Genomic DNA, 72,089 nt, shown 5'->3' with positions numbered 1-72,089 from the left:
TGGCTTCGGTACTCATCAACACTTCAAGATCGCGAACAAGTTGCTTCTCCTCAATTTCTATGCTGTCCGATGCCAAGTAGCGATGTAGCATCTCGACCTCTGTGCAAACTTTATATCTCATTACTTCGAACTTGTTTCATTTCTTGCAAGCTTTATGACAAGCATTCAACCTTGACTATTACTGTTTTATGGTGAGGTGCAATCCTCCGCATAACTTTACCTTTGTTAAGTCTGGGCCTCAATCACGCTTTATGTAACACCAACTCGCACGGACAAAGCCCCATGCTATGTTTCAATTACGCGATGGGTCTCAAAAACAAGTTAGGTCTCAACCGCTCGCAAGAGCTCAATCACGCATTGGGCCACAACCATGCGCTGGGTTCTAATCTCTCGCTAAATTTTGAAAATACAAGAGGTTTCACTCACATGCTAACTTTTGAATACACGGGCTTCCATCTTTTGACCTTATGGGCTAGTGGCCTTATGAAAAGTTTAGGACGTCTTAGTCCACGGTCACACTGATGCGCCGCTTTCGTCGTCATCCGTCTCCATGCGGTGCGCAAAGCTGGCAGCAATACTCCAGACTGGGGAGTACGAGAGCTCTGAAGAGTGTAATCATTAGCTCTGCTGCTCTCGTTTTAAATGTCCACCAGATCCACCCCATCCGTTTTCTGCTTGGTTGCGCCAAGGGTCATCGAACGTGGCTTCGGTACTCATCAACACTTCAAGATCGCGAACAAGTTGCTTCTCCTCAATTTCTATGCTGTCCGATGCCAAGTAGCGATGTAGCATCTCGACCTCTGTGCAAACTTTATATCTCATTACTTCGAACTTGTTTCATTTCTTGCAAGCTTTATGACAAGCATTCAACCTTGACTATTACTGTTTTATGGTGAGGTGCAATCCTCCGCATAACTTTACCTTTGTTAAGATTCTTGACAACAATATATTGTCAGCGCGAACTGTCAGAGATTGTCACTACCACCCCGACTATGCGGACACCGCAGGACTCCATCCTTCAGTCACGTTTCCATTTTACCAAACGCATCGACTACCGACATCATCACACAACCGTACAAAATCTCTTGCGTCAACACCGTCACAATTTCAATCCCACAGCACCGTCTCCGACCACCTGTATCACCACCGCTAATGACACAATCACCCCCGTCGTGATGTCTCAGCAATACACAAGTAATCATTACTGGCACAAGCAATCATAACTAGACACCAGCAATCATTGCTCCAGCTTCCGCAATCAGAGTTGTGTCGAGCAGCAAACGTTCCCTCGCGTCCTGTAGTGAAGTTAACGGCCGAAATGGGCCGACGAAATTGGCCGAAGTCTACGATCATTTACTGTCAATTTTATTGCGATTAGCGTCTCATATCGGCCGGGGGCGCTGCAAAATTTAGCGCTAACTGTAATAAGTAGAGGTAGCCTTGCGTGAAAGTGAGTATCAGCTTTAACCTGTGTTTATGCGTTGCTGACATGATTTGTTTATTCCTGTGAAACCGTATCATGCGGAGCTGTTTCATGTTGTGCCACACCATGTGGACCCGTTTCATGTGGTACTGTTTCGCGATGCAGAATTTAATATAGGACAGTATTTTGTGGAGCCATTTCATATATCGCAATATCCATGTGTTGCTGTCGGCTTGCTGTATCAGCGATGAAGATTCAAGGCAAGGCACGGGTTTATCAAATTGATCATTTTAAAAGCGATCAGAAACTGCGCAAAGCTGTTACCGTGTTGAGACATGTCACAATTTTTTGTTGTAGTATTCAGGCTAGACCAGGATTTAACTTGTATCGTAGTGCAAAACTCGCAGCATACGGTCTGAAAAGTCGAAGAATATGACCGATACTTTGAACACTAAATGTGCTGCACGTCATCGATGTATGTGCTGCACGCCATCGATTTATGTGCTGCACGCCATCGATGTATGTGCTGCACGCCATCGATGTATGTGCTGCACGCCATCGATGTATGTGCTGCACGCCATCGATGTGTTGTGTGCGCAGAATTTCGATGTTCGGCCGTCATCGCGCCGCGCGTGCTAGAAGACACCCTTTAAAATATATCTTTGATGTCAGGCTTAGCTTAAACTGGAAAATTATAAATAATTTAACATTATAGTTTCATAAATGCACGGTTTGGTTATTTCCACATACGAGCTTCAGCTTGATGAGCAGGATATTCTTTGTATGTTTTGGTTTTTATTCCTGCTCCCATTATCTAAACAGCAATAAATTCATGTGATATTTTAAAAGTTTTACCATCGCAAAAAGTATTGTAAATTGTCAATAATCAGTCGTATTTCATCTTCATTTACTTCTCGCAAAAGCAATCACTGCAAACTCAGTTACACTAGTCTTGATTGTAGATTTCCTGATTTTTAAAATTGGTAGATTTTCTAATTTTTATAATGGTAACTTAACTTATAATTTTAGTGCACTATACCCGCTTTCTATTAATATCTTTTGCCGAAAATTGTGCAGACGTTGAGCTTGCCGAGCCGCTCTGCGTGCGACTTTTTCCGCAAATCCAAACTGACTTAAAGAGAACTTAGCTCTTTATTGTGGTGACTTTTAGTACGCAAAAAATATACATTATGTTCTTTGCTACAATCCGGAGCTTCAGGGGAAAGAAATCTTATAAATATAACGACTTTTTTGTATTAAGATTCAGATTACTGTCAATGCCCATTGCATGATCCATTCTACAGTGGCGATATATAGAACAGCTACAATTTGGAACACATCACTTAGGTAATGTGTGAGACTGTCCAATTAACAATGAAATTATTGTTGTTTCAGATGTCATCTTAACCCAGTTTGAACGAGTACATATATGTGCACATCAGTGCTACGTCCGCTCTCTGCTCGTGCTGTAGTTTAGAATGTGTTTCAGTATTTGGACAGTAAGATCCATTTATTTTCCCAAGTGCTGCAGGCGGCTTCTTATTCCAGTGGCTTCTTCACAGCAAAAATTATCACCTCTGCTCTGCATTGATTTTCGTTGGCGCTCCTTCGCCGTCTTCTTTATCGGCCGATGTTATCTGCCTTATCTTCCCGCTGCGTTATAAGAATATTTTGCTTTTTTAATCGAGCCACCGCCGCGCTATCTTCCCCGCCACCGCCGCGCTATCTTCCCCGCCACCGTAAGATTATCGCCATTTGGACACAGTCACATTTTTTCCTCTGAGTGAAGGCTTCGTCCATCAGCGGCCGACCAATGGCCGGCCAAAGCATTGGGAGGCCAGCATTACTATGCCGTTAAAATACAGTAAATAGTTAAAAAATTCCAAAATAAAATGATCATAGCATTGAAACGCGTCCCGCTAAATTGTTTCAGAGTTTGCCTCATACTGACATTTGAAGCAGTTTTCTTTCTTCCTCTTTTGTTTAACACACGTTATTTTGCCCAGCTTATATTCAACATGATAATGGATATTCAATATTCAAATCGTATGAGCTTTAATGTCTTTCAGCTCGCTTCTATTTTCAGTAACTTTTCAAAATCTTCTGCATATTATCTTCTTTTCCATAATAATGTAATTGGGAATGAATAAAACGAAAGCAACATGAGTCGACGTGAACCTACTACACCTGTAATGCACCAAGTTACTCACCAAATCACAGCTCTAAGAACCATGAGTAAGAAGATCGTTCTAGTGGGCGTTGAAACAAACCAAATAAACGCACACTAAAATAGAGCTAAATTTATTGTTTCATCTGTCATTACAAGGAATTCGGAGTTGGATGTTAGTCTGACGAGTTCAAAGCAAGTAACCTCAACATTTTGCTGCGAAATTCATCTCTCATGCAAGCAATAAATCGTTGTAATGAATACATCGTTATTTTTACGTTGAACTTTTTGGCAACTCTGCTTTAGAAACTAAATTCCACTGCAGTCGCTGCAGCGCAGAAGACAATTTTAATAGAATAATATTCAATTTATTTTAAAGCGACATGAAATAATATAAGTTAAGTCATTCAACACTTGCTTTGATGCCCTCAGCGCCGTGAATTGACTTGCACGTTTTTAAGCTGGCCTTTGAAGGCCTGAAATTTAATGAAGCAATATCAGTAAGTAATAGTTTTCTGGACTCCTAAAAGTATTTTCTCATTTAAATTCCATTAATTTTCTGTTCTAAATAAGAACTTTTTAAGCACTTGAACACATTTGATTTGTGCGTATAGCTGGGAAAATTATTCTGGATTTTTTTTAGCACAAGGATGTTGTTTACGATGCCAGTGCCATGCAATGCCTGTGTTTGCATAATAGTGATGAATCATGCTGAATCATTCTTCGTATTGTTTGCATTTTTGATGTTGCACTGAACGAGCATGAAAGATTTAAAGTCTCAGTTGCATGCCATTTCCTCTTTAACCGAGGAAATGAAGAGAAGGAGACTAAATAAAGGATAATAAATCTAATAACAGTTTTCAAAGTATTTCCTATTGATGTTGAACAGAAGCCAATTAGAACTAATAATAAATTGACGGAACTTTTTGCAGGCATCATTCTTTGTATCCGCACCATTAAAACGAACGATATTTTGCACTAAATTTTTTACCAAGTGAGGGAATGTTAATAAATTCCGGGAATTCAATTGCGGTTCTGTTTTATTTTACCTTTAAGATAAAAATAATGAATTTATCTGAGGAAACTAGTTTCATATTCTTTAGAATTCATCACAAACTAAAGGATTTCATAGTCCGTAAATAATTCATCCGTCAAACTTGATAAAAAGCTTTGCTTTCTGAGCCTCAAGTGCCCACCACAGCCATGCTCACAACAGCGCTCGTATCAAACCTTGTTTAGGAAATTAATTACCCTATATAACTAATATAACTAATAATGATTCTCGTTTGCTTGAATCGCAAATTCACTAAAAACTTAAAAGCAAAGAAAACTCACCAAAAATTCTTACTATCTTTAAAAAAACATATTTATTATTTATGTTCAATTTCATTTCAATTATTTATTTAATTAATTTCCTTTCTCTGTAGTAACTGTTTTGCAGTCTTTGGATATCGTGTTGCCTGCGGTCGTGGATATCGTTTTGCTGTGGTCGTGGATATCGTGTGCCTGCGGTCGTGGATATCGGGTTGCTGTAATCGTGGATATCGTGTTGCTGCGGTCGTGGATATCGTGTTGCTGCGGTCGTGGATATCGTGTCGCTGCGGTCGTGGATATCGTGTTGCTGCGGTCGTGGATATCGTGTCGCTGCGGCCGTGGATATCGTGTTGCTGCGGTCGTGGATATCGTGTTGGACTCTCCACCAGTTGATTACCACCATATCAACTCGTCACGTAGCAGCCCATCAAATGTCAGGAAGGATGAATGCTTGAATGATGTTAATGCTCTATGCTCAACATCTTCGATGTATAACATCGATGTATAAAACACTCACCATGTGAAAAATGCTCATTTAAAGATCATTACCTCGAGAGAATTGCGAGTAGAAAGTCTTACAATATGAGATCAATCAGATGTGCAATCACGGAGCGATCATCTGTAGCACTGATCACTGCGGGAAAGACTCCTGCTGTTTTGTCCTATTTTTGCTGTTTTATCATTTTTTTTGTTTTGTCATACTTTTGTGTCTTGTATTTTCCAGCTGGATGCTGCCGCAACACTCCTGCATGTCAAAATAAACTTTGAACAGCAAAGCATCAGCACATGATGAAATATATTTTCTTACTTGATGAAAAATATTTTCTGACTTGATGAAAAATATTTTCTGACATGATGAAAAATCAACAATTTATGTAGTGGTGAAAAGACGGTGTTTTCAGTGTATTTTAGAATGCCTCCCTAAACTCAACCTTTCCTATACCTTGCTATCAGAATGTCGATGAAAATTTTGTGCTTCTCGGCTAATATTAACGAGTTAATACAGCAGGGTTATTCAGTTTTTTGTTTAAAAGGTTTTTTATCAATGTATGAATTAAGAGACCATCAAATTGACCAAACAGATCAATACAATTTATTCCTTTAGTGCATCGCAATGAAGAATATCAACACCCAGCATCAGGATCACCGAATTTTTAATGATCTTCACCAAGAGTAACTTGTATTTTGTAGCGTTTGTCTGTTTTGCTTTAGTTTCGCCATTGTGTTTAAGCTACTATTATACAGAATGTTTATTAACATACAAAATATAAACTTTGTACAATAACGAACAAATTTATTATTTTTCTGCTCTTAGCCTTCAAGCCGATGCTCTTGAGCAGCTAAGGAAGTAGGAAGACAGACATTGACTTGGTCTTTCTGCGATAATTGCAGAATCGGTCATACTCCTATGCGACAAGAATGTCATGCCCTGTCTTGTACGCAAGACTCTAGTGATAGGACATAATTGAATACATTAAGCTAAAGACCCTAAAAAATTCTCAGAATTTACGTAGTCTTTAATTGTAAAGGAGGACGTGACTCTTGTGCGCATTCGTGAAGACCAAAACCCTTCGAGCAGCGAATCGTGTACTTGGAATAGAAAACCTACTGGGGCAGATTTATAAATTTTTTGTAGTAAAATGGGAAAATGCTGATTGAAAGGAATGTTCTTTTTCAGCATGTAATAAATATCATTCGTGAAATTATTCGTAGAAAAAATACCGGGCTAATCGAGTCACTTCAACAGGTGTAGGACGGAGAGCGAGACCGGATACAACTACGCTGTGGCAACGCAATTCCAATTGTTGAAGTAATTTGACCGAACCAATGCCTTAATTGTGTTGGTGTTTACTATTTCGGTTTAGTCAATTTCCCGTGTTGCCACGTGGTTGAATAAGAATTGCCTAAAATCATCATTTGTTTACAATTTAGAAGTTATTTTTTTATTGCATCAAATAGAAAGTCTCACTTAAATCGGTTTTCAATCTTCTTATTTTTAATTCTATTCGGTTCACTTCTCCTCTACTTTTAATGAACCAAGGTCACCCATATGATTAAATAAAATTCATTTCATTAACTGAAGTGACTAAGTGTAGTCGGGTTCTGTATTCTGCCACATGATTAGGCAGTCTAGCCTAAGCTTCACATTCACTAATAAATCTCTTGAAGATTATCATGGAGGCAAACTAATCCCGCCTGGTGAATAGATGAAGGTCAATGACGCCTATAAAGCCTACAATTCACACACATGACGCTCCGTTATTCACATTATTACTCTACTGATGTACGTGAAATAATCCGAGTCTAATGATTGTAAAACCGTATACATTACATTTATTTATACCTGAATATAAGTAAATATTTTTTTATTGGAATCATTATGAATTTGAGTGCAAATTTGTTTTGCATTTGAGGGTCGACCTAGCATGCAGTGAAGTCTAGACGAATAATCCTCGCCTTAAAACGATGCACAGTTAACGATGTTTGCAATAATCATAATTTGTACGATGATTTTACCGTTTGTCAAGCTAATCTGCTGGCAGTCAAGATCATTGTTTCCAAGCCTACACTCCTGATACCGTGTCCGAATCATGACGGCTTTCATCATGTATGATTACTCATAGTACATGAGTTGTATCAAGCATATTGAAATGATGATTGTTCATAGCCTATCAGTTGAAACAGACATGTTATCATGCTCTCTTTCTCTGTCAACTTGGCATGCTTTCAGGCCCATGTCTCATGTTAACATGCTCCCAGACGAGCATGTTGACATGCTCCCAGACTGGCATGTTGACATGCTCCCAAACTGGCATGTTGACATGCTCCCAGACTGGCATGTTGACATGTTTCCAGACTGGCATGTTGACATGTTCCCAGACTGGCATGTTTTCACTGTGGCATTGGTGACGTTGGCCGCCGATTGGCCGCCGGTTGGGCGGTTATAAGTTAGCCATAATTATGAAGTGCGATAAGCTTTTAATTTCAACGAAGATAATGAAACCTCGCAGAACTCCACAAAATATATTTCCAGATCAAAATTGAACAACGAAGACACTCATTCGTTATATTATACCAGTATATGTGGTATATAATTATACCCAGTATATTCATACGATACAATAACTTTAATTAAAAGATAAGGATTTGAAAGAAGATTCAGCTTTTGTTGGGCATGAGAATAACAGTCAATCAGAGACCACCGAGTCTCACAGATGTCTGAGGTAATTTCTGAATCTCCCTCATAATTTCCAAAATTCATTTCATGAATTCCCCGAGCATCGCGCATGCTAAAAGTTTAATTCTGAATGCTAATCTCACTTTAATATCATAAATTCTCATGTCATTGCTGCGCACAGAATCATTCATAGTGAATTCATCTGCCATTTAAAGGACTAGAACGCTTCATGCTTCTTCCTATGACAGTTTATTCAATAACATTATAGACGACAGGAACATTATACACAAGAGATCCAATAGAGCGACACGGACACTAAAAACTAACGACGCCTTTGGGAAGTCAGAATGTCACACACTCATACGAGGCCTTTTTGATGTATAATCGTAAATTTAAATTAATAATAGTTTTTATTATCTGTTAATCGAACCTGTGAGTCATTTATGACGATTTAGAACTAGATATCATAGTCGATTATGGTTCAACGAGAACATTTCCTCTGAGTTCTTCGATTCATCCTCACAAATGTTTTTTGAACAATCAGAAGCTGAAGTTTATCTTTAGTTTTGTTTCAATAATTAATATAGTTGTTTAGTGTCGAGAAATAATGTTTCTACTGTGGCATCGTAATCATTTTCTAAGACACGATTTCTGATAAACAACATCGTAAGGCAATTGAAATTATAAATTACGACACAGAAGACAACGCATTTCACCCATCAGAAACATATACGTGTAAAATACGATGACATCCATCCATCCAATTCAATCTTCAATAAATATTAATTTCAAAGGTCAATTTTCACAGACCACCACAGATATTCGTGTATATTTTCATTGGACTGCTTATTAGGATAGCAACAAAAATTTATAGACGGTCTGTGCGATGGTTGAATTCGTACTCTTTATTATATGTTGCCATTATTGACGGTACATAGAATTTAATGAGCATGCATGGGGACGAAGATGCTACAGAATGAGCGGGATAGAGTCAATCTTTCTTGGAAACTTCTTTCGTAATTCATGAAGAAGGGTAGTTTTATTTTTCTGGTTATTTTCAATTTATTGTTTATTAATTTATAGTTAATATTAGTAAAATTTTACACACGGAGAGGTTTTCTTCAATAACTCAGCGCGATTGCGTTTGGATTAGGACATTTTAATACTTGAAATTCTACGGAGGTTGCAACCTGAATTTAATTTATTTCAAATTTTCATATAGTTAACAATTTCGTTAAATGTAATGTTGATTATCCAGTCTACCAAGCGTAACCATGAACAATTCGTAACAGGAACACGCGAGGCTACCATCTTGATCCATGCCCGTTCGTTTCTGAGTACATTTGTAAAGATTTAACCACAAACATTTATACTTCATTACAATGATGTTTGATTGATAATAATCTCCTTACGTACTGAACGATGTAGGTCACGTTAGACGCGTTGTTAAAGACACAGATGACAATAGTGCTGACGAGGTCTCAATAACGTGCTGTTCACATTCAAAAGGTTAACCAGCAAGAACCTTATCTTAACAGTTATAGAAAAGAATACTCGTTCCAACGCACAAATTGATTGTGGAATTTATTGTACACATTTTCGAAGAATGAGCCGTACATGAACCCGAAAATTGAAACAATAATTTTTTTCAACTGACATTATCGGGATCAACAAATAATTGCTTTTTAAGCTCTTGTCGGACAGTTCTTCGCAAAATAATATTTTACTGATCGTAAAGAATTTCTAAACGACTGACATTGTTGATAATAATTCGGATAGAAAAAGAGGTTGATTTTTATACGAATGACTTCATGGGATTAATTATAGGAATAATTTTACCTTTTTCGTTAATACCAATTTGTGAGGGGAAGTACTGGATCAATTAGGTCACCGACTATTTTATTTAACGGGGCCAGTTTCAAAACCGGATCAAAAAATCTCATTTTACCGATATAATGATTTTTCAACGTTATTCTCCATTTGATTCTTTCAGTTGAAATTTATTTTCTAGGGATTTACAGAAGATGGTTTAAAAATTCTATTACTTCATTTATTTGTTGATATACAAAACATGGAATAATTATGCCCGCTACAGTCCTCGAAAATCCATTCAATTTGATGCATTTCACTGTATCGCAAAAAAAAAAAACTACAGTAAAGGGTCTACAATGTCTGGCAGATAACATCAATGGTGTGACAATGAGAGGGTATTATCAGAGTCAAAGATTGAATTCATGCTAAGGGGAAAATTCGGTAGAAGCAATAGAATTTTAGTGGAGAACTTCAACATTTAAGGCATTTCTCCACACTACGTCATGTTTCTGGGCAGCTGAGCCTCTTTGTTATCTGCTGATAGCTGAATTTTTGTATGATTTTATATTAACCAAAACGAAAAATAATTTCAAACTGTTCGATTAAATTACTTGGAAATTCCCGACGCTGAATCCCCTTTTATGCTGTTTCTTATTTTTTTATTCTTCACCAATGAGTAGTTTTAAATTTGGCTTTGTAATTGAATTCGATATTTTCCAATTATAAAAATTAGTTAATATTCACTTTTAAAAAAGTTGACATCTCCCCACTGAACAGCTAATGAAACTCTTTTTTGAAACCCTTTTTTTTATCGGTTCGAATTTATTTATGAGACAATTAAATTCAATTTACACTACGACAAATTTAGTGTCAAACAAGAACAATGACAATTATATTGGAAATGAGCAAACGGACTGCTCTAGCATGGTCCAAATTCTTCGTTGTAGTGCCCAATCTATTCTTGCCAATTCTAATTGAGTTCATTTGATATGTTGACGTCACAGAAGCTTTAGATTTACAACGAACTAATGACTGCTTCTCTCCCTATGTTCTTCCACCGTGTTTTCTTTGATCCTTGTACACGTGGTTATTAGTGGCTGCCACTATAATTTGACAATTTCAACAGCCGCTAATTATCGTGCTGTTGATCTCATGTTTCTTGCTACCGGCCCCTTGGCTGTAGCGCGGCAATTAGTAACAGATTTTACTGACCAATTCTAATGGCCAATAATACTGGCCTCATGTATAAGGATACAGACTATTTTTCCAGCACCATGATGGTAAGTGGCAGTCAGTACTGAAAAGTTACAATGGCCTCCACTTCTGGCCACGTGTACAAAGGCCCCCCCGGACTCGATGACTACACAAGAATCCCAGTCACACACGACGCTCACCACAGACAGCTTCATGCCTACCAGTTAACAAGGCTCGGTTCATTTAACCGCCAATTTTGCTCGATAAAAATGTAGCGATAAAAATCACATAGCATTTCACATAGCTTTTTCCAGTTATTACTAAATCGCGTAAAAAATAAGGAAGTTTAACACACGCAAACTCATGTTAAAGCTCGAATTTTATTATGTTGAGTAAAATTCACACAAAAAATACTGAGATTTCACTAACCTTTAAATGGAATGTACGAGAACTTCTATACTGAGCCTCGACTCCTTTGTTGAAGTCAGTGTGGCATTTTACATACAAATGTCGATACTTTTACTGCCGGGACAAGAGATGCATGCTTAATAATAGGAATAAGGGAAGCAAATGCTCTCTGAACTTTAATGTCAAATAATTCTCACGCTTGCGGCCGATTCATTTGAAGCAAAAACTCCTTGAATTTAAACTTCAATCTTATACCTTGGCCACAACAGGAGACTTGCGTGTGGAGCAGGCAGCCACGGTGAGGGCTATGGCCCCCATCAGCAGGATGAGGGCCCCAAGGATGACTGAGAGCCGGAACACTGGTGAGGAACACATCGATGTGTTCTTCACGAGGAACACTCCTTCATCTGATGTGTACTGCGTCAGACAAACCGCCATGTTATCAGCTGAGTAAAATATATTCAAGTTAAGTTAGGGCATTTGGAATTTGTTCGTAAATTTGTTGATTTCATTTCATGAGATTTGCTCATATTTTTAATATATTATTATTATCAATCATTAATATCATATCCAATGAAATGGAACTAGGATTCCATTGAGCCAGAATAATAGGGTCCGATGGACTTATTAATTATTCATTAGGTTTAACCATTTACAAGGCATCATTTTGTTTTTTCTCAGATCAGGTTTATTGATAAACTGATCAATCTACACGAATATTTCTATGACCACACCTTTGGCTGGAAATGTATACTTTTAATTTTTATTGGTTTCATTTTTTAGAAGCTGTTTCTTTCGGCGCTGTCCTTGACATTTTTTAAGAAGTTTATTTCTCAGGGCCCTCGCGGGTCTCAAATTTATGCAAAACATCAAATTCAGATCTGAGATTCGCATCTAATATTTTTATTTAGTGTGATAATGACCAATCATATCTCAAATTCCAAGCAGTGGCATCATCTAGTAAAGCTCAAACACTAGAACACATTTTCAATGAAGATGTGAAATGAAATTTTTTCTCGTCTGAGTGCATAACATTGACAGCATTAAAAATGTTCAGTCGTACCATATATTTTAGAAACATTTTACGGGTAATTAAATTCCGACAACCTTTCACGACGAAGATCAACTGTAAAAAAGTCCCGGTATTTTCTTATTATTTCGCAAATCGCAATTGAGGCGATTCAAGAAAAGGAAAAGAGATCAGGTTGCCCACATTGCCGTAGCCTATTCAAAAGAGGAGTCACGGCATGGCAAAATAAGCTCATGTTTTCGTTTTGATCTCCGCCTGAAAAACAAAGCAAAGATCCATGAAAGCTGAACGCTTGGCCTATGAGCAGCGGCAGCATAAGTTATAAGCACAGCCTACGGCCTCGACATTACGAGGTCGCAGCTCCACTTGACGCCACTTCGCTCATCATTTTTTTGCAAGGTGTTGACATTTTCCATCTTGATATGATAACGTTATTATATTTGATGCTTGTTGACATACCTAAACCTTGATATAAGTTATTATAATATTTTTGCAACGCGTTGCCTAGCGTCCACCTCGGTAAAGTTATTATAATGTTTTTGCAACGCGTTGATATGCTTAAAATTACTAATTGCTGCAGGCGAAGAGGGTGTTGTAACCTTCGTATACATTTTAATTCATGATTGGCTTGAATGAATTTTTTTCCTTAGTTGCCACAATATTTATACGAAGACTGTATGAAATACACCGCTTCGTAAATTTGGGAAATCCACGATTTTCATTGGTATATCGTAGACTTAATTATTTTGGTAAGACAGAGTTCATTGGCTGCGGAGCTATTATATTGAGATTTGGTTGGAGCTTTTTGCGGCCAATACTTGTTCTCCCTGCCCAGTTAGGCTACACCGGCCTACGTTGTAATATTACTATAAAAATTGATAAATAATGAAAGGAATAATAATAATAATATTTAATATAATAATATTTGGTAAATAACAAACGATACTCTAAAATAATAATAATTGGGGCCGTCAGCTATGTTTACTTGTCATCATGAGCTCGCAAACGAAATGTCTTCGTTAACCCTCGAATTTTTTGCAATATTCCTTTTCTTCACAAGTGTTTCTATAACGTGAAAAAAAATCAGAAATCAAAGTAGCAAATAAAAAAATCTCAGATAATAACTCAAACGAACGGCAAAGCAGAAACATTTTCCCTGCAGCTCAATGATGATATTCGAAAATTCAAATTTTCGACTGAAAACAAGAAGTTCAAACAATTTGTTTAGCCTCACCGGTAAAATATCTTCGTAAATACTGGGGTCTTTGACGTTGGGCTTATCATAGAAGTGATGGAGGTAGTTTTTGACTCCGAAAAATGGACAGCCCAGGCTCGAAGGCTCAGCGATAGGAGACGATGGATCTTCCTGGGCTCGGTTGGGTTCTGATGAAGCGTTCTCAGCCTCGTCGTCATTGCCAGCTCCAGAACTGCCCTCAGGCTCCTCGTTTTCTGGGACTTGTTCCAAGTGCGAGACCAAGTCCTGAAGTCTCTTGGAACTGTTCCTGGTGACGACTCCTTTGTCTCCTGAGGACTTGTTAGTATTGCACTTTACGTTAGTGACGGTAGAACTTTCCGACACGACGGTTATTGGTGGCGCAGGGGCTGGATTTTTGCGACTTTTCATCACTGATGGAGCTGAACTTGTGCCGGCTTGAGCGGATTTTCCGCTACTAGATTTCCAAACATCAGGGTCCTTCCTGATGGCCCCTGTCGCGATGGGCTGCTGCACCAGAGGTTCAGACTCACTGGGCTCCGAATCCGAGTCTTCCAACATTTTCTCCCAATGCTTCCTGCAACAAGAAAATTGTTCTATTAGGTTTAGAATTTAAAGAAACATGCTTGAAATGAAGTTTAAATTTGCCCTTCAAACGTCTTGCCTCTTGCTTGCTTGCAAATCAATATATTCAGCTCTATCTTTGTGATCACAAAGCGGATATATTTGCCCACTCTCTTCACTTCCATGGCTGCCATATGTACTTTGAATGCCAATGGTGAACAGTATTTTCCGTGATTGGTTCGCCTGATATTTTCCCTTTTTTAAAATGCAGTGCCCAGTTTCCATAGTATTTTATCCCAAAACATGATGTTTTTATTGTAAGTTTACTTTAATATAATTAGGAACGCGCTGTTAGAGAAATAAACGGGTTATATATTGGCCACGAAGTCGCAATTTTGGCACGTCGAACTAATATACCCTAATCCAGGCTAAACTGGGTCAGGATAACCAACACAAGAGCATCGCTATTTGGACAATGTCCCTCTCACTTATCTGAGTGTGACTTCTTTCCTGATGTGTGAGTGCAACGTTTCTATATCATCAGATCTATCGTCACGAGACTATAGTTTGTTGGCATAAATCGGAATTTGCACAACGGTTAGCAATCTCACTTTAAATTTCACTGCACTGTAATGGACTAATTTGATCACATTCCTCTACTATTTAATTTATTTGCTTTGCATCAAAATATGCATCCCTGCATAATTTATTTACTCCCTGTTAAAAATAGCAAATGGAATAGAATGCCTGTTAATTTTAGATCCATTTTGTTGTTCAATAAGAAGTTATTTTCATTCAATTGCCGCTGATTGATTATATTCTTATTATCAATTAACATTTCTCAGAAACCAAATAACTAGTATTTCAATTTAACAATGATTGCGCTGGCTGAAGTTGATCCAACACCTCCGCGAGCAACGGACATTTCTGTAGGCGTAGGCGTGTCTGCGTTGGGTGCTAACAAAGAGCCATCGACCTGTGCTACCATCCACCCACCCCATCATTAGACTTATAGAATTTCATAGGCTAAAGCTACAACTTTACGATTCACCTGCACACCTCATCGTAAGGCCTAGTACGTCTTTTATAACCTCATGAATTTTCATTATGATAGATTCACTCGCAACAGAGTATGATTTCTAGTCTTTTATTGTCTTAAGGATTCTCATTACGATTGCCCACTCGCCACATTGTAAGACTTCTTGTCTTTCATCTCCGTAAGCTCCCTCATTACGATCCCCCACTCGCCGCTTCGTAAGATGTAGCGAGTAGGTAATCTTCTTCATTACGATCCCTCAACTCGCCACATCGTAAGAATTCTTGTCTTTCATCGCCAAAAGCTTCCTCATTACGATCCCTCCACTCGCCACATCGTAAGACTTCTTGTCTTTCATCGCCGTAAGCTTCCTCATTACGATCCCCCACTCGCCGCTTCGTAAGATGTAGCGAGTAGGCAAGCTTCCTCATCGCTCCTCGTTACAGTGATTGACTCCTTCATGCTACTCGAGGGGATTGGTCGAACGATTCTTCTCGAGTTGATGAGATAAGAGAACAATGTTGTGCAGATCTCGGTGAAGAGAGCACAATGTTCTACTGGTCTCTGGGATGCAGAAACGATGCTTTTCGAATCTCTGTGATAAAGGAGAGATGTTTCAGGTCTCTGTGAGAAGACCTGAAACGCTATTTATCCCAATAACGCTATTGGGATAAATAGCGCTATAGCGCTATTTAAATATAGCGCTATTTCAGCGCTATTAAAATATAGCACTATTTCAGCGCTATATAACATAATAACGAGCATTACATAATAACGAGCATTACATAATAACGAGCATTACATAACTACCGTCAATATTACTTTGGTTTGGACAGCTGTTCAGCCGCTCGACAGTAACATATCAGAAGGCTTGTTGCTGGGCTGCATCAACGGAGAATGTTTATGCTTTGTTTTAGGGCTTTGTTTTAATGCTGAAAAGCTCGGCGCGTGACATCGTCCGCTAGAATAACTCGTGCTCTGCATTAGCCGTCGCGAGCCCAAAACTTTGTTTCCGTCAACGCGGTTAATGCGCTGAGACCGCCGCGTCCTAAATCCTGGTGTAGGATGTGGTCTGTACGGTACCACATCCTACCTGACCTGAGACCTGAGACTTGTGTGGTGTAGGATGTGGTGTGAAATTTGTACCTTAGACTCGTGGTGCGTAGGATGTGGAATGAAACTTGTACCTGAGACTTGTGGGGTGTAGGATGTGGTGTGAAACTTGTACCTGAGACTCGTNGAAAATAAAATGTGATGAAAATATTCGACCATTTAGCCACCCTGCACCCATACCGCATTGCTGAAATTCATTCATTAAAAAACCTGACAGGTGACCAAACCTCCGTCGTGGCATTGAGCAGCCTGAAATTAAAGCCAATATATTTGTCCAATTGGGCGGATGAGATTCAAATGTAAACACAAATCATCCTTACGTAAGATGCGATAGACATAAGTAAGGCGAGACGCTAAAGGGTTAGTTAAATCAGCAATTTTTCAAAAAGATCCATTGAAGTGAAATAATAGACCAAAATTACGCACAGTAAGTAGCTCGCTCCTATGAACTACAAACCAGTAAAACTTGCAAGTCTTTGTCTTCATTATATGCCCGCAGTTATAAACTGAGTCCTTTGACCAAAAATTGCTTAGTCATATGATTGAAATCTACGGTAAATGGTGTTGAAATTTAAATTACTTTGATACAAGTCTACGGTAAATGGTCATGAGATTTTACAAGTTAGAACAGGACTAAATATTGTCAATATTTATGCCTCTAATTTTATTACATTATATAGTAATAATTCTATTTAAATATTTTTTACATATATATTATACATTATATTAATAAATTATATAACATATTATATGTACCATATTAGGTATATATTTTTATACTGTTCCCTTACATAATTTTATTCTTAACAGCCATTTAGAAGCTCAACCGGACCCTTCTTCAATTATAAATTTATTAATGGATAAACTATAAGGCAATAAGTTATAATAAAGGCACTCTTTTCTGGAGCAGTAAAAATGCAAACAATTCGAAAAGTTCATTGAAAATCTCAATTTTTTAATTATCAACTTTTTTCCTATCTAAATTACGATTTAAATATAAACTTATGGCCGCGCAGTCAGAAAAATTAAGAGGTCACATTGTCAAAATTGTGATACACTTTTTGTACGTAGATCTGATGCGCCCTTTGCCTGGACAAACTGGGTCAGCGTGACCCACACAAGAGTGAAAAATGCACTTAGACTAGGGTAAAACTAGGTAAAAAGTGCACTTGGACTAGGGTAAAACTAGGTAAAAAGTGCACTTGGACTAGGGTAAAACTAGGTAAAAAGTGCACTTGGACTAAGGTAAAACTAGGTAAAAAGTGCACTTGGAGTAAGGTAAAACTAGATAAAAAGTGCACTTGGATTAGGGTAAAACTAGGTAAAAAGTGCACTTGGACTAGGGTAAAACTAGATAAAAAGTGCACTTGGACTAGGGTAAAACTAGGTAAAAAGTGCACTTGGACTAGGGTAAAACTAGATAAAAATTGCACTTGGACTAGGGTAAAACTAGGTAAAAAGTGCACTTGGACGCACACATTAGGGTAAAAAATGCGTCCACCCCAGTAAACATGTGAGCCCCACGACACAAAACATACGATAATTGAGTTATAATTATCTTAGAGTATTTTCCAATCATGTATCTTGAAAATTATATTGAAATATATCCTATTACAGAGTCCAACAACTAATACTTCAACGTATCCTATTAGAGTATCCGAAAAATTATCGTATTCATCGTATATAAACGTATCGACTNTATTAGAGTATCCGAAAAATTATCGTATTCATCGTATATAAACGTATCGACTTTATCTTTTAAAATTACTACTTTCATTTTCAACCTTAGTAATAATAATTTAAGTAATAATGATGACTAATGTAGTTATGATAAAAGTGATTTCACTGAGAATGATAGAAAATCTCACGAACAAAGCTTTCCAGACCGTGATGGCTGGAGACTCTCCTGCCCCTAGCAGAACTGGTCCTATGATTGGTTGATAAGAGATAACTATACTGGTAAACTATAATGTAACTGATAACTGACAACTATACTGATGAAGTATACTATAACTGATAACTGACAAGTATAATGATAAAGGACACTATAATTGATAAAGTATAATATAACTGATGACTGATAACTATACTGATAAAGTATACTATAACTGATAACTGACAACTATACTGATAAAGTATAATATAGCTGATAACTGACAACTATACTGATAAAGTATAATATAGCTGATAACTGACAACTATACTGATATAGTATAATATAGCTGATAACTGACCACTATGCTGATTAAAGTCCTGGCATGTGCCTGCTCTCTCCAGCACTTGAAAGTTGATGAGTTCCATCGGTTAAGTTTTTATTCAAGTTCAGAATTTGAAAGCAAAGAAGACACTACGTAAGTGCACCGCACTTTCCTCAAAGCGTTTCGGAGACCAGCTTCATTATAAGTTCAAAAAATTTTAGTGAATACAAGTACAACCAGCAGTGAAAAAAACATGGCTTTAATTTTTTTACATTCATGGTGAAATTGTGATTTAACTCGACTAATGATATAAACATTTAGGATTCGGTCATGTCTGAATGATGAAACTGGTGCTTAACTCTATAGTTATCAAGTGCAGCGTTCTAAGGGGCGCAATATTTACTCTGGCTTCTCTGTGGCTTCCAGACAGTTTAATCATTAAAATTATTGATTATAATCTTCAAATATCACGTTCGCAAGTCAGACATCTTTCGAGGCACGACTTTACGCTAGATAGGATTATGTTTGAGGGGAGTCATAAAGGATGCACTCTTAATTTAATGGAGGCGAGGCNTTAACAATGCTCACACACAGTTAACAATATGCGTTAACAATGCTCACACACAGTTAACAATATGCGTTAACAATGCTCACACACAGTTAACAATATGTGTTAACAATGCTCACACACAGTTAACAATATGTGTTAACAATGCTCACACACAGTTAACAATATGCGTTAACAATGCTCACACACAGTTAACAATATGCGTTAACAATGCTCACACACAGTTAACAATATGTGTTAACAATGCTCACACACAGTTAACAATATGTGTTAACAATGCTCACACACAGTTAACAATACGCGTTAACAATGCTCACACACAGTTAACAATATGCGTTAACAATGCTCACACACAGTTAACAATACGCGTTAACAATGCTCACACACATGTTAACAACTCCGTAGTCTAAACTGAAGCGTGTTTTGATAGAAGCAATTTCTTATCTGCATGCCACGCGAAGTTCGTCGTTATCAGCCCTTCGCTTTGTTGTCGTCTAATTATCTTTGCCGAATTCATGATCCACTTAATGTAACTTCTAACGAGGCTCGTGTCATGCACTGTATGCTTATCATAATGAAATGCAACACAAGGACCGGTAACTGCCTTGGGTTGCACGGAAGCTCCATAAATATATCATGCATTAGTTAGCAGCTGCTATCGTTGATGCCCAAACAACACGGAAGCTAGTGTCGTTGATGCCCAAACAACACTGAAGATAGTGTTGTTGATGCCCAAACAACACTGAAGATAGTGTTGTTGATTGCCAAACAACACTGAAGATAGTGTTGTTGATGCCCAAACAACACTGAAGCTAGTGTCGTTGATGCCCCAACAACACGGAAGCTACTGTCGTTAACCACTGATACTAATTCTGCCAGTAGCATAAGCTCTTATGTTACACATTAAGCTTATACTTATTTCCGGCCTCAAAATTAAACCTGCTTTTAATCGTCATATTGTTCATAGAATTTATTTCGCTCAGTACGAAGTGTGGACCGCTGATTAAATACCGTAGCGCACAACACGCACGCTTGTCAGTCATGGAATATAGTTTGGCCAGGCAAAGCAGCACAAAAGGGAACACGTTAGATGTAAAATCTTAGCTTCATCACTTAATCTAATGCAAATTTAGTGAAGCGAGCTTACCACGAGCGTGTGTTCATATATTTAATATAATTCAAAGTACGGTTCACCTTCAGAACTCTAATATAATGTATAATGATCATGTATAATGATCATGTATGAAGGTACTATTGTAATCCAATCTGTAATTTGTTAGTTATGTATCTATTGTAAACAATTAGCCTTTGAGAAAAAATGCATTTCATTATCATTATATAAGACAGAATATTATAAGCGTATAGAAGATGGTAGAAGGAAGCAATAGGTGTTTAACTTAGGCATTCAAATTTCCCACAGTAGATATTGTTCACTGGGAACAGACAGTTTAATATAATAAATATAATATCAATTTTTAAATAATCTTCGTGGATAAAGAATTCATATAGATATTGTGTATTATTTTATCAATTTTGCGCAATTTTATCGTGTTTGACGGCTCCTAAAATTTTGCAACAGTTTCAATCAACTCTGCTCAAATTTTCGCGACCTTTCCGCGATATTTTTTTACAGGATTTCTTAATTAAATCCATACGCTCTGCGCAGGCACTAGAAAAACTCCAGAATTTTCGGTGCGATGCCCTAAAATATTCACTGATATTTAATATATTCTACCTTATTGAAAATTAAGGCTGCACAAGCGTATTATAAAAGCCGGCCATTCTTCACTCGTCCCTGAACTAGGCTGTACTTTCAAAAAGATCGGACGGTGCTAATAACGTATTGATCAGTCGCCTGGAACGTTAAAAGAAAACACAAACTTTCCGGTTCAGCTAATCCTAGTTTTATTATCGTTCCGCATTATTCGCTAGCTGTCTTAGGCGGATCTTAACACAAAACCTGGTTTAATAGTTTGTTTGTGCGTAAATCTAATGCTACTCGAATAAGTCGAAATTAAGGCGAGCTGGCGGAAACGCTAACTCGATAAAACAGAGAAAAATACCGGCCCTCCTGCCTGTGAGAAGGATGACTTCATCTTTCACTGTGAGAAATATGACTTAATTCATCCTTCCCAGTAAAAATATGACTTAATTAATCCTTCCCAGTGAGCAGGATGACTTCATCTTTCCCAATGAAAAATATGACTTAATTCATCTTTTCCAGTGAGAAGGATGACTTCATCCATTCCACTGAGCAGGATAACTTTATCCTATCTCCAACAGACCATTATGCGTTTTTCATCTTTCGCAAATGATTTTAAGTTTTAACATATATGTTTATTTCTTAATATAATGTTTCAGAGCATTAACTACCTTGCTGATATTAGTTGGGTACAGAAATACATGGCATATTTTAGATAATTATCAATGCACGCATAGGCCAAATGTTCCATATAATTCATTTCACCTAATCATCAAAGGGTAATTAGGTCAGCTTTACAATACACTTGCCTGCACAAAGTTAAGAAGTAAACTCATCACATTATTCACTAAAGATTCATCACGTCATCGCAACACCATCATCAGAACTTAACATGAAAAAACGCTTTCGTTTCGTGATTTCCAGTACAGTGAACTGCCTTGACACGAGGATTATTTAGCAACTGGTAAAATTTCTCTTGTTAATTAATAAGAACAATTTGAAATGCCCGCACGACACAGTCCCATTANAACAATTTCAAATGCCCGCATGACACAGTCCCATTAACGCGGCACAGTCCCATCAACACGGAACAGTCCTATCAACACGGTACAGTCCCATCAACACGGTCCAGTCCCACTTACAAGGCACAGTCCCATCAACATGGCACAGTCCCATTAACACGGCACAGTCACATGCACACGGCACAGTCCCATCAACACGGCACAGTCCCATACACACGGCACAGCCCCATGCACACGGCACAGTCCCATTAACACGGCACAGTCCCATGCACACGGCACAGTCCCATGCACAAGGCACAGTCCCATTAACACGGCACAGTCCCCTGCACACGGCACAGTCCCATGCACACGGCACAGTCCCATTAACACGCCACAGTGCCATGCACACGACACAGTCCCCTGCACACGGTCACGGCACAGTCCCATGCACACGGCACAGTCCCATTAACACGGCACAGTCCATTAGCACGGCACAGTCCCATGCACACGGCACAGTCACATCAACACGGCACAGTCACATCAACACCGCACAGTCACATCAACACGGCACAGTCACATCAACACCGCACAGTCACATCAACACGGCACAGTCCACTTACAAGGCACAGTCCCATGCACACGGCACAGTCCCATTAACACGGTTGCATGCCACGCATGGCTGCCACCCTTGCGGCCAAGAATCTGCCGCCATGAAATGAACTCCTGGCGAATTTCATCTCACGGCCACATTCTTGCACGGCCTTGAGGCGACCGTGAGGCTCAAGATGAGCGTAACATTGATGGTAAATTCCATCTTCAACTTTGCGATAGCGCGGATTTTTTTCCGTGAAAATTCAGGGGAATAATCTATTATTGATCGCTTGTTTCAAAAGCAATAGAATCACGTTAACTCCCAGTGACAGTGACGAGGAATTTATGTTTAATAGCGTGTCCCAGTTTTCATTAACACAGCGTTTGTTTAACAGCGTTCTGAAGTAATGTACCTATATATAATATAGATGAGAAAACTTATGGCTGATGCTCATACTCTCAAATGTATTAAAAAGGTACTTTTAACGTCAAGTCAGCAGCGTCGTTTTTTCTTTTTTTTCTCATGATACTGATTCCTCAATTACCGAACCAAGTTTATTCCTTAACTAGATTGCTATAACGTCGATTCCTCGTTTTCGTTGAGCATTATTATTTTTCGCTTAAAATAGTTTCATAGCTAGAGTGTGATAACAAAGTGTGATAAATCCTCAACAACGCGGTCTACAGTACATTCTATGTCACATATTCTCTAGGCATAAAAATCTATGGCCGACCCCATATTCTCCTGCAAAATTGGTTCGCTAATAATAAGTTAGGGCGTCGCGCGTGTCCGCGCACGCCGGGAAAAAAACTGCCTTGTTTGGTCAAGTCGGCCTCTAATTTTACGAGGACGTCGGGCGCCGACACTGAAATTACGGACGGAACCTCTTGCCAAACACTCGTTTTTTACCCTAGCAACGATTTTATTCCCTGACACGAAGTTGTTACCCTCACAACGAATTTTTACCCTAATTCCAGATTTTTCCCCTTCTCGGTTTTCCTCTCGAAATTAAATTTTCCCCTGGCGCAGAATTTACACAAAGACACGAAATTTCCGACCGGCAACAAAATTTTCACAAAGATCCAAAGTTTCTATCAACAATTCAGCATTAATTTTTTAAGAAAGTATCATTATCACTAATTCATCATTAGTAGCAGCAAACTTACGATAAGATAGATAGATGTATACACGTCAACAATATGCACTCCCCTGCTGCAAAAATAAATCTAAAAGCGCACAAAGTTATTTAAGACCCTGTGAAATTTTCGTGTAACTTTAAATGGAAGAGGTTGGTTCCTGGAACGATCTTGTACTCCGTTGTGCTAAAAAAGCACACGTAATTGGCCATCCGATAGCTAAATACAACAGTTAGCGCAATTGCTCCCGTGAACATCAGAACCACACCAAAAAAGTCTGTATATACTCATATCTCAAGCCCGACCAGTTTTGTTTATTAAATACGAAATGACAATCACAGTTGAATTAATTCCTAATTTATGCACAATTATAATAATCAATCATTCAATTCATTTTTATGTTTAAATCAACAAAAGTAAAAGCAGATTCAAATTAATTGAATCTGCAAATATAATTCATGTGACAATTTTCTGAACCGATGCACATGCAAATAACCAACAAGACAATCCGAACGTCTAAAGCCGGACACAGGACATGTAAGGGAGACTGGCATAAATTATTCCTCTTACTGCCACAGATACCTCAACACAGGTATGATTTGTAGGTGACAGTGAATTGAGTTTGAATAATAACTACAACGTGTTTGTTTGACCAGTCATATTAATTGGACTCTGAGTCAACACTCTTAATCGCTGAAAGTTATGTACATGCTGAGATTCATGCTAAGTGCCTCAATGCGTAACAATGCGTTTTTTGTTCATTTCCACTCACTTTTCGAATATTTCATTGGTTATTCCAAGACCGTTGACAAACATTTAAGTTTTCCTCATTTTAGCGCATTTTCTCATTTATGGAAAAAATGCACTATTGTGCTCACCATGTCCGTCCGTCCGTCCGTCTGTCTGTCTGTCCGTCCGTCTGTCCGTGACCTCAAGTTTTCGTCGACTAGAAAATGCGCTCTCTGTCACTCACTGCGGTGAGCACTGAGTTATATTTTTTCACTTCTGTCACGTTGCAGGTCCTCCCCAGCAACGTGATGACGACGGCCAAGTTTACGCGCTTCCAATTAACAAGAGAAAGCGGCATGCAAACTATTAATGTTTATGTTAATTACCAGGATATAGCGTGCGTCATTGAGAACTTGTTTTCCTCCTAAACTAATTACGATTAATGAGAGTGTGGCTGGTGAGGGACCTGTTGTGGTACTCAGGATGTAGCTAGAATTGTTAGCTGTACTCGTTATCGGACGAGCAATTCTCCATTAGAACGAATGTAATGAAAGGCAAGCATGAAAAAACAACTTGTTTTTCTTTGAGTCAGTATTTGAACCATAGGACAATATGACTAATTCATTTTAATGAGTTATCTGCAGCGTTGCGCGACAGTGATGTCAGTGAGACGCTCATACATAACGCTGTATAATATATTATATTTGTATTTTACATTCATTATTATAACAACGCTCAAAATTGACGGTTTTAACCCATTGACTCTCATTACAACGCATAACCGTGCAGATTTTTAACACATCAGTTCAAGTTCAACTTTACTAACAACTTAGCGAGCTCGTTAACCTATCTAAATGTAGCTGTTATCCCATGCCCAGAAGTTGAATAAAAATTTATGTCACATCGTCGTGTCTTTGCCGGGAATTTCAATCTGACGAGACATAAATGGAACACGCATGTCGAAAAAGGGGCGATGAAGTTGGTTTATATCTTCGTCTTGAACAAACTTCACATAAATGATAGAAATTATTGATACAAATATTGCAAAGCAGTGAATTGATTAACTAAATTTAAAAATTTTTAAGCTTAAGGAGTTAAATTTAGTGGTCAATTCATATGTATTGATACATAACTCAATTAAAATTCTTTTTGTAATAATTGTAAACAATATAAGTTATGACTAATTAAACATGATATTCTTGTTTATATATAATGCCAACATAATATGTTTTATCTTCAAATTCATATCATCCCTACTCCATATTTATTATCAAGCTTTAAAAAAACTAAATTGTTCTGTTATGACGAGCCACGGCAGCGACAAGTCAATGCAGTCACCATCATTAGCTGATTTGTACCAAGTTATCTATAAGTTCTATCTCAGCAAGTCTCTCCAAGATCTTACTTTTAAATTCATTACTACTCAACAAGTTCTATCTCAGCAAGTCTCTTCGAGATCTTACTTTTAACACATTACTACTCCACAAGTTCTATCTCAGCCAGTCTCTTCAAGACTTTGTTTTTAATACAATTACTACTCTATAAGTTCTATCTCAGCAAGTCTCTTCAAGATCTTATTTTTAATACATTACGAACCTATAAGTTCTATCTCAGCCAGTCTCATCAAGATCTTATTACCACGTTTTTTTTAAATACAATTACTACTCTATAAGTTCTATCTCAGCAAGTCTCTTCAAGATCTTATCTGTAATACATTACTATTAACTTGCATATGTACATGCAAGTGAATACATGATTTATTTATGGGTTCCGACTTCCGACGCAACGAATGCTACTGTTTCGCCCGAAGACATCGATGACAGTCCAGCAGAGATCCTTCTGAGATAACAATGCCTATTTCTTCCCGGAGGAAAACCGAGTGGACTTCTGCGCGCACTCAAACAAATGACTGAGACTTGGTCCAAATATCTGTGCACTTTTTACCCTGTGTGGGTCATCCTGACCCGGTTTGGCGCGGCAAAAGGTCGTATCAGGGCTACGTCCGTTCTCTGGTCATGTTGTAGGCAAGAGTCTGTCACAATTTGGGTAATATAACCCATTGATTTCTCTGCGTGCTGCTAAGAAAACAAGGGAAGATATTCGGGACCTCAGATGACGGCGTCCAATTCCTGGCCGCTGATGGACGATGGACAGAGGGGGAGGGGTGGGACCGGAGGAGGGGTAGGAGGGAGTAATAGTGGACGTCCTTTGTGGCATTACGGAGGATTGGTGCTACGACGTGAAGATATGATATAGATAACAGTTCTGCGATAACAGTTATACGATAACAGTTATATAATAACAATAATACTGTAATAGTTATACTATAGCAGTTATAAGATAGCAGTTGTACGATAACAGTTATGCGATAGCAGTTATTTACTAACAGGCTTGTGATATCCTCCACGTATTTGGTAATCACCTCCACATCTCTGGTAATCACTTCTACGTATCTGGTAATCATCGCATCTCTGGTAATCACTTTTACATCTCTGGTAATCACCTTTACGTTTCTGGTAATCACCTCTCCTGGCCGCTGATGGACGATGGACAGAGGGGGAGGGGTGGGACCGGAGGAGGGGTAGGAGGGAGTAATAGTGGACGTCCTTTGTGGCATTACGGAAGATTGGTGCCACGACGCGAAGATAAGATAGATATAACGGATAAGATAACAGTTCTGCGATAGCAGTTCTGCGATAACAGTTATACGATAACAGTTATATAATAACAATAATACTGTAATAGTTATACTATAGCAGTTATAAGATAGCAGTTGAACGATAACCGTTACATAATAACAGCTATACGATAACAGTTATGCGATAGCAGTTATTTACTAACAGGCTTGTGATATCCTCCACGTATTTGGTAATCACCTCCACATCTCTGGTAATCATCACCTTTACGTTTCTGGCAATCACCTTTACTTCTCTGGTAATCACCTACATATCTCCAGTCATCACCTCCTGCCAAGCAATTTAGTTTTTAAACAGAAATTTACATAATGCTTCCTGGCGTCGTTGAAACTAAACCACCCATGGGCTGCACGATTAATGCATGCCAATTATGCATCATCAATATATTCTACGGTAAGTTTAACAACTCTCACCTCACCCTGTTTCAACGAGCCCATCGTAATCACAATTCAACAGTCACCACCTCGCCCCAATTCAACAAGCCTCGCCTCACCCCAATTCAACAACCCTCACATAACCCCAACTCAACAACCCTCACATCGCCCCAATTCAACAACCGTCACATCATCCCAATTCAACAACCCTCAACTCACCCCAATTCAACGAAGCTCACTTCACCCCAATTCAACAACCCTCATGGAACCGTGTCCGCTTACACAATAATTAATGAGATGTTCCTCGTTATGGCGAGCTCGTAATTGGCTACCTCTAAAGCGACTGTAATTTTAATTGGACAAAAGCGTCGATTAATATTAATATATTTCGTTATTAATGAGTCAGACATTGTTAATATTCACCGTTTGAAACGACACTTCAGGAATTGGGTCCTCAACTCTCGGACCATCAGAATACGAAACTTAATTGAGTTCAAATGAAATTAACATGGATTTGAAAAATACATATTTTATTCGTAGCGAGAAGGTCTTGGTAACCCCCAGTTACTGTAATGTTATCTATTGGCAATATAACTGTGGCATCGGGAAAAACCTGTTCATTAGGACGAGGGTATGTATTCGTAGCCTGCCCTTAATACGAGTACCAGGAAAACGCGTACCAAGAACTCCGTCTAATGCGATTTCCTCGCCTCTCGTTAAGCTCATAAATAGCAATCTGGCAATCGCTAAGCAGGCGTCTGCTAATGAGATTAGCGCGGCTTAGCAAACCATAGCCAGCTTAGCGTCGCTTCTGCAATGAGGTTTGAGACATGCGGTTTGACTTAATTGTAGGAGTACATTGCACGCTGTCAAATTTACTACTTCATGAGCCTTTAGTAACACATTCACCTTTAGTGGACAAAGGTTTAATCCATTTTCTACGGATACATATAGCGTCGTCCATTTTATTTTTTCGTAAGCCCATGTTAACTACAGTCTCCTTCGGTAGACTAAGAGTTAACCTTTTTGCAGGCGGTTTAACCATCCATATTACAACGCTCGGTAACGACCGTCCGTAGACAAAAGGGAGTCTGTTCGTGCTGGTCAAGTTAAAGGACCCCACAAAACCCTACGGGACCCCATGTTACCCCACAGGACCTCACACGACCCCTCTGGACTACACTGAAACCCACTGGACCCAACAAGACCCCACATGGACCCCACAGGACCACACAGGACCCTACAGTACCCCACAGGGCCCAACAGGACCCTACTGGACCCCACAGGACCCCATGGGACCCTACAGTAGCCCACAGCACCCTAGAGGACCACACTGGACGCCAAAGGGCCCCACAGCAGCCATAGTATAAAATGGGGAATAAAGTCTCGGGTTTATGAAACGGAGAGAAAGATGGTTTTGAAAGTGATGTACTGATAATAGAGAGAGTGACCAGACATTCGAGACATTCAAAAGGATTACTTTATTATAAAAGAGAAATTTCAGCTTTTCTCGTGAATTAACATGCATAAATGTTTGAACTTAGATTCGATCAAAGCACTGAATAATTGATTTATGTTAGATATAATAAATTTAGAATTGCATTCAAAATTTTAAAATGCTGGCGCGCTCATGATATTGTATTCTAGGTTATATCCCTTGACGGATATCATAAAACACGTTTATATTAAATTATCACGAGGCATCTGGCGTGCAAATTTAGAAATATTCCTTCAGGGACCTGCAGAGAAACGAAATTGAAGGATCTAGACGCGGAGTTACATCGAGTCAAGGTCCTCCAGCAACACCGGAGGGTAGATTATCAAATTGCTTGTCGTAGCGAGTACGAAGTCCAGAAACTGCCGGTGTACCGAGATGTCGTCTTAAGGTGCACTCAGAGAAATAGATGGGTCAAGCTGTTGCAATAATAACACACATCCTTACTCACGAAGGTACAGTTCATATAAAAACACAGAGTTTTCACACATATATATATTTCAAGAACGGATCTGTACAAGGCGTTGTGTTCCAGCCTGTCTCTAAAACATGATTAATAAATAAATGACGATGGCAAAACCTAAAGTGCGGAAGGCTCTATATCAAAATGGAAAGATTGTAACTATAAAAATTATAATTACTGACTAATTAAATTGATGTTATTCCCTTACAACGTAGCAGTGATACTACCTTTTACCGTGACAAAATGGGTCAAAATGACTCACGCGATGCCAGGACGCTAAAAGGCCAAGTCAGGCCGCCATAAGTCCCTAAGAAATATTCAAACACTCCACCTGAGGCAATTTAACCCATTTATATGAATTTCTAGCCTACAGGCACCCAAAACGAAGCACGTTTCTAACTAAAGACTCGGATTGGTGAACGAAAATTATTTTTGTTTTTTAACTCTGCGACCTGACAAAAAGTTTAGAGGCTGTCGACACATGGCTAGAGTTACCCTAAACTCTCTCAAACTTGTATTAGAGTTACGCTAAACTCTCTAAACTTGTAGGTAAAAACTAATGTTTTTGAGATTTTAAAATTGAGAATAACAGATCATAGCCTTTTTGGGGGCTGGCTCGAAAGTTATGGCCGCGTTATCGGCGTGCAGCCGCCGATACTCCTGGCAAGAACTTTGAGAATAGACCAGCAAAATATCAATAATTCAGATATCAATCTTTCAAAATATCAATAATCGAAATAGACCAGTAAAATATCAATCTTTCGCCCTGTAACTGATTAATTCTAAAGAATGAAATGCCGGCAAACTTTTCAACACTGTGGGTTACTACGCCGGTTTTCCAAAACTTCAGAGATCTTTTAATGACAGAAGTTTGGATAGATGAATTGCGAACGTGATAGCTGAGATATTTAGAGTTACTAACCCTTGCATTCAGACAGTAACCTGCTGGTGCATTCAGACAGTAACCTGCTGGTGCATTCAGACAGTAACCTGCTGGTGCATTCAGACAGTAACCAGCTGGTGCATTCAGACAGTAACCTGCTGGTGCATTCAGACAGTAACCTGCTGGTACAGTAACCTGCTATGACATTCAGACAGTAACCTGCTGGTACAGTAACCTGCTATGGCATTCAGACAGTAACCTGCTGGTGCATTCACAGTGTAAGTGCACGCCCGCGCTGTTGCTCCGACAGCTGCGACAGGGCGCAATATCTCTCGTGAAGCTGCCATCTTATCGACACACATGGTCGGCATATCGACGGCCATTTAATGACCGACCAAATGCAGTCGAAGACCTTGCCTTAACTTTCAATTATGGTTGATGTCAATAAACCAATAGATCAGTGAGACCATCGGCCAAAAAGATCAGTGAGATCAGCGAGATCAGTAAAATCAGTGGAACCAGCGACCAATAACTTTAATGGGATCAGAGAGATCAGTAAAATCAGCGAGCCAAGCGAACAATAACATCTGTGAGATCATTGAGATCAGTTGGATCAAAAGAATCAGCATGATAAATAAGCTTCGTTTGATCAGTTATAATTATAATATGATATATAACATAACTACAATAATTTATTGTGCTCTGTAAGACCCACATACGATTATCTATTGATCAACGCATTATTTAGACGGCGACAACGCGTCTAATCGTCGAAAAATCAAATGTACTATACATTATTTTGTCAACTACTTTTCTTAAATAGCCTAATATACTGATAATCGTTTGTAAAATACAATAACTAAAATAAAATAAACTGAGGACAAGGCTGCGTGATGAAACCTAGCATAGGTTGAATTTGCAATAACAAAAGAATCAACATCGAACAACACTATATGCGAATCGAAATTCAGGGCAAAAACAACCTACGTTCAAATAAATAATATATAAACACGTGCTTTGAAGCCATAAACTCTAGGAGATTAAGTTAATTAATTTAGAGTTCAATTTAATGGACTCGTGATTATTTGGCAATTGCAATAGCTGCTTTCTTCGTGGCAGCGAGCGTTATGGTGCATTGTACAGTCAACTGTACACTGTAGTGTTTACTGTTAACTGTACACTGTAGTGTTTACTGTTAACTGTACACTGTAGTGTTTACTGTTAACTGTACTGTTTACTGTTAACTGTACACTGTAGTGTTTACTGTTAACTGTACACTGTAGTGTTTACTGTTAACTGTACACTGTAGTGTTTACTGTTAACTGTACTGTTTACTGTTAACTGTACACTGTAGTGTTTACTGTTAACTGTACACTGTACTGTTTACTGTTAACTGTACACTGTACTGTTTACTGTTACCTGTACACTGTACTGTTTACTGTTAACTGTACACTGTACTGTTTACTGTTAACTGTACACTGTACTGTTTTGTTTACTGTACACTGTACTGTTTATTGTTCACTGTACACTGTACTGTTTACTGTTAACTGTACACTGTACTGTTTACTGTTAACTGTGCACTGCACTGTGTACTGTTAACTGTACATTGTAATGTTTACTGTTAACTGTGCACTTTCCTGTTTACTGTTAACAGTACACTGTACTGTTTACTGTTAACTGTAGTGTAACTGTAGAAGACAGTTACTGTAGCTTTCTTTTACTGTAGACTCTTAACTGTACGACCAACATCACTCATGACTGACGAACAGTTCCTACGAACATCACTCATGACTGACGAACAGTTCCTACGAACATCATTCATGGCTAATGAAAAGTTCCTACGAACATCGCACATGCTAACGAACAGTTCCTATGAACATCACTCATGCTATCGAACAGTTCCTATGAACATCACACATGACTGACAAACCAAAAGATTTTACCATATAGAATTATTGGCTATTAAACTGCGTCAACCGATTTTAAAATTCTGAAGCAGCTCCCAGTTGTATTAGAGATATTCAGTTTGGAAGATAATTCTGATGAAATAAGTTTTCATTTCTGATAAAAATTAACACTTACCGAAAAATAAATCGCACATCCATTAGTTAAATCCTGCTATAATTATAGTTTGAAGGTCTCGTGACATCACCGTTATATAAAATATTAGTTCAAGGTAATTTCCAGGTACTAGTATGCATCTATTAGGTAGAATATATTTTGCCCTGTATATATATATATATATATATATATACTGGTCCCTATATATATTTCCAGTGTCGGGGCTCAATTAACTTACAAACACGAAAACTTTGCCGTGTGTATAATAGATAAAAGTTGAAAAAATTATATCGTATAATATGCGTGACTTACTGTCAGTAATCAGAGTCCAGGCTGCAGTGGGCGGCGAACATGAAACGATGCACCAATAAAAATATACTTAAATTTGAAAAAAAATTATAACCTGCAAGTTTTTTACTTCTCCTCAATAGCGGGAACTCTCTAATAGGGTTTATTTTAAATGCGAATAGTTGACAGTTCAAAATCTAAACTATTTCGGGGACAGTTAAACTCATGTAGCATAGTCCGTAGACTTTGTAATTTCAGTTGCAGGGTTCTTATAGCCTTGTCAACATTTTTGCAGTATACATGAAAATTATTAATCACATATAATATAATAAGGGTATAGGTTAGATAAGAATACTGTATTTAGAGTTCGAAGGGATTGATCCTTATAGTATCTATAGCTTCTAAGTGGTAGCCTGTATCCTTTTACTTGGCGTCAGTCAGGATTACAAGTCCCTAGTGAGTGGTCAGGGCAAGAGCGCGACGCAACATTCATCACGCTAGTCAAAGACACACTGAAGGATTCTCTCGAAACACACAAAGTTTGAGAATAATACTTCTCTCTTTTCAAACACTAGTTGAATTGCCCGACACTTCTTTTTTCATTACGTAAGTTTTATAGATGAGCTAAAAGGTTGTATTTTTCTCCATGAACATGAACGGCAAAATATATGTTTATGAATATAATACTGAGAAGCGCTTCATCAGAGATGTCGGCCATAGTGGCAGCCGCTCTCTAGACAGCGACGTGCGTGGGCGAGCTGTGGCTGAGAGGCATACCTGATGTGGTGGTGATGCCGGGGTGGTGGTGATGCCGGGGTGGTGGTGATGCAAGGGTGGTGGTGATGATGGGGTGGTGGTGATGCCGGGGTGCCGGGGTGGTGGTGATGCCGGGGTGGTGATGCCAGGGTGGTGGTAATGCAAGGGTAGTGGTGATGCAAGGATGATGGTGATGCAATGGTGGTGGTGATGCAATGATGGTGGTGATAAAAGGGTGGTGGTGACGCAATGATGGTGATGATGCGAGAGTGGTGGTGATGCATGGGTGGTGATGATGCAGCAGTGTTGGTGATGGAAGGGTGGTGGTTATGCGGGAGAAGAGGGTTTGATGCAAATGTGGTGATTACAGCGTGGAAATGCAAATGTCATTGTGGGGGGAGGTGCTGCGTTGGGGGAGATATGATGGAGGGTATAAGTAGGGTATGATGTTTCTGTGGCGTGAATGTTCACATTCCAAAACGATAGTGAAAGCCAAAGGATTCCCCACAAAAGCCCGTGATAGAGCCAAAGATTGGACTCCAAAAGCTTACAGTAAAGCCAAAAGATTTACCCTCAAACTCCATAGGAAAACCGCGGTAAATGTTCCTGCAGACGTTGCCGCAGTTCGCTGCCAAGATAGTCTGAGCTACACGCCCTCGGCTGAGGTCAGCAAAGATTGGCTAAGCGTTGCGGCTCGCAATGGACCGCGCTATCTCGAACCCTAATTATTGTGCAGAGAATTTCTTCGATGTCTTGATGCCACAATCGACGATCTCGGAGATACCATACGTTCCCATTGAGTTTTGATACAAAATACCTATATCGGTCTAACATTTTGGGAATCACAGTGTCTGATTCTCAAGATTTAAATTTCTAACGTGGGAAATTTCATGGAGACATAGAAATACGTTTTAGGCTTCGAATGTGATTCATTTCTCTACAAACCAATCTGGCCTTTAAGTAGAAAGTACTCTATCCCAAATACGTGTTGAAGAACTGACTTTAATTACTTTGAAGAGATACTCAATCTCGGTTACTTTCTTCAGGCACGGAGTCAAGAAATTGCAAATTACTTTACTGTTAACAAAATAATTTATTTGAATAGTAGATCTTCTGCAATTTTTTCATTGTTAATGAAGACCAATAAACCTGTTCTAATACTGGTATAAATTCCGGAAATATAAATGACTGTGAGTGATGTTGCATGACTTATATCGTTTGAAATCAATGGTGAAACCACTGAAGTATGACTATGGCTGATGCCGATATGGTCCCTTGAGAAAGGAAATATTGCGTACGTATTTTCTCCGCCCTCGAAGACTCGAATATGACTGATGGCGCTGCTTAATTAATTATTTTTGCCGCGAGCGGCCGTGTTCAACAGAGCTAAAATCAAATCTAAGTTCTAGAATGGCATTAAATGACTTAGGACTAAATTTAGAATATCAGAAACGGAATTTACGTTAAATATTTACGGCAAGGTGGCCCAGTGGTTAAAGTTCAGAGTATCAAGATTGGAGCAGAGAGGCGCGGGTTCGATCCCAGCTCTGTGCGCCAGTTTCTGGTCAGAATCGGCAAGGAGGCCGGGCGGTTAAGCACATCCAGAATTGTAGCAGTGAGTTGCGAGTTCGAGACCGCAAAATGCTGTGAATGTTCTGTGATGTTAAGTAACTCTATCAAATGGCTTCTTAACACATTTACTAATATTATTTGTAACTTGGTATTTTGCCTTGCATGAGTTAGTCTTCCGCTAGCTAAGGTCGGACATAAATAGATTCAATCTAAGCCAAACACTTCGTCTGAAGAAAGGGTAATCACTCTTTTACGCAACATTGAGCAGCTGCAGCTAAACACATTTAACAGACATGTTCACTTTTTCATAGTACAGTGAATACGTTGAAATTAGTATGAGGAAATTGTGTGTTTTCCCCTGTTCAGAGTTTGCAGTTGCGCCAAAAAATCTACTGCAGCTATGAAATTGAGGAAATAGTGACATGTGGCGACAACCCCATGACTGTGAACTAATTTTTTTAGTTTTATCAAATGTCATCTATAAGTTTCATCATAACTACTCTTAAATGTCATAAAAAAGATTTTGAATGTCTACTAGAATTGGTATAAATTATTTTTTGAAAAAATTAAAATTATGGTTGAAAAGTTGCATAGAAAGCTGAAATAAGCGCTGTAGCGGATTCACTGATTGATTGAGTAGATTGACAGCGACGTCCATGTCCATGCACGCTGAATTCGTGAATCTGAGTTCTTGGCTTTAAAGAATGTGTTAACTGCGAGTCTGTGACGTGTGAAGCTTAGCCGCATTTAGCAATATCAGATCTTGTAATGTACTTGACTCGTTTCACTTTCACAGAGATCCTAAACTCTGCAATTTGAACTGATCTTCCCAAAATTCATGCTAATATTAGTTAGAGTATTAGCTTTGTTTGAGACGTGGATGGCAATTACTGAATTAGCCTATGATAACGGATAACGATTCTAGCCAAAACCAAGGCCTAGGTAGGCCTAATTTACTATTAAATATTAATGAATTATAAAAATATTCCTCATAACCAGGGTCCAGGCTGGCGGCTGCTCTGGCTGTGCTGACAAATAGCTATCATAGAATTAGAAACCTTAAGGTAGAAATGCAATTTTAAGCGGTAATCAAAGCTAACTAAATTGACAGGATGCCTACACTACAGACAGAGACAGCTACAGAGTACAGCCAAGTTCAAGCAAACAGGTTGGCCAGTGGCCACAATTTCATTTTCCAACCCTTTTTGTGTTAAATGCCTGCTCAGAGTCAGAGGCAAGCCCAAGCCCCAACCTAGGGTAAACGCGGTATATTCCATCACAAATGATCACATTAAGGACGCATCAAGAAATGAAATAACAAAAATTTATGACATTCGAGCCGTGAGATTTCATACCTACTGAAATTATATGATATTAGAGCCGCGATATTTCAGACAAAAATAGGACTTTTTCAGACTAGATGCGTCCTTGATGCATAGTGACAGAGCACAAAATTTTTAGAATCAGTTCATTCTTTATTTCCTCATTCACTCCAGATTTATACCAATTTCTTATGTATTATAATGCTGGTATCCAGGATACTTTACTGGTCTACTTATTAACTTAGGTATAGGACTCAAAAATGAACTTGAGGAGAGTCTAAAAAACTGTCTGCTTTGCCACTATGTCGTAATCCATCCAACCTACCGGAAACCTTACTTTTTTTCTAAATGGTTGGATGAAGACTGAGAAATATATTAAATGCAAGAATTTCAATCTAAATGTGTCGGCAAGATCTTCTGAAGGCGAAAATTTTGCCGATAATGTGTCGCCGTAGGTCTTTAAATCTTCGTTCACTCTCTGCACAATGGCTCAGAGTCAGAGGCAAGCCCAAGCCCCAACCTAGGGTAAACGCGGTATATTCCATCACAAATGATCACATTAAGGACGCATCAAGAAATGAAAAACTATAAAAAAATAACCGTATGCCGCCGGTATGCGTTACTCAAGTTCTGTTTGCTTTATATGACTCTCAAAACACCGCACTACGTGTCAGCAACAACGAAACGTCACAAAATGTTGCCATATTTTTTGGTCTAAAATCTAAATACTTGCGTTCATAAGTTTCATTTCAATCAATCAATGATTTCATGGGTAATTTTTTTAAATTCAGAGGCAAAAATGTACTATTTTTTAATTTTCACAAAAGAAGTTCAAAGTGGCTAGTGGGCACTGGGCATGGACGATGGACCAGGCCCAGCATTAGAATTTTCCTACCTTTTATTTTTATGGTAATCTTGTCACACTTGTGGTCCCACTGTGCAGAGAGTGGATGAATACTGCAAGATCTTTGGCAACACTTCAGTAGCAAAATTTACGCCTTCAGAAGATCGTGCCGACTCATTTAGATTGTAATTCTTGCATTTAATATATTTGTCAGTCTTTGGCCAACTATTTAGAAAAAAGTAAGGTTTCCGGTAGGTTGGATGGATCAGGATGCAGTAAAGCTTGTCTGGAAATCGGTTGCGATGAGTTCCTGCCAAAAAAATGTGAACAAAATGTAGTTGCGGTCACATTAGGGCAATCAGACTGCATCATCACATGTTCAGTTGACACTTGCTGTACAATCGGGCTGTTTTTAGGGTAAAATTATTTATTTGGGGTAACACGTGCATGCAACCTTGTAAATAAGTTCGTGACTTGTAAATAGTTTTTCATTACTCAGCATTAATGGCTTTTCATTAAAAATTACCCGGCGACACATTTTGAAAATGGTCGGCGACGCTTTGGGCTTAAAAACCCATATATTGGCAATGCCGCTTCCACCTTCTGCACCCTGGTTGTGGTCTGATGTTAAAAAATTTTCACTTTCAGTATAGGGCCTACTTGCAATTTTTGGCCTGATTGTTAACTTTTGTTAAGAATAAAATATGAGGTTATTTATCAAGGCAGAATATTGGAGCTCCAAAAATGGCAGGAAACTGAGGAAAGCTCTATTTGCCGCTTGAAAGCCTCAGAAAGGCATTATTAGAAGAAACGCTATATTAGACGCGTTAATATCCCTGCTCAGTTTTTACTCTTCCTAAAGTAAGTAAAGTTCATTTTTGAGTCCTATAAGTAGGGTAAACACAGCATATTCTGACAACTTAAGGATGTAGCAAGAAATGAATGGCTATAAATAGAGCAGCGTATGCGCACCTCAAGTTCTTATTGCTTTACATCCATAGTGGCAAACAAGAGATTTTCAGAATCAGTTCATTTTTTATCTCCTCATTTACTCAAGATTTAAACCAATTTCTTATTTATGTATGATTATACTGCACTGGTAATCATGATACTTTACTGGTCTACTTATAGGACTCAAAAATGAACTTGATAGAGTCTAAATTAAAAAAAACTCTCTGCTTTGCCGCTATGTTTACATCACTCTCAAAACACCACACTATGCACCAGCAAGGATGAAATGTCACAAACTGTTGCCATATTTATTTAAAAGCCTTTAGAATTCAAATCTACAAAATCGCTGAATTCCAAGTTCCAACACTGTGTGTGACTAAATGCGGCATATTGTGAGACTAATTCTGACAGCGCTTCAAAATCGTAATTCTGACACCCTGTGTGTGAATGCCGACACCCTGTGCCACGGCTGTGTGTCGTAATTCCGACACCGTGTCGGAATTAGTTTTTATGTGTCTAAAACCGTCTCTTAAATCAATCATCTATTAATTTATTTACATCTTAAAATCAGCAAATACAAGTATACTTAAAGGATTCCTAATATATTCACAGACTTAATTAAAAGTCTCAAACCATAATATTCTTTCTACACAAAGTTCATCACTATTTAGTAAAACAAGGTCGACTATAAACTTTCACATGTGTTTCAATGTTCTCACTGGCTAACGTGGAGTTTCGTTCTGTGGATCTTGACATTTTTCCACCAGACCTAGTGTTTTGCAGAAATTTTGCGCGCAATAGTTTGACGTCACTATTTCAACCATCTACGCATGCGTGGAACTAAGGCAAAGCTTAATATAAAGGAAAAAGCTGAAAGGTGTCGGAATTACCCTGATTTACCCACAGTGTCAGAATATGGTGTGGTTACCCTAGACTAGTGAGGATATTGGATACCTGCATTATCATAATATCATACATAAGAAAAAAAAAATATTGTTTAAAATATCATATAGACTAGTAAATTATAAAAATAACTGATTCTAAAAAGTTTATGGTTTGCCACCATGTGTCAGGCAATGCAATGCCTGCCAATGGGAATCAAAATCTTTACAAAGCTTGAAACTGGCAACAAGGACTCTAAGTCTAAGAGCAAGGATTAAAAATCAACTGGATCTTACCACCTGGTCTCCAATATGGCAATAATGGCATGGCAGGTCACATTTTCATAGTTTTAAGGGGACCGGCTACCCTCCGGAAAAACTTCTACAGTTATCATCCGATCATCATGAAACTTCACATACATACGTAAAATGTAAAAAAAAAATAACATTTTGTTCGTATGAATTTTTTGAAAAAATTGATAGAAAACGTGAAATTCATAGAAAACAGACAAAAACGGGTACCGTACCACAGAAACCTATCTCCTCCTACAAATATGTCCTACAACATACAGACACATATCATCCAATTCGTAAAGACCATATCTATCGACCTAGCCATCGCTTTTTTTCATTTTCCCCATATTTTTGTATGCGCGTTTTTCCCATTTTTTCACTTTTTTCACCCCCTCCCCCCCTTCTCCCCCATTTATATGACAAACCATGCACAAATTAAAAAAAAAGCGATGGCCACGTCGATAGATATGGTCTTTACAAATCGAATGATATAACTCTCATTGCTGTAGCTTGAAAACTGTAGGAGGAGATAGGTTTTCCGTGACAATAAGTTGAACTTTTAAAACTTTTCAGGACGGCGCGACAAAGTCCCATGCGCCTCAAAATAGGCACTCAATGTAGCATGGATACCAAACTACAGGCTTCTGTAGCTTAATCCACTCAAGGATGCTAGCAGCAACTTGTAGCGCACCTCTACGTACAATTACTAAATGTACCAGAATGTCCTAACTTTCTAAATTAGAAGTAATAAAGTGAATATGTAGTGAATTAATAAATTTCATGACAAGATATATAGGTATATTTTTCCAAAATTTGTTTTGTATGCTAAAGTTTAATTACATCACAAGTAGGAAAATTAGTAAATCTGTCAAGAAAGTGAAATTTCTAGTTGGTTTGAAAAGTAGATATTTTTCATGCATAACCTAAACTACATGAAAGGATCAAATTGCCAACAATCATGGGTATATTTGTCTTGTTCACCAGTGGTTTCTGCCCAGTTTGGCTTGCTGCTCAGAAGCCCTCCATTTTACTAAGCTTGCATCTCATACTTGAGAAGTGTAAGTTTATTGTAATTAAGAGATCCCTAACTATTGAAAGCACAATATTAAAATATTTAAAACATACAGATATTAATTATTTTAGGCATATATATATATAGTTCATTTAAGAGACAATCTGGAAGTATAAATTCCCTATAAAAAAACACGAGATAATCATTGATGATAATCCTTTATGAGCTCCTTAAGATACTAATTAGCTGAATATTTACCTATTATTTTGTCATAACTTATTATATTTCTCTTTTCCAGGGAAAGTTCTTTAAAATGCAAGAAAATCTTTCAGTAGATGATACAATGAGTCACAAAGATGGTGACAAGCAGATTTCTGCCTCAGTTAAGTCTCGCTGTGGATCTCCAGACAATGTTATTCAAGAGAAATCTTCTAGGGAAGTGTGTGCTGAAAATAACCCTTCTGGTGTTAATAACAGACCATCTGAAGCTCAAGGTATCCCAAACATATCACCAGACCCTATCATATCAGTCTCTGAAGGATCTATTGCTACAAAAGGAATCTCTAAAAATAAAATTGTTTTGTCAAAAAGCAGTACAGATATAGATGAAAAAATTCTAAGTGATTGCCATGTTTCAATCCAAAGATGTTCCTCTACTAGTAAAAGCAAAAGAGACGAAGCTCAAGATGGGAAAGAAGAAGAAACCAGACAAGATACTAAAAGGAAGTCCAGAAAATGCAAGCAGACTAGCAAAGCTAATGCCCCTAGAGGCAAAGGTAGACGATTTATTTTCAAGAAAAATGTAAGTGCTTTGAACATCTCTCCCATTGATATCTCTTAGTTAATTTTTCTTTGCTTTTCCTGAATATTCTCTGCAATCATGTGTCTCATAGACACCCATTTTAAAATGTAAACATATGCTTATTATGACTTTTTTCAGGTTGCCAAGACTCCTGTGGCTGCCTCCATACCTGTGTCGCTTGAATCTGTAATGTTTGAGGTAATTTCAACATGTTAGAAATGCAAGATGAGATTCAGATTTAGTTACGATAAATGACAGTCTCATTGAAATTTGCTGATATACCTACTATCTGTTCATTGGAACTTTCTATAAAAGTTGAAATAAAACCAGTAAAATGACTGACTGAATATCATCTTAAAATGAATACATTATATATTATTCTGCATTCCTAATGGATTTGAAATTGAAATGGATGAAGATGAATTCCTAATGGATTTGAAGATGAAAATAATGATTCCTAAATTCCTCTAATTTTCTTTATGTTAGTTAATGTCTTCATTATTCCAGGGCCAGTACTGGCAAGTGGGAGATATTGTGTCAGTCCAAGATGTCGATGGAGGCATTTTTTACTGCCAGGTGAGCCTTTAGCAAACCTTCTAATTATAATTTTAGACATACTAGGTACATTACTAGTCATCAATTTTATGTGTTCATTTTTATTAAACCCGTTTTGAGGAATTTTCATGATTATTTCTAATTTGTATTGATGTTAGCCTTTGAATATAGTGTGAGCCTGGCCACCAAGATAACCTCATTTCCTAGGATTTATTTCTTTATCAAATTTATTGTGACTTCAGGTGCGGGGGCTGCTGCAGGATCAGTACTGTGAAAAGAGTGCTGCTCTCACTTGGCTCCTTCCTACCATCTACTCCCCTCCTCAAGCTGAACGTTTTGATCCTGCTACATATATCATTGGTAATGTATGATGTTGCACCAGACCATAACGAATGTATAGACAAGGAGGTTATCACCATTTTTCCGAATAATGATATAGATATAGATCCATTCAGTCAGTGATCATTTGCTGCATTTTTTTGGCTTATAAATACTTGATGATATTAGATTTAAATAAATTTAAATATTTTCCAGGACCTGAAGAAGAAATCCCTCGTAAGATGGAGTACTTAACGTTTGTGTGCCATGCACCATCTGACTACTACAAGCTGAAGAATTCACCCTATCCTACCTCCGCCAACCTCAGCAATGCCGCTCATGTGTGGGCATCTATGTCGTCTGTTGATGTCAAAATCAAATCCCAGTCTTCACGTAGCTAGTCCCGAGCTGCAGTATATATATGTACCTAAACTCGCTTAATTTTGCAGAATTATTCTTCTGTTTTGTTGCTGTCTGTTCTCTTTTGCCCGTCGCTGCACTTTATTGGTGATGGCAGTTGTTTTGAAAATTTTCACTATAGCTTTACTGCTTTTTTGTAAACTTAGATAACTATCAAACTAAATCAATATGCTCTTTAGTCATTTAAAATCGTGAAAAGTATGCAATGTTTTAGAAATTATGAGGGCTTCTCATTAGCTGACGGTAGTTCTGCTGCATATTAAACTTCAGAATTAACAATCTCGGCAATTCCCAACCCACAGTTCAATGCTAGGCAGTGCGCGAAAGACGAAACATTCTGTTGACTCTTACATGAAGGTAGAAGCGGGAAATGAGCGTAAAAGAGCTTGACAAGCATCCAAATTTGTCCACCTGAGCTTGTGTTTTAACCATTCATTTCCGTGTTCTAGTTTACTTAACAAACATCAGAATCTTGTCACTAGGTCAATGTGCTATTGTATGCCGATGATATAACAGTGTGTGTCCGGTGCCCAACCATACGAGCTGCCAAGTCTCTCACACAGCAATACCTGAACGTATTTAAGACGTACTGCACAACTTGGGGGTTTTTAGTAAATGCACAGAAAACCGTCTTCCAATATTTTACTCATATGCGTGTAAATGTACCAGTTTTGAGATATGGTCAACAACCACTTGAATATGAAAAACAGCATAAGTAAAGTTGCTGGGAATGATGTTGGATGCTCCTCGCCTCAAGTGGGGGCCACATTTGCGTTGCCTTCGCACCGATGTAATTCCCCGTATGGATTTGCTTGAACACTTGGCATCACCCAACTGGGGTGTCAGTTGTCGATTTCTACGTCTCTTTTAATGTGCTTTTATCAGGGCTAAGATAGACTATGGGTGTGTTCTTTATCAGACTGCATCCTCTGCGCAATTAACAAAATTAGACATACTTCAAAATGCTTGTCTGAGACTTGTTCTGGGCGCTCGCCGGACTACACCGGTAATATCACTTGGTATTGAGGCCCATGTTCCCCCATTGTCTCTGAGACGGCAATACTTGACTGCCAGTACGTATGTAAGGCTGCAGCCCCTCCGGGGGGACTTCTGACGCGTGTCTATGCGCGTCAGAAGTCCTATGGGATTTCGCGCTCCTAGGGGGATTGTTCCTGAGCGCCCCACCGCTGAGCTATCGGTGTCTGACTGCAGGTCTCAGTTGTTGGGTTAAATTATTATGTAGGTAGAATTCCTTACATTTCCCTTCCCTGTCTCTCGTGCGGGCGGCCGACTTCCCGTGTAAGCGACCTCTTGTTTGTGCTCAGTCGAGGCCCTCAACAGCTCACTGACCTGGGGCTTCAAGGTTGTTATCGCCAGCTTTTGATCCTGTTCCCTCTTGGATTTCTGTGGCTCGTCTTATTTGTCTTGATTTCCGCTTTGTCTCTGGTTTAAATGACTCAACTGTTTTTTCTGCTCATGTTAGGGAACATTATCCTGGGTACAAGGCTATCTACTGTGATGGGTCACGATTGACTGAAAATCCATCTACAGCATGTGGTTTATACATACCAGCACAAGCAAGAGCAGTTGCATGGAGACCTAACCCCGGGCATGGCATCTTGTCGGCTGAATTGATTGCTATTTTACATGCTTTGAAGCTCGTAGATGAGGCATCCGTTAACTGGGTTATTTTCTCAGACTCACTTGTGGCATTGCGGCTCATACTCTCCCCAACGGACACATCTTGAAATCTTGTATATCAAATTCGTCAGCTGCTCCTTGGCCTGAATGAGAGGAAAACTGCACCTAAAGTGGGCTAAAGCTCATGCCAACATTGTTTGGAATGAGCGAGCTGATGCTGTTGCAAAGATGGGTCATACCCTTGACCATTCTGCATTGTTTCAGCTCTCTCATTCTGATGCACTTGCTTTGCTTCGTTATTGTTTTCACAAGTATTGGGAACGACTGGGTCGCTGCTTTGGCTGTTGAAGGGAAGGGACATCATCTTGCTTCTGTGCGGACTGATTTGTCTCCTGTTCCATGGGGTCCTAGTTGCTCTCGTCGTGCTGCTGTGGTGCTTACTCGTCTTCGATTGGGTCATGTTGGTGTTCGGTCGTACCTTCATCGATTTGGCATGGCAGACACTCCCATGTGCTTGCATTGTGGGGTGGATGATACCGTGGAGCATTTTCTTCTGGCATGCATGCAGTACCGTCTGGAGCGTCAGTTGCTCATCACTACTACTCAGGCCATGGGTGTGCATCATCTAACTGTTCGGATACTTCTTGGAGGAGGCAACTTCCGCAGAAAGATTCAACATGCAATAATAAGGGCAACAATCACCTATTTAACACAAACAAATCGTCTGACTTCCCTGTAGTGTATGAGTACCATCCTGGATTTAGCTGTGATCCAGACCGGAAGCCCACCCAATAGATCCTCCAAGGATCATTGACGCATAACGCTGAAACTTTCTGCTAAGTCCAGGTGTAACAAAAGGTCATTGTTCGCCTACTTCTTAACCTTCAAGCCGGCCACAAGACCCATCTTGTCACTAGGTAAGCAGTACAAGATTGCGCTGTTCATCTATGTGCCCTCTTCCGATAAGCCGCGTATTTTCGTGGTAGCATCGTAGTCTATTCAGATTTGTTGCACTAGAACAAATCTGTAAATATATTTTTTTCTAATTTACATTGACGCCGATCTCATTTTCCTCTCCCTACATAATCTCTGTTTCGAAGCACTCTCAGAATATGCGTAATTATGTTTCATGTCTATGCCTATCTCGCCTGTGCCTCGTATAGGCAAGTCTTTCTTCATTATTTATATTATTTGTATTTCTGTTTATTGTGTTTGTTTATCTATGCATATTGGTAGATATTTTTAATTTTATCCGCATTACAGGATGCTATTCTTTCGTACCATGTAGATAGTTTACTTGTGTATATAGTTACCAAATTTATGCTGTGAAATGATGAAAAAATGTAGAGAAGAATCTCTGTCGAAATTTGTGATATAATATTGGTAGAATACATCACACAGTTGCGATGATGTTTCGCGTATATCTATTTTTCACGTCAATCAACGGCAATTAACAGATCTGTATTAGTATATATATACGGAAACTGTAGACTAACCCCGCATCTTTCATTCTCTAGTTTTATTAACTTATTGGATTTTTCACTCGTTAGACGTGAATATAATACACTCTGCTCTTAATGACACTCGTATGCCTAATGTAGCGAGGTTTTAAAATATAAACTTTACCTTGTCCATATCAATATCATGTACACCTATACGCAATACGCTCATGACACCGTTTCCAGAGCACTTGTAATCAGGTTCCACTAGATGCAGTTTTCGACTTATATGGCGGGAAGCCTAAATGTGAAGATAAAAATAAAGCTCGATTAACTATTAAACAAAAATTAAAATATTCAAAATCGCTAGGTTTTGGTGGAATGATAAACGCTTTTGTATGTTGTCTGGGGTCACGGAGGTGCTACCGGTTGACCACGGTAGGAAAGTTCATTAAAGTCGTTTTTTTAACATTGTACCAGTAGAAAGTGCTTGTTTGTTCATTGAAACATAAGAAAAATATTTACATAATTTTTAGCGATTAATTCGATGAATCCCGAAAAAAATGCCAGTTATTTGGCTGTTGTTTTGTACATCGTGTACCACCACACTGTGTACAGCGTTCATGACGCCTGTGACGTGATGCAAAACATCGGAAACCAAGCTCGAATGAAGGCTTCATGATTTGGCTATGTTGCTGGTGGAAAGCCAGCAAGTCTATTGAGTGATTTGAAATTACTGTATTAATTTCAAAGCCATGGAAGGAGGTTATACTACAAGATCTGGGCGATCGACGGGCAAAAGTAGGGGTGTTGGTCGAGGGAAAAATTCGACCAAAACTGAGGCTTCTAAAAGTTCCCGTTCTTCAAAGAGGAATAAGGTATGGAGTTTGCACTTGCAAGTTGCAGACAGTAGACTGAGACTAAAGAGCCCAAACGGAACATGAACAGTTGTTAAGATTTTGCAAGTTAATATCATGTAATGTTGTAATATATATATAATTTTTTGCAAAAAATATGAAAATTGTCAAAAGCTACCTAGTTACATCGGAAAAATACTTGGAAATTGGAATTGACATTTTGAATGGATTTTATTCAAATTTTAAAAATAAGTACCTAGATATTGTCAATAATATGTGGACAGGTTTATTTCTGATTTTTACATCAATTACTTTTTATTAATACAAAAATCCTAACTTCATTTTCAACTCTGCCAGCCATAAATCTATCTATAATGAACAGATTTTATTCAAATTTTAAAAATAAGTAGGCCAGTAGGCCTAGATATTATCAATAGGGTAAACGCAGTATATTCCAGCACATTAAGGACCGTATGACGCATCAAGAAATGAAAAACTATGAAAAATAACCGTCTGCGTTACTCAAGTTCTGTTTGCTTTATGTGACTCTCAAAACACTGCACTACGCATCAGCAATGACGAAACATCACAAAATGTTGCCAGATTTATTTAAAAGCCTTTAGAATGCAAACCTACCAAATCCCTATATTCCGTCAGTCCGTCACCGTGTGTGGCTATATTCGGCACCAGGGTGGAATTCTAGAAATGTAGGTTCACTTATAAAAAAGCTTTCCACCCAAGGTGGAATGCTTTCCTTAGATACAGAGCTCTGCGTCTGCCAGGTGACTGACTATAAATGAAAAGGAGGATCAAAATTGGACCAACTGTTTCAATTGTATAGTACCTCAGATTTGTTATAAAATTATTTGATAGATATTCTCTATTTATCTTTTATTTAATGGTTTTTTAAAAATTTTCCAGGCTTTTTGTTTGTAATGATCAAGTTTAAGTTAAGTATTTAGTTAACCAGTACTGTAGTACATATACCATATTTAAGGTGGGGCTTATGGGCACAACCAATCACAGCTGGAAAGCATCCCCATCAACCAATCACAGCTTGAAAGCATCCCCAGCAACCAATCTCAGCTAGAAAGCAGAAAACATTACAACTTCATTAACCAATCACAGCTGGAAAGCTGGAAGGGGCTAAAATCACAATCCCATAAACCAATCACAGTTGAAAAGTGATAGGATGTGTATAATGTATATAATAAAATGGACTGGTGGAAAACCTAACTTTATTTTCAACTCTGCCAGCCATAGGCTAAATCCATCAATACTGAACAGATTTCATTCAAATTTTAAAAATAAGTAGATAGTATTATTAACAATTTGTGGACAGATTTATTTCAGATTTTTACATAAATTACTTTTTTATTAATACGGAAAACCTAACTTCACATTCACCTTGTAACCTCGCAGGTTGGTTCCTAGTGAGTAGTGACCATCCTACTCCTAGTCAGTAGTTGGGTAACTGTTTCAGTATTTTGTGGCATTAAAAAGAAAGTGATTGATGTAAAAATCTGAAATAAATCTATCCAAAAATTATTAATAATATCTACTTAATTTTTAAACTTGAATGAAATCCATTCTGTATTTATGGATTTATGGCTGGCAGAGTTGAAAATGAAGTGAGGTTTTCCATATTCCTAATAAAAAAGTAATTGATGTAAAAATCTGAAACAGATCTGTCCACAAATTATTGATAATATCTACTTATTTTTTTAAATTTGAATGAAATCCGTTTGTTATTGATGGATTTATGGCTGGCAGAGTTGAACGTCAAATTGTCAAGTTAGGTTTTGCGTTCGATGCGCAGGCAAGTGTCGATCCGGTGACATTTTGTTGCTTCTAGTCCCTCTGTGACTCTGTCACATTTTTGGTTAAAAAACTGATTTTTCAATGTTTGATCATGCATTTTTTAAAACAAAGATAGTAAATATATAATTAATAGTAATTTATTTATTAATAATTCTGTGGCGTGAAAAATCCATTCTGGAAATTCAATCTTGCACTTAACTTTAGTGGAATTTGTGGAAAATTGTCCAGATTTCAGAAGCCTGTAAAGTAAAATTCATAGTGGCAAACCATAGATTCTAAAAAATCTCTGGTTTGCCACTATGCCCCAGGGTAATATGGGACTCCCCATAAAATGCATTTACAGTAGAACTTTGGTTAGCAAAGGCTCTAGTTAATGAAAAATTGATTAACCACAAAGAATTTTGATTACATTTACCTTGTTCAGTGAAAAAAATTCAGGTAACAAAAAATTAATGCTTCATCATTTGTCACAAAATAGTGTATAGAATGTCATTGATAGAATTATGCACCAGTCAACATCAAATGAGAAGTAATTAATCTAAACTAAAATTTATTTTTCCAAAAAATATGATGATTGTCTTTAAAATATTCCTTTCTATTTCAGGTATGTTTTTTATGATCTTTTTTGGTTATAGTGAATTTAGTTGACCCTATTAACCCTTTAGCGGGCAAGCATTGAAATATCCAGAAATTAAAATTTCAGAAAACATTTCAAGAAAATAAGAAGTATTATACAATATATTTATTTATATGAATTTTTGCAAATTTTGCCTATTGAAGGTTTAAATCGCACTTGAAGAATTCAATAAATGCAATCAGTACACAAAATTTTTCTTTATAATTAAAATTCAGTTTATGCAAATGAAAAATTAGAAACATAAAAATTTAATTTAATTAAATTTAATCAAGTTGCCAAAATAAATAAATATATATATATTGATACTTCCAAATTTTAAAGAAAATGCGGAAAGAGCGTCAATTCCATTGTCCGAGTCAAAACCTTCATTTAAATGCTCATATTTCAATTTGTGGACTTTGCAGCTGGTGATACTATAGATAGAATGATGGTCAGATAATTAGTGATTGACTGAGGCATTATAAGGATGCCTCAAAAACAAACAGGAGGCCGTGGTGAGGCTTTCTGTGACTTGATTTCAAGTGATCATATATGGTAACTTACCCGTGTAAGGGTTAAAATGGTGCAAAATTACAAACCCAGTCCTGTAAGCTTATAGATACAGAAGAAATGCTTTACGGCTGCTGATATGAAGCTTGCAGTGGACAAGGTTGTTGTCAATGCTCAATGGCATGTCCATGGAAATGGTAAAATCACATCAATAATGGTAATGTACCTATGGATATGGTACTAATATATCAATAAAGGAAAAACAAATACCAACCAAAACAAATATTAATCAGAAAATGTCATTTATTCTACATCTACATCATCTACAACGAAAGAGGAGGACTGTAGAGAACTGTCAGTAATGGATGAAAACACTGTGCATGCTTCAAATGTTTTAAATAAAGTTTTATTTCAAGTGTCCTGAATTACCCCATTCCTAGGAGTAATTTGGGATGCTTTTCTTTTGCATCTGGCACCTTACAAATAGCATATGGAGTTCTTTCAGAGATGCCATTTGATAGCTCTCTCAAAGACCTTTAATATGAGCTCAAACTCATTTTTGAAATGTTTCATGGTAAAAAGTTATTAATAAAAAAACGCTCAAAATTGTCAGAACATTATTCAATTGGGGGATCTAATTTTTTCATCGTTTCCCTGAGTGTTAAAAAAAATGTCTACAGAATCATTTATCCCTTAGTGTAGTGAAGAGTCAATCCTATCATGTTTGGTTTCCTTTCATTTTATTTAGGGCTTTTGAGAATTATATGCAGACAAGTAATAGACCAATGATAACATGTATGAAAAAACTGTTCTTAATCACTACTGATGCTTTCAGGTGCATGAGTCCAAGGAAGAAATTGAGCCTGCCAAGCCACCTGCTGAGAGCACAAAGCCTGCTGCTCAACCCATTGTGGAGGAGTTCAAAAAAACAGAGTGTAAGATCTTGTTATATCTTCATGACTGATTATGATTGCATGTGCTAGGTTACATTTTTAACTAGTAATTGTCTGTTTTTAAAGGATTTTTTTCCATTGTTCTCATTATTAACTTGCAGTTTCAATTTTTATAATTGTTACAATTATAAAATTACTAAGCTAATATGATAATGGATTTATATTATGTATTGACAAGAGTAGAAATGCTTTCTCAGAATCAGTCTCTTAGTGATATCAAATTGTATTGAAAATCTACCTGGCATGTATTGCTACAGCCACAATATTTTTCTTGAATTTGTGAATGTATAAATGCGGCGTTGTTGGTTTATGGTAGTTGTGGTTTGCATTCGGTTCAAATTTTGTTATGTATTAGTATTTACTGTTTCAAGCTGGAATGGTAATATATTCCTGTTTGTGCAGATGACCAGGACTGTGATATATCATCTCTTGAGGCGCCCACGTTCACAACCTTGGACCGAGGGCCCCCAGCCCCCATGTTGTCCCTGACATGGGATCATCCTGTGCAGCTCATTGGCGAGAAAGTTATGAGCCCTCGCATCCACATATGTGATAACTGCCAGAAGCCCATCCTCATATATGGCAGAATGGTAGGCTTGAATTTGGATCTGTGAGATGCTATAAATTGAGTATATTACTACCTTGCTTTACATATACATTCATTAAGAACAATCTAAAGGCTTTAAGTTCTGAAACAAAACACAATCTTGTGAAAAAATTGCATTCAACATTTTCTAATGTCATGAAGGTGAAACATGATTGTTGAAATGAGTTTTGAATTTTAGAACATTCATTTAAATAACAGCATAATATTTTTTCATATATTCCATGGACTGCCAACAATACTTGCCTTTCAGATACCCTGCAAACATGTGTTCTGCTTGTATTGCGCTCAGTCTGAACTGAATGGCGTTTGTTCTCACTGTGACGAACTGATGGACAGAGTAGAGCAAGCAGGACTGGGCACTGTCTTCATGTGCACTTTCTCAAATGGCGATGTACCTTGCAAGCGAACCTACCTCTCTCAGCGAGACTTGCAGGTGCCTAGTTTGTATTTTTTCAGTTCCTGCTTCATATATTTATATGCTGCCTCTCTAAGACGTGGCGTCATTGGGGAGTATCAAGTAAAATATTCTTCCCTTGAGTTTATATTCGTTTAAGGGGACCGTCTGGGCCGGAAACGATCTATGTGAAACTTATCTGACCCAGATGGATCTTTGTGAAACTTTGTACACATATGTAAAATCGTAGAAATTTTTTTTTTTCTATGAATTTTTTCAAAATATTGAAAAAATACATGAAATTCATAGAAAACAGCATAAAATTTAGGACCTTCCTCCTCATTTAATTCTCGTACAACAATATCGTGAGACATATTCGATTTGTTATGGAAATATCTAGCGACTGTATAGGGACCTTTTTAAAAAATATTATTTTAAAAATTATTTTCCCCCTAATATAAGAAGAATGGGAAATAAGTGCTTCAAGGGTCGCTCGAGATTAGTTTTACAAATCGAATAATTCGTCTCTCAATGTTGTAGCGCAAAAATCATAGGAGGAGATGAATTTTTAAGATTGAGAGCTAAATATTAAGCTTGACAGAAGCGCCATGTAAGTAAAATTGATTGAAAAAGAATTCAATGCTGAAAATTTTTCTTAGTACTGAATCCCTAGCTCTTCCATTGCCTATTACTTGTATTTAGGGTATCATCACGCGCCGCATGACTTACTCTTGTTCAGTTAAACGCAAATAATAATCTATAAAAGAGATTTTTCTTGAATATTTATTTATGATTCAAAACTGCTTCAAGCAAAAACTATTGCGCGCACAGCCATGCGTTTTGTTTTGTATGAAGCGCCTTATCTGCAGCTACAAAATGAGTCCAAACACAGTGCAATTAACGCAAATGATAACAAAAAACAGCAATTTTTTCATGAAATATTGTAAATTATTCTTAGAAATATTTATTTATGAAACTTCAAAAATGCCTCACATGAAACTATTGCTTACATATCCGTGCTTCTTGGTTTATTAGACGTGCCTTGTTTGTAGCTACAAAATGAGCCCTCAAACAGGACAATTAACGCTAATAATAATCTATAAATAAAAAATTGTTTGAAAGAAATTAAGGTACTACCTGGGAAAAAGTCTTTCTTTATTCATAAATTCAAAAATTCCGTATGGAAAAAGTTAAAAGAGATTGTTTCAACGGTCTTTACAGCCGGAATCGCCATAGTCCTAGCTATAAAATGATGAAGAAACCCCAGAAAAATATTTTTTTTATGGTGATTTTCGACCCAGATGGTCCCCTTGAAGAAAAATATCCTAAAATGAAAAAGACTGATCTTGAATTATGTCATCCATGTGGCAGGCTCACATTGACCACCGCCACCTGAAGCAGTCAACGATCACTTCTCGAAGAGAGGAGCCTCCATCTTCTGAGCGCTTCAACGCTCGCGATCCTAGAGGAGATCCTCGTTGCCACTCAACAGATCCTCGTGCGCCCACCACCACATCTTCGTCTGCTGCCGCCCCTGCCAACCACATCCCTGTGATGACGTCAGCACGTTCCAATAACCTCATCACCGTTCCTATTGACGGCACACTCGAGCACCATTCCCAGCAGCCACCACTTCCTCACGCACAACACCAAGTGCCTCAACAAGCCCCTCCTCCTCACCACCCTCCTCCTGTGTCCATGTCTCTCCCTCCTCCCACTCCGCAGAGTTTCCATTTGAATACCATGCCACCACACTCGCTCCATGCCTCTTCGCAGCACCAACCTCCTGCTCCTCGACCATCTATCATTACGCCTTCCTTCAATAGTCCTCCTCCTAATTTCCTATCGAACTTTTCTTCTGTGCCTGGTGTATCTCACAATCAACCTCCGCCACCACTGTTCCCTCCCACCTCCGTACCCTCTACTGCCGCATCTGGGTTCCCCCTTATAGGATTCACGTCCCATGATGCAGCTTCTACTTGTCAACCAATGACTTTCCCGCCCTTGACAAGCGCTCCTCCTCACTTCTCTGCTTCCGCCATGCCTCACCCTCCGCCTCACATGCGTCCTCCAACGCAGCCGCACATGACCTCTCATTCCCAGCCCCATGGTCTCTCGTACTCGCAGTCTCATATCAATTCTCATTCTCAACCTCACATGTCATCAAATTCGCATCTGCATGTGGCCATGCACTCCCAGCCCCAGGGGCTCTCACACACCCAGCCTCAAATGACCTCTCATTCTTTGCCACATCAAGGCTCTCACATTACCGCCCCACCACCTCCTATGGCCCCACACCCTCCTTTGCAATCCACCTTCAGAGCAGGTTTGTATGACTGGCCACACAATCACCCGCCACACACTTCTCACCTGCAGCACTCCTCTCACCCGCCTCCTCCCCACTCCTCTCGTCCACCCCCACAATCAAACCACCCGCCATCCATTCCCCAACACTCCAATCACCAGCAGCCGCCTCCGCCCCAGCCTCCCACAAGCGAATATTTCTGATCTTCTAAGAGCAAGATTCTCGCGTCTAAGATCTAGCCTGTGGACAATTACGAGGTTATCGGTCGGGCCAGGTCGGCTGTTTACCATGTATGAAGGCGTGTCGTGCGATCGTGTCCAGGTGTCCATGTATATAATTACGTGTATGCCCAGCATGCCCAGGGTTCCGCTATATATGAAGACTTACCGTCGTGCGTTCATGTCCAGCAGGTATCTACCATGTTTTGTAACTTGTCGCGAGCAAACGAATTCCCGATGATACTATATTGGCATGCTGCTTGTTGGCTAACCATGTGAATTGTTAACCTTACCCCAAGTTTTGAGGATTTCTAGTTACTGACAGTAAATTTTTCGAACAGCTATCCGTTTCTTATCTTTCCTTCCAATTTTGATGAACTCGTTTACGAAAAAAGAAGCCAAAATTTGACAAGTCATGCTCACAAAGAACTGATCGAGTAAATATATCTACATAAATATTTTCAGGACATCATGACTTATTGAGACCGTCTTGGGTCATGATGAAATAATTTGTGCGCTGAATCCACAGCTCGGTAACCAAAATCACACCGACACTAATCAGTCACTTCGTTGGTAGAAGTCATCTCAGTTTTTCGTTTCACTGTTCTATTTCCCGATTATTCTTTATTACCGTCATAAATCGTGACGCCGTGCTTCTCAAATGTATCAAAAACTAAAAAAAAATGAATCAGTAATCAGATTAACGAACTCCTGAGCTTAAGCATAATATTTCATTTCGACCGTTAACACATGTTTGCAATTATACACTATAGTGTTATTATAGGATTTTAAGGAGCAAAACTTTGGCCACTTTATCGTGCGAAACCTAACATGATTTTTGCTGTCGATTGACTGCCATTTGCTACATAGTCACTAGACTGAGAGAGTTGGGGAAAAGAACCTCCTGTGCAGCTTGTGCTGGAATGATTTTTTTGCGGCTTGCTGCGTAGTAAACAATTAGGTCCTCAGTCTGCAGCATGGTTAGGTATATGAGAGGTTGCTGTGAGTGCATGTACACGTGCCTTAGCGTTTGCTAACGTTGTGAGATATATCTTGTGAAATACATAGTGGAAACTTATGAGTATACTTCTTCAAACAATATAGTTTAAAAAACGCAACAAGCCACCCGATTTATTATTTTTATTTTTTAAAAAGTTTTCTGTATTTTTGTGTTTTTTTTCCTCCGTAAGTGGAACAAATTAACTTACAATTCTAATAGCTTTAATGTTGACTAAATCAATTCAATTTTTATACACATGAATCAGAACATATTTGTTTGTATTTTTTGGTCGTATTTAAATGTTCAGACTTTTATTGGTTCCTACTGTTAGTATAGTATAGTATCTTCGGCATTAAAGTGTAGGCCTATCGCCGATTCTTGTACTTTTCTTGACTAGACTTGATCAGAGATCTTTTAAACGGAAGGTAGATTTAAAATCGCTTCTAGATATCAGTTGTTCCGTAAGGTACGAGACATTTTAAGACTAAACATATGCTCATGCATGGCCTTGTCTAGTCTGTTCTTGAACGCGTTCATACTCAGAGCGTCAACAATATCTTCAGGGAGGCTGTTCCACATGTTTGGCACTCGCAGACATTAACCAAAGCAAGCAAATTGGTTACCTGTCTTCATGGTCCAATGTTGCTTTCTGTTTCAGCTTGCTTTTTATTTACATTTAGATTATGAATTCGTACACTATAGACATATGAAAAAAATTGATGAAGGATTTTTTCGATAGTTTACTGAAGAAATCAGTCGTTTTGACAGGGGAATAGTATAGGTTCTCATTTGCGATAGACCGGAATGGTATAACATTTGGGTATATTTTTTATATTTAATTGCAAAATCGAAACGGATCTGATTATGGGCCTAAAGCGCCCATAAATTTGATTAATTTTCATATAACTTTAAATATGCTGCTACTATTATTTGCTTAGGTTATAATTTATCTCGCTGACTTGGCCGACATAAGCTATAAGAAACCGATTAATTTTGTATAAAAATCTTAAACGAGATGATCAATCTGTTTCGTCATAGACAAGATCGACTTATAATCAATCAAAATTTGTAACAAATGATATATCAGCAAAAAGTCTTCCCCTTTTTTAGGTTAGTTACTTCTGAGTTGCAAGCCTAAAACTTGCATGCACTGCATGTTTGCCGGAGCCAGTCGCCGCACACCTGACCTTGGCGCCAAAACGGCCTTCGGTGGTATCAGTCGCAGACGTGCCAACTTTTAAACATTACTGCGCACTTGAGTCATTTCCTCTTTTCATTAGTTTTTCAATTACATATCACATAATATGCAATGATTTATAACCGTGATCATCCAATTACTTATCAATTACGTAGTTATTTGTTTTTAGGCTTGAAGAGCAGAAGTCGGCACAAGTGTGCTGGTAGCATTCTCATTTGAGTGACTGCCTACTGCGTCTCAGATAGCAAACAAACGCCTCTAGATCAAGAACTCAAGATGAATGCCACCCACCAACCCTAGCTCACGCACGTTTCTTTGTTCGTTTCACGGCAAATTGCATGATTAAGTTTATCCGCATCAAAATGCATCGAGGTATGAATTGATATCCCGTCATCGCACATACGTATGTTGTCAAATAATGACTCGTATTGAGACGAAACTATTTAACCATCTCAATGACATGATTGACATCTTATGTATAAAGATATTTGATTGCACACCAATCTCATTGCACAATTCAAGAATGTTTTTACGAATTAAAAACAATAAATATGTGCAAATGAATAAGAACTCAGCATTACATCTTATTACTGTATACCGAATCGACAATTGAAGCTACTCTCAGTCTCTCTGAAAAGGAGCAAATTAAACCCATGGTTGAACTATAGTTCAACCATGAATTAAACCGATGTTGATTTGCAGAAAAGAATCAAAACGAATTAAAATAGATTAAATGATACTATTCCTTGGCAATGAGTCAATGACATCAATTAATAGCACCCACTCTGACTCTGAATTAGATGGGATTATTAAATTAAATTTGCTTCGAATTATTTGTCAGAATATTTATATATATATTTATATAACTTAGCTTTCTTCTCGTTGAGAATATACATTTGCTTTTATGTCATCTTTTTTTATTTTGTGTAACTAATCCTAGACGTAGGAAGTCAATATTTTGCATACGCAACGAAGAAGTCAGTTGAAACGGTACATTACTCCTGTCACTAACAGTTATGGGACTGTTATTGCGCCTGTATTTTTAGAGAATTAAAATATAAACCGGGTACCTTGAACATTTTGTTGTACATTGTCATGTCTTAAATTTTAAGCATTCTTAAAACCTTTGTTTTCCATTAGAAGTCAATCAAAATGCATTCTTAGAGGAATTTGTTTGATCTCGAATGTTGGGCGACCTTGTACATCCATGGTTGAATTAATACCATTAATTAATTCCCCCATTTGTATTAATTCAACCATGTTGTACGTCAATATTTTGATTTCACGTCGTTGAGGTCGAAGTGAAACGGTCGACTGTGGCTCGAGATGAGACTGACGTGCAGTGCTTGAGAGGACAGTAGAATAAGGCTACACAAGGTTAACTTTCAGAGCTTTAATTCTTCGGAGAAAAAGCGGCATTGATCAAGGTGCCAAGAATTTATATAGCAAGCGTTGAAAGTTCTTTATTTGTTGATGGTTAAACGATTAATGGTTTCGGGGTTACATTTATTGCATTCGAAACCGTTCAGAATTAAGTGCAAGTCCACGCACCTGTTCTACCGCCTTCAGTCGAGCATTAGTCGTGCTTTATCGTAAGTTAAAGAAACCGCAAGTTAATCATAACAATTTTGTTTGATTTAACGTAGATTTATTTTTTTCCTCTGATTTAGTCGTAAGAATTTTTAATAGTATACATATCTTAATTCAAAGTTAGCTAGGCTAAAAGCCGAAAATTCCTGCGCAGGCATCTTTTCAGCAATTTTAATTCTGTTTTAACCTGAGTTAAAATACTATGTGCTAAGACGTACGAAAGATCCATGGATTTAGCTGATTCATAGTCAGCCCATGTTCAGTTGTGGGCTTGTGGCTTCATAAGATCAGTAGCTACTTGTGGCTCACGCAACGTCACTCAGGGAAGCACAATCTCGGATGAAGATCACATTCCTCATGAAAAAATGTCGTTTTTAAGAACGATTAACACTGATAAATTACTCAATCCATCTTATTTATCTCTCAAAATTGTTTGCAACAGAAATATGGTGCTGCCACTAAATTTATGTACCTTACTAAGAAATGAGGCGTGGAAAATCATTGATTACGGTTTATATTGATGGGTAATTGCTGAGATATCGCGATGGAAATTGTAAAAATCAGACGCATTGATTGTTGATTCATTGTATTTTTACCTAAAAAGTTTTATATATCAAAAATATAAAAATTAATTTTTGCGCTGTATAGCCGTTTGATCCTCCGCGATGATGCTGACAATAGCGGTAACGTTTCTCACACCGTGCGACGATTGCATACTTGATAAGCCATATTGCAAATGGATCCGACAAATCCTGTTTAAATTAAATAAATTACTTAGACTTTGTGGTTGTACTGTGTACTGAGAATGTTAAAGGTAATTTAGTTTTCGTATTTGACCTGAATAGGACGAGCATGAAATATTTTGAGCGCATAGTATGTAGGCTTGGAAACGCCAATCCATCGTTAAAACTGCGCCAGTCCACGCTCTTTAAGTTTTAACCAAATAATTTTCAGCAACTCAACGCGCTTCTATTGTCCCAGTTACTCCGTCCTCATCCTCCGAGGTTGAGGTAGGTAGTCATTTATTTCTGTACCTTGGCTGGCTCTGCTTTTCAAATAAATCTACATGATTAGCATTGTTGCCTGAATTTTTTCGCCTTAACCAGACATAATAAATTATCGTGTAATTAAATCTATTGAGGTCACATCGAGATGCTCTAAACTGTCTGCTGTAAATAGACCGCAATGCTGGCGATATGCCCGAATTCACGGTCTCTCTCTTGCTCTCCCTACACGTACACCTACAGGAAGTGGTTAAAGCTCTTCGGATTAGCAAGCCACGTTAGAAACTTAATGAATTTATGTCGCCAACGCATGCAGCTCTCTAAGTTCCGTCACAAATTACGAGTAATCTCTGCTCAATGATCGACACAGATAGTCATGTTCCAAAATTATTTAGTCAAGTGATTTGTGCAATTACAATTGCTTATGTAATAATTATTTGAAGAAGACCAAGAGAATGGACGTATTTACTGTATATGTGACTGTAAATTTCGCATTAAGTAGATAATTGAGTTGATGATCTGACCAAAATACTCTCATAAAGATTACTCCAGATCAGCATAAAAAAGGTTTAACATTTATTTTTGTATGAATAATTCCTAATGAGTTATCTAAGTAAAAAATTGCATCAATAAGCTTTATAGTTCTTTCACCAGTCACTCTTATTCTTACTCGCTTTTGCGCCCACACGAATGACACGATCCGCCTTCAAAAAGCCACGATGAACGTCAGTCTTGATAGAGCGTGCGTGGGGTTAAGACGTACCGTCAACCAGTCTCTGTTTTGTAATTGACTGGTCCTTTACCTCTACAACAAGACCACAAGTGAGTGTGATAGTGTCAGTCATGATTTTTTTATGAATCAACTTTATTAATTACTCTCTCTTCTAAGTTTGTGAGACCTATTTATTTTCAAATTTAGGCTTAGTAAGAGACTGCCTTATACGAGTGGCACTCTGACGTTAACAGTATACACCGCGTTTCGCCATGCCCTGTTGAAAAACTTTCATTGCTGGCTGGTTCGTGCTTGTATTCGATTCAGTAATAAGGCCATTAAATGTATGAAAAAATAATTTTTGTTTGATTTTCAAGTATTTACCATAAATTCAGGAGTTCAATTTGTGCCGACTGATAACTGATAACTTGGCGAAATCGTAGTAAACAGTCGGTAAAGTCTTATTTTTGCATTATTCCACTTGACTTTACCTGCATTTCTCTGTAGGCAAAATTTCCTATTGCATGTATTTGAAGCTGAAAGCATACTACCAAACTTCTGAAGAAGTTTCGAAATCCATAACAAAACTCTATGCTTGAATTCCCTTGCGACATTATGAACCCTTGTAGCCCTAGTCATCCCAACGTATATACCAGTGTCTGCCGTAGGGGTTGACCATACACCGCTTTTGGAAGAACCTTGCTTCGTCACAGGAGTAAATTTTCCGTGCCAGCTGCCAAGTGTTCCGCAGATATGACGTCACTGAAACGTTCCCGGCTGCTGTGCTGAAATCGATCGACCTGCTACGGCTACGAACGGATCTTAGAGCCGGCCCAGCCGGGCTGTAAATTAGGATAACTAGATAAAACACGATGGGAAGCTGTTCGCTAAAAATTCGGGTGCACATTCTTGTGTTCTATATGGTAATTTAGAATGTAGATGATAGCTGGACACTGTCTAATAACTTGATGGAAAAACATGGATCTGTATCCGTGACGATGGCGTAATTCTCTTGCCTGCATGGAATAGATTTAAGTTTTTCATAGTGTTCACAGATTCTGGAAATTAGACTTGACAATACTAAGCAAATCTTGAGGCATCTCTCGTCTCACCGCAATATTTGTGAAATTCTCAAGTAGCTTATAAATAATTTTTGCTTGACAATCAATACAAAGTCGTCTTAGTTATCCCAGCGACTAGATTATGAGCTTACATCCCTGTCGCCAGTCCGCTGCATTCTCGCTCTAACCAAGGCTATGGCATTCTGCGCACTACGTCTGTTCAGTAGCCTAACTGTCCTTACAACTTGCATTTTAAGTGCTCATTCCAAATGATAATAATAAAGCTTCTTCCATTCAAATGATCGGAAACGGTAAAAGTGAAATAAATTTAATTCATTTCCGTCTGTGCTTTCGAGTATTTATCACTGTGTTGTATATTGAACGCTATTCGTATGGAGCCTCTGAAACAATCTCTGAAGCATACAGCTGGCAGCCATAAGTTTGGTTGTGCAATTCTTAAGTACAAATAATATTTAAAATTTCAAAACGTTGTACCGCGCTACATTGCCGTGCAGAAATCGCCCGCGACGTGTTCGCAGGTAGACAGCAGGTACATGTTTTTCGACCGTTATGCGTCTCTAGGCCATTACGTGCACTTGGGCCGCTACGTGCACTTGGGCTGCTTCGTGCACATGGGACGGGGCGCTACGTGCACTTGGGACGGGACGCTACGTGTGCACTTGGGACGCTACGTGCACTTGGGACGCCACGTGCACTTGGGACGCTACGTGCACTTGGCCGCTACATACACTCTGTTAAAACGTAGTTTTTTTTTATAGTACGGCACGTGAAATATTGAAAGCACATGGCAGGTGCCGGGCCATATCTGTGACAGCCACAAATGCTTGCGGCGTTTCTTCTGCCTAATTTAGGTCATCGTTGTTCCTCGTGGCTGGCTAAGGCTCGCCCCAATACCTTGTAACCAATAGCCAAGGTATTAGGCTCATATTTTTGTCTTAGTTCTTCTCTTATCATTGCAATATTGAATCAGATCTTGTCGTCGTTGAACTCATTTTTTTTAATTTAAATGATGGATAGATAGCTTGGGAGAAAATCTAGCTAGAAAATATTGTACGTACCCTTGCGTGAATTTATCCTGCATTACTACTTGGCAATCCGACATTAATGATTTCTGATTGGCAATATGGTGTGCATATTTTTTTGTTGTCAAACAACGGCTCAGGTTATCAGCAAATTGTACGATAAAATCGATGGTAAATATCGCACTAGGAATATGATACTGTCTGACAATTTTTCTTGGCGTCGAAGAAACATTTAGTCTGTACTCCTGCCGCCACTATTTTTAAATGATGCTTGCAAGCTAATAATATAGCTCAAGGACAACTGGTCTAACCTGCTCCGCTGCCCAATCAGGAAGTCGCAATAGTCTGGCGCTGTTCTAGGTCGTTGAGGGGCTGGGTGTGGGATCCCTGCTTTCTACGGCGAGCTAACTTTCACTTTCATCTGTCAATTCATTGTACATAAACATATTATGTGTAATTTTTATATGGTTTATTCCGTTTTTCAATTAAAAAGGCAATTCACCATGCATGTGACATTTTTATTTATCGATCCATGTTTTCTCACCGGATTGGTTCATTTAAGATAAATGTTAGCTGACTTGAATATAATCGGTTTATATTCTAAAATGTGTTTTGGTATCAGCTGTTCATACTTCATCCCATTTCTGAGTCCTGTGTGTAAATAATACTCACAGACAATGTTATTATTTATAAGGCTATTTAAATAAGAAATATGAGAACACGATGGATTCACGGTTTCATCAAGGGTTTATCCACTAGAATATCGAGAAAATGCACGTGAAGGCTCGTCAATCCATTCAAGTAGATTTGTTGAACAAACCAAGCTTGTAAGTTCAACGATTCTCAGACTACTAGCCAGAAATTAAATTTTTCATTGTCAATGGAAATGTATGAAGTTCTTTTGGAAAACGTGAGCCTGATGAGGGTTAGCTCGATTTATGGTATTACAAGCAACAATTATAGCTTCGCAAAATAGTGACGAACTCAAGCGTTTCAAAACAATTGTTCCAAGTTTAAAAAGATTTGCTATGACGTGGGTTCATTGAGTGACAGCTCTATATTCGCATACTGTAACAATGAAATATGTAGCAAGAACAGATTGTTTAAACGCTGCTCTGGTTTACCACGAGGCAGGTGTGGTCCCCCGTTTAATTGTTTCTGTTGGCGACCTCGCCAAGCTTGCGACAGGTGCTACTAATAAGCGCTTATGGTGTCAGATTCTAGACTGTGTTTATTGTTGAACACTTCATGATGTTCTTATCTTCATGAGAGCACTTAATTATATGGTCTCACCGCTAAGCGTCTCACATGAGATCTAATTTTACTCAGGACCAGATCAAGCTGAACGTCACGACCGCACATGACGCTGATTCACGCATCGCAATTCGATCTCGTGCTTTGCGTACTACGTCATGTCATTTTTAAAAAAGGTTTATTACACTAGGAACGGATATGCTGTTGCCATCTATCATGCTTCATTTACGTTTTTCCAGTCATGCTATCGCTGACATTATCTATCCGGTTATTTTTGGCGGCAGTATTCGAGTTGTTCAATAGGTGGAAATATTTCGAATGATTAATTCTTTGAAATTTGTCGAGTCCTTCATTTGATGCTATTTTCCGAGACTTTCATTTGGTAGCGTTTTTTAGTAATTCGGCATCCTCCGTAATTGCGGCTTGCCGGTCAACAACAAGAACATTCCTTCTTCGTGTGATGCGTGCTTTCACCTGACACTTTGATTTAATCGTAATTGTAGATCGCCTGCTATTTAAGCGGTTTTCAATTTAGGCTAGTCACTTCAATACGTCCAAAATACGTGACATGCATTTTTTTGCTAGAACAAAGTTTCTGTGTGATACGAGTATGATGAGGCAGGTTTAACCCTTTCACGGGTAAGTTACCATATATGATCACTTGAAATCGCGTCACAAAAAGCCTCACCACGGCCTCCTGTTTGTTTTTGAGGCATCCTTATAATGCCTCAGTCAATCACTAATTATCTGACCATCGTTCTATCTAATAGCATCACCAGCTGCAAAGTCCACAAATTGAAATATGAGCATTTAAATGAAGGTTTTGACTCGGACAATGGAATTGATGCTCTTTCCTCATTTTCTTCAAAATTTGGAAGTATCAATATATATATTTATTTATTTTGGCAACTTGATTAAATTTAATTAAATTATATTTTTATGTTTCTAATTTTTCATTTGCATAAACTGAATTTTAATTATAAAAAAAAAATTTGTGTACTGATTGCATTTATTGAATTCTTCAAGTGCGATTTAAAGCTTCAATAGGCAAAATTTGCAAAAATCCATAGAAATAAATATATTGTATAATACTTCTTATTTTCTTGAAATGGTTTCTGAAATTTTAATTTCTGGATATTTCAATGCTTGCCCGCTAAAGGGATAATGCAGACCTCAATCTATCATCGATTAGAATAACTTACTGGCAATGAGCTTTACTGGTTTAGGACTTGAGGTTTAGTTACTCGTCGATAGTGTTACCGGCGCGCGTACGATTATGTTGGTAACAACGATTGATGTTTAGAACTGCGTACATGCAATGCGTCAAGTAAGATATGCAGGAAAATGACCCACTTGATGTCAAGCTTATCTCAAGGCAAATCGTGTTTGTGAACAGGGAGGGGATCACTTCCTCTTTACGAGAGAGCGATGCTCACTGATATGATAACGAGAGCTTTAGGAGTGGTTATCCGTGAGCTATAATTGCGAATATTGAGACATGCTTCGCAATGGCGGCTCCCATGGAACCCTCCGTTGGAAATATGAGCAATTGAAGAAGCGATTACAACAGTCAGCACTAGATTGTTTCATCCATTTGTTCTACCTGTTAATTGCAATAATTGGTAGTTTAAAATAATGCCCAAATCTTGAAAGAGTATATCGCTAATCCAATGATACAAGCATATACTCGTTTGTACCGTTGTACGGTTACTGTGGGAACGGTAACCGTATAATCCAAATAACTTCATAATTCCGAATATAATGGATGCGTATTTCCTTCTGAAGTTTTAAAAAAAATTACTTGCGTCATGATAAAACTCACCTGAAATTAATGATGAACCGAACTGACGCACTTTTCCGAATGGTGGTGCACTTTTTGCCCTTTAATGAGCCATACCGTCCCAGTTGGCTCCGCAATAGGGCGTATCAGTGCTACGTCCGCTCTTTGCGCCTGCTGTTGACAAAGTGTCACCATTTGCACAATTTGTATAAACCTGTACACGAAGGTTTAGAAACGTCTCATTAATTTGTCTCTGGCACCACGAAGGGACACTACCGTCTCACTAATTTGTCTCTGGCACCACGCAGAGACACTACCACCTCACTAATCTGTCTCTGTCAGTGACGGAAGCGTACGTGACTCTCGCGACGACAGACGGGTACGGCGTGGGAGCGTTGGTGCTGGGACACTCGCTGCTCTCTCACGGCACCACCCGTCAGCTCTGCATCCTCGTCACCCCGGGCGTGTCGGAGCAAGTCAGGTGAGCCATGATCTTATGTAGGGTCGTGTTGTGGGGTGAACACAAGCCCGTAATTGATGTTACGGGGGATATTGATGTTACGGGGGATATTGATGTTACGGGTTGATATTACGGGGGGATGTTGTATTACGGGGATTTTGATGTTACGTGTTGATGTTACGGGGGATGCTGATGTTACGGGGGATGTTGATGTTACGGGGGATGTTGATGTTACGGGGGATGTTGATGTTACGGGGGATGTTGATGTTATGGGTGATTTGATGTTATGGGGGATATTGATATTACAGGAGAATTTTTCTCTGGTACGTAACGCAACACATGGATGCATTTTATGAAATAACTTGTCTGTTCAGAATCCTGATATAGAATTCAAATTTCGTGACGTATATGGTCAAGATAATGTGGCTTAAATGAAGTGCTGTTAATGCCTCTAAATTTCAAACCAAACACGAGCACAAGATGTCGCCTGGAACGACTGTGGACTGAAACTGTGTGACTAAAAGGACTGAGTCAAGATTTGCCAGCGTTGACTCGAGATAGTCTTGTCCTTGAAAACATTTGAACAGTTGGCTGCTCCAACATCGAGCCAACGCTGACCTCTTAGTACTACAATGTAATGATCCTTTGCGATGCTGTTTCTAGGCTTAGGTTCTGCTCGATATTCCTAACTTTCAGAGGATCTCTCTGAATGCTGACTATGACATCCACAACACAGATCGGCGGAGTCACATGCTTTTATTAGGGTAACTGTGATTACAGTTACCCTGATGTATATATATCTCTTGGTAACTGTACCACTACTAGCAATACAATATACAGATACCATTACCAGATCGGCGCTGTCACAAGTGTACCACAATGTGGTCCTTGTGGACGTGATGGACTCGGGGGACAGCGCTCATCTGGCGCTACTGGAGCGTCCAGAGCTGGGCATCACCTTCACCAAGCTGCACTGCTGGACCCTCACCCAGTACACCAAGTGTGTCTTTCTCGACGCCGACACACTTGTGAGTCATCCAGTTACTTGCTCCTAACCCTGCCTGATATGAGTAACGGGAGCAATATTGTCACAAGCCTACTTCCCAAAAAGGATACGTTCTAGTGAGCGCAAATGACTTGCACTGATGATTGCCGCCGCGTACGACAACTTTAAAATGTTCTCTGTTGCGTACAAACGTCCTCAGGTTGCTACACTCAATAGTTTACGTATAATTTAAGTTGAAAGTTTAACTTTAAAATGTTCTCTGTTGCGTACAAACGTCCTCAGGTTGCTACACTCAATAGTTTACGTATAATTTATGTTAGAAGTTACGTTCCAGGAAAGTGACATACGGCGGTAGAGGGTTAACTTGCTAACGTTTTTGTACTCTTATCAGAATATACTATAGCGTTGTCAGCGTTCAAGATTTAGCCATCATCACGCCTGTTGCCGATTTTGAACACTGCAGAATTCTCTCCGTTAGATGTGGGTCATGAACCCACAACTCGCTGCTCTAATCTTGGTATCTAAATCGCTGCTTGGTGCTCTGTATACATATGCTTAGAGTTAGATCGTGTTAAATAATTTTAATCATGGTTTACGATTTTATGATATCTAATAACTAATCATCATAATTTCATTTGGAATCAAAGTTAGTGCTAAATTTTGATAATAAATGGCCTCCCCATATTTTTCACCTCTCAACAACGATAACTTGAGCCCTTGGTGGGTACCGTATTACCGTATCTCTGGTAAAGTGCACCGAACACCGCATTCCCTTTGGTTTTATACTCCGATGCCGAACTGCTGAACACCGTATTCTCCGCACCCACACACTGACGCCTAACACTACACTCACCACATATACCACACTCACCACATATACCACACTCACCACATATACCACACTCACCACATATACCACACTCACCACATATACCACACTCCCACATTCACCATTCGCCGCATTCACCACTCACCAGACTGACGTAGCTTATCTGCGTGCAGGCCCTGCAGAACACAGACGAGCTCTTCACGCAGCCTGAGTTGTCTGCCGCGTGCGACGTGGGTTGGCCTGACTGCTTCAACTCTGGCATGTTTGTCTTCGTGCCGTCCCAAGAAACTTATGAACAATTGCTAGATTTTGCTAAAACCAAGGGAAGTTTCGACGGCGGTGACCAAGGACTCCTCAATTCTTTCTTCCCGAACTGGCACAGATTATCCTTCGTGTACAATATGGTGGCGACGGCCTGCTACACTTACCTGCCTGCCTTCAAGGAGTGAGTCATGTCTGCCTTTTACTGTAGCTTTCAATTAGTTCTTGGTATTAACCCTATACTCAAGCTTTCAATTAGTTCGTAGTATTAACCCCTACACCCCCGCCTTCAATTAGTTCGTAGTATTAACCCTACACTCCCGCCTTCAATTAGTTCTTAGTATTAACCCCTACACTCCCGCCTTCAATTAGTTCTTAGTATTAACCCTACACCCCGCCTTCAATTAGTTCTTAGTATTAACCCTACACCCCGCCTTCAATTAGTTGGTAGTATTAATTAACCCTACACTCCCGCCTTAAATTAGTTTGTAATATTAACCTCTAACCACGAACTTCCCGGGTTCTGTGGTTATAAAAAAATTTCAATAGTTGTGAATTCTGGACATTTCGGGTAAAAGAATGTCTGAAATTTCTTTAGATAATTGATCGTTTTTTTAAGTAAAAGTTGCTTCGACTGTGCTTGAATTCGTTTCGAAAACTTTTCAGACAATATTGTTCATAAGAATTGGTTCCCGATGTAGTGTTCTTGTTATATTCCAAGAAAAAAAAAGGGTTTGTGTCCCTTTCGTCTACAGGAGTTGGTGGTAGGTATGCGGCTCCGTTTCCTGCCTTTACAAAGAGCGTGTTTCCGTGAATGACAATAATGATGATAATAATCATATATAACAATAATAATATAATGGCGGTTTAGCGTTTATTAGGTCGTAGGCCTGTCGCCGATTCTTAATTAACATAATATGATATTCACAGCTTGTTGTGGTTTCAAACTCACAACTCGCTGCTCCAATTTTGCTTTGCTTAACCGCCCGGCCTCCTCGCCGATTCTGACAAACTGTCGCTCAGAGCTGGGATCGAAAACGCACCTCTGCTCCTATGTCACCCCTAGACCACCCTGCCCCAACCGCTGGGCCACCCTGCCCAATGGATGGCCGTGGCATGGCATAAAATATTCGTGGTATGGGGTTGCCTTATGGTATGACAGAAATGATAACGATGTTCTCCGTACAGGTTCGGTCGTAACGTAAAGCTAGTGCACTTCTTGGGCTCGACGAAGCCGTGGCACGGCGAGAGCGCCGCACAGCCTGGATCAGCGTATGGATCGTTCGTGGGGGCCTGGTGGACCATTTACCGTGAACTCGTGCGGCCCAGCATGCCACAGTCGGTGAGTCTTGTGGCACTGTGGCGTGTGTGGCTGTGTGGTAATGCCCGCCCTCAACCAAGCTTGCCACCGCAGTGGCATCGGTTGTTGCTAAACGTGCTGTAATGCTTCCATATGACCGTCGATTGCTTGCGACTACACTTGGCACCGATTGGCGTTTCGCGCTATTTAAACGTGACTATTTGTACTCCAGATGCACTCATGCGACCGATTACCCTATTCCGACTCCAAATTGCTCCATATATGTGGCTCCAAATATGTTTACTGCGACCGTTCAACTTCGAGCATATCTCCACTCGTTTCGCAGCCTTCTTGATTTCACTGACGTCCGACACCAGATCATGAAATTTATGTAATGAAAGAATGAAGTTAGAAAAATCGTGTTGAAAGGTGTTGCCTTGGTATCTAGCACTTCGGTCGCAATGCTCTCGTTCTACCGGATCTGTCATGTTTCTGTGACGTCCATCATTACTGATGTACCGTATCAATCGCGTGGTCCGATAACGTAGCTCATATAACAGATCCGTACGTTCATTGCAATGGAAAAACGAGCCCATTTTTATTTTACATATTTTACTTAAAATTTCAATTAGTACGGCATTTCATTTACATTGCAGTTGTAACTTCTATGTGTTTCTCGTATTTTCTTTGTCGCTCTTACCTGTACTGTGCAAACTGTCAAAAAATTTTAAAACTTGTTTGACTTGTTATTAAGGTATTTATGTACCAATATGCTTTGTTCAGCATATGCTGGACTGCTATTGCTCGAGCAAGATTGTCATTTTTCTAGGATTACACCTAATTTAATATGATCAATGTTCCGTGTCGTTTGTCTCAGTTCCAGCTTCCCAACCCAGCCCGAAGCAGCATAGCTCAAACCTTGCACTTAATCATCCTGAGCCTGCGTTGCCCGTGCAGATTTGTATAGCGGTTATGTATATTAATTCTGTAGCAGCAATGTGCATTAATTGGCTTTCGTTTCGTCTAGTGTGCGTTGACTAACTCGGTGGTCGTCCATTAACAGGAAGCCAAGTTTGACCCTACCGATGCCCCACCCCAACAACAGGAACAATTTCCAGCACAGGTAAATTTCTAAACTCTCGGTTGTTTCACTTATAATTTCTTCCATATTCTCGTTATCGGTCATTTTATTTCGCTATTATTGGTCGGTTGTGCTCGAGCATTTTCTCTTCATACTAATTTTTATGATTTCATTAAGTCTTCTCTTGAGCGCACCTCTTGAGTTTAGCAATTTTTTATTCGAATATTTACTTCACCTGGCAACGTGAGTATCCATGATATTCGTTTGTAGAAATGTCGTTGATGCCCTTAGTTTTTTGGATCAGTTTAGAAGGATAAATTATTTCCTTCAAACTTCAAATTTTCGTAACATTAAGAGTGCATCTCCACCCTCATCCGTTTTCTGGATGTCACTGAATCCTTGTTTTCTGCTCACCCTGCACTGAGAGTCTCGACTGCATCATGTTCACTGCTCACTGAGCGTCTCGACTGCATCATGTTCACTGCTCACTGAGCGTTTCGACTGCATCATGTTCACTGCTCACTGAGCGTCTCGACTGCATCATGTTCACTGCTCACTGAACGTCTCGACTGCATCATGTTCATGGTATTACAGTAATTAAATGCCAGCCTGCAAGGCGACATCTGGCTTATTGACCGTTCAGAAACGCAATTTCGTCGTCGCCAACAATAGCAACATTTTGTCCGGTACATTTTAATGCTGGAACATAGTTAGCATGCACCAAGGTATCATTTAATTCATGCCAACACTTCCGCAATTCCTCTATGCTAATCTACCAGTCCAACATAGTTATGAAGTAGATATCTCACAACAGTGGTTCTTAACTAACGATGTCGCCTTCAAGGGGCAATTGACCAATTTTTGTGGGGTAGAGGAGGAGTGAGTGTTTTAATTTAACCACATCTATCAACGATGATATTTATGAAACTCTTAACATGTTTTTTTTCTAATAAAGCTAATAAAACGTTACATTTCTGGCACCACTACCTGGCGAGGTTAGTTGCACGTCGGCTCCGGTAGGGGGCGGTTTGACATCAGCTAACGTTGCACTCGACATGACATGTGTGGTTGGTAGCTAGTGTGTGGTCCGCGGGGATTAATTTATTTAGCGTTTTGAATAAATTCATTACAGAGGGGATAATTTTTATGCTGTAAAATTGTAAATTGTATAGTGTAAAATGCTTTTTTCATACTCGTTCGTGTTTAAACAGTATTTAATTTTCAATTCAGAAAGTATTTTATATATTGTTGAGTATACACTATTTTATATTTTTTGTTCCATTACTTGTATAATTGATTTCGGAAGTACAGTGTTATAGCTAGCATTTCCTTTCGCCCCTCCTATCAACCTAAATGATGCACGTGTTTTGATTTTAAAATCACCTGCATATTTTGTATTTTAAAATATTTGTTTTTCTGATTTAAAATCGGAGTGTGCCGCACAGAGGTTTGTTCGAGCAGATACAAAAATTTCCAATTAGCTCTCTATAATAAGAATTCAATCCTATTCAACGCCACTATTGTTGATAGAGTAGATTTAGACATATGCTTTGGCTGCAATTTAATATCAAAATGACTAATTCGATTCGTGAATTTTCAGACAAAGCAAATGCTAAAAAAAAATGAAATTAACGGATAAATAAAGTTCACTCTTGAATCTGCTAATCGAAGCTTCATCTCGTCGTTCATCGTATATTTAACATCAATTAAATCAATATCAAATTCAAACAAAGTTTCGTTTTGTTGCTGCTCGAACACGAAAGCGTGCGATCTCCTCTCAGCACTGATGCCACTAGCCGCTCGTGATGCTTCCCATCGTTTTGTTGTTGAGATTCCGCATAAATCTTCAATTTTCCTCATTTTGCTTCCTCGTGTGAGATTTGCTGTAGCTACACGTGTGATTCTAAAGTGATATTCTTTGGCCCGTGACCCATAAAAATTTCTGTGTTGTACAAATTAAGGTATCTATTTTAACCCTGGTTTCTTGCTGATCATTAACCAACCTTCTTCGTATTACAAGCTGCCCGATAATTCTGTGGATAACTCTTACACGTGGCCTGCTCCCGAGCAGAGATCGACATCAGGCGGCCACTTGGAGGTAAATCTCTCTGCATCTTCTTCCCACTCTGGTGCACACTCTGGTGCACACTCTGGTGCACTCTCTGATGCCCACTCTGATGCTCACTCTGGTGCACACTCTGATGCCCACTCTGGCCTTACATCGTCTGCCCAAGGGATCTCTCCCTATGATGATGCTAACCATCTATCCCGAACTTTTGATCCTGACAGCCATCACCAACAACAAATAAGTCACAGACAAGATGACAGTGAAATTGAATCGAATATCGATGTCTTACATGTACACAAACAGACATCACAGCACAACCAAGATCCTGATATCACCAGGTCTGATCAGCCTGAACATCGCTCAGAACACCACACGGAACACGCAACATCTCCAATTGATTGTTATGTAGCCCCTGTGAATGATAAAGCTAAGCACCAGCACGCTTATGATGATGTACGTTCCATGATATCTAACTTGATACCCACCGCAGTCCAGTCATTTGATCCTGTAAGAACTCGTGATAATGCCCCACATGCCGCGCATGGCATCAATAAAACTGGATCCCAGCCATCGTCTGGTGATGGAGGTCTGCCAGCTCCCAGTGTTAGTCATGGAAAATCTCCGAGTGAGGTAATTGTCTCGCCTTGGTAGCGCCAGTGTTCGTGATGCTTGGGTTCCTTAGAGGTGGTGTTTCATAGTAGCTTGTTTACTGTGCC

General features: G+C 38.8%; 4 protein-coding genes across 7 annotated transcripts in view; 3 read left to right on the top strand and 1 right to left on the bottom strand.

Moving 5' to 3' along the window:
- Positions 1 to 11,745: 11,745 nt before the first annotated feature.
- On the bottom strand, positions 11,746 to 33,126 carry LOC108678092. Its single transcript, XM_018166436.2, has 3 exons — positions 32,663 to 33,126; positions 13,761 to 14,316; positions 11,746 to 11,913 (listed from the first exon to the last, which is right to left on the bottom strand). The coding sequence occupies exons 2-3, from the start codon at positions 14,298 to 14,300 to the stop codon at positions 11,746 to 11,748; spliced, it is 708 nt and encodes a 235-aa protein (XP_018021925.1). The 5' UTR covers positions 14,301 to 14,316; positions 32,663 to 33,126.
- Positions 33,127 to 40,109: 6,983 nt separating this feature from the next.
- Positions 40,110 to 42,644, top strand: LOC108678094 (GATA zinc finger domain-containing protein 1). The gene is made up of 6 exons (XM_018166439.2): positions 40,110 to 40,316; positions 40,569 to 41,072; positions 41,211 to 41,270; positions 41,580 to 41,648; positions 41,870 to 41,987; positions 42,162 to 42,644. The coding sequence occupies exons 2-6, from the start codon at positions 40,584 to 40,586 to the stop codon at positions 42,344 to 42,346; spliced, it is 921 nt and encodes a 306-aa protein (XP_018021928.1). The 5' UTR covers positions 40,110 to 40,316; positions 40,569 to 40,583; the 3' UTR covers positions 42,347 to 42,644.
- Positions 42,645 to 45,932: 3,288 nt separating this feature from the next.
- On the top strand, positions 45,933 to 54,068 carry LOC108678097 (E3 ubiquitin-protein ligase Hakai). Its single transcript, XM_018166444.2, has 5 exons — positions 45,933 to 46,323; positions 50,085 to 50,184; positions 50,605 to 50,792; positions 51,060 to 51,242; positions 52,575 to 54,068. Exons 1-5 carry the CDS (start codon positions 46,201 to 46,203, stop codon positions 53,709 to 53,711), a joined length of 1,731 nt encoding a protein of 576 aa, XP_018021933.1. The 5' UTR covers positions 45,933 to 46,200; the 3' UTR covers positions 53,712 to 54,068.
- A 5,168-nt stretch (positions 54,069 to 59,236) lies between these two features.
- LOC108678095 (glycogenin-1) overlaps positions 59,237 to 72,089 on the top strand; it is a 15,341-nt gene continuing 2,488 nt past the window's right edge. The window contains exons 1-7 of one of the 4 annotated variants that reach the window (XM_047879955.1): positions 59,237 to 59,340; positions 64,711 to 64,849; positions 65,682 to 65,856; positions 66,837 to 67,108; positions 68,113 to 68,266; positions 69,288 to 69,347; positions 71,326 to 71,403. In XM_047879955.1, coding sequence (XP_047735911.1) covers position 59,340; positions 64,711 to 64,849; positions 65,682 to 65,856; positions 66,837 to 67,108; positions 68,113 to 68,266; positions 69,288 to 69,347; positions 71,326 to 71,403 — 879 coding nt within the window. In that variant the 5' untranslated portion in view covers positions 59,237 to 59,339. The remainder of the gene's footprint in view (positions 59,341 to 64,710; positions 64,850 to 65,681; positions 65,857 to 66,836; positions 67,109 to 68,112; positions 68,267 to 69,287; positions 69,348 to 71,325; positions 71,404 to 72,089) is intronic. The other 3 variants (XM_047879957.1, XM_018166442.2, XM_047879958.1) reach the window with 3 other exon arrangements.

The sequence above is a fragment of the Hyalella azteca genome, unplaced genomic scaffold, assembly GCF_000764305.2.
Source record: "Hyalella azteca isolate HAZT.00-mixed unplaced genomic scaffold, Hazt_2.0.2 contig4315, whole genome shotgun sequence".
NCBI lineage: Eukaryota > Metazoa > Arthropoda > Malacostraca > Amphipoda > Hyalellidae > Hyalella > Hyalella azteca.
The sequence above is the reverse complement of the archived record's forward strand: the minus strand, read 5'-3'. Positions and strand labels throughout refer to the sequence as shown.

What these genes read in the sequence shown, in the direction of transcription:
- LOC108678092 (XM_018166436.2), bottom strand. Translation starts at nt 14,300, where the DNA reads ATGTTGGAAGACTCGGATTCGGAGCCCAGTGAGTCTGAACCTCTGGTG. An exon ending in TTTACGAAGATATTTTACCG is followed by an intron (nt 11,914 to 13,760) that starts GTGAGGCTAAAC and finishes TGTCTGACGCAG; the next exon opens with TACACATCAGATGAAGGAGT.
- LOC108678094 (XM_018166439.2), top strand. Translation starts at nt 40,584, where the DNA reads ATGCAAGAAAATCTTTCAGTAGATGATACAATGAGTCACAAAGATGGT. An exon ending in GAGGCATTTTTTACTGCCAG is followed by an intron (nt 41,649 to 41,869) that starts GTGAGCCTTTAG and finishes TTGTGACTTCAG; the next exon opens with GTGCGGGGGCTGCTGCAGGA. An exon ending in TCCTGCTACATATATCATTG is followed by an intron (nt 41,988 to 42,161) that starts GTAATGTATGAT and finishes AATATTTTCCAG; the next exon opens with GACCTGAAGAAGAAATCCCT.
- LOC108678097 (XM_018166444.2), top strand. Translation starts at nt 46,201, where the DNA reads ATGGAAGGAGGTTATACTACAAGATCTGGGCGATCGACGGGCAAAAGT. An exon ending in GGAGTTCAAAAAAACAGAGT is followed by an intron (nt 50,185 to 50,604) that starts GTAAGATCTTGT and finishes CTGTTTGTGCAG; the next exon opens with ATGACCAGGACTGTGATATA. An exon ending in TCCTCATATATGGCAGAATG is followed by an intron (nt 50,793 to 51,059) that starts GTAGGCTTGAAT and finishes CTTGCCTTTCAG; the next exon opens with ATACCCTGCAAACATGTGTT.